Here is a 72089-nt window from a genome sequence, read left to right as displayed (position 1 = left end):
TTACATTCCCAAGAACAGTGCAAGAGGGATCCCGTTTCTCCACACCCTCTCCAGCATTTATTGTTTGTAGATTTTTTGATGATGGCCATTCTGACCAGTGTGAGATGATATCTCATTGTAGTTTTGATTTGCATTTCTCTAATGATTAATGATGTTGAGCATTCTTTCATGTGTCTGTTGGCAATCTGTATATCTTCTTTGGAGAAATGTCTATTTATGTCTTCTGCCCATTTTTGGATTGGGTTGTTTGTTTTTTTAATATTGAGCTGCATGAGCTGCTTGTAAATTTTGGAGATTAATCCTTTGTCAGTTGCTTCATTTGCAAATATTTTCTCCCATTCTGATGGTTGTCTTTTCGTCTTGTTTATGGTTTCCTTTGCTGTGCAAAAGCTTTTAAGTTTCATTAGGTCCCATTTGTTTATTTTTGTTTTTATTTCCATTTCTCTAGGAGGTGGGTCAAAAGGATCTTGTTGTGATTTATGTCATGGAGTGTTCTGCCTGTGTTTTCCTCTAAGAATTTGATGCTGTCTGGCCTTACATTTAGGTCTTTAATCCATTTCGAGTTTATTTTTGTGTATGGTGTTAGGGAGTGTTCTAATTTCATTCTTTTATATGGAGCTGTCCAGTTTTCCCAGCACCACTTATTGAAGAGGCTGTCTTTTCTGCACTCCATATTCTTGCCTCCTTTATCAAAGATAAGGTAACCATATATGTGTGGGTTTATCTCTGGGCTTTCTATCCTGTTCCATTGATCTATATTTCTGTTTCTGTGCCAGTACCATACTGTCTTGATTACTGTAGCTTTGTAGTATAGTCTGAAGTCCAGGAGCCTGATTCCTCCAGCTCTGTTTTTCTTTCTCAAAATTGCTTTGGCTATTCGGGGTTTTTTGTGTTTCCATGCAAATTGTGAAATTTTTTGTTCTAGTTCTGTGAAAAATGCCAGTGGCAGTTTGATAGGGATTGCATTGAATCAGTAGATTGCTTTCGGTAGTAGAGTCATTTTCACAATGTAGATTCTTCCAGTCCAAGAACATGGTATATCTCTCCATCTATTTGGATCATCTTTAATTTCTTTAATCAGTATCTTATAATTTTATGCATACAGGTCTTTTGTCTCCTTAGGTAGGTTTATTCCTAGATATTTTATTCTTTTCGTTGCAATGGTAAATGGGAGTGTTTTCTTAATTTCACTTTCAGATTTTCCATCATTAGTGTATAGGAATGCAGAAGATTTCTGTGCATTAATTGTGTATCCTGCTACTTTACTAAATTCATTGATTAGCTCTAATAGTTTTCTGGTAGCATCTTTAGGATTCTCTATGTGTAGTATCATGTCATCTGCAAACAGTGACAGCTTTACTTCTTTTCTGATTTGGATTCCTTTTATTTCTTTCTCTTCTCTGATTGCTGTGGCTAAAACTTCCAAAAGTATGTTGAATAATAGTGGTGAGAGTGGGCAACCTTGTCTTGTTCCTGATCTTAGTGGAAATGGTTTCAGTTTTTCACCATTGAGGACAATGTTGGCTGTGGGTTTGTCATATATGACCTGTAATATGTTGAGGAAATTTCCCTCTATGCCTACTTTCTGGAGGATTTTTATCATAAATGGGTGTTGAATTTTGTTGAAAGCTTTCTCTGCATCTATTGAGATGATCATATGGTTTTTCTCCTTAAATTTCTTAATATGGTGTATCATGTTGATTGATTTGTGTATATTGAAGAATCCTTGCAATCCTGGGACAAACCCCACTTGATCATGGTGTATGATCCTTTTAATGTGCTGTTGGATTCTGTATGCTAGTATTTTGTTGAGGATTTTTGCATCTATGTTCATCAGTGATATTGGCCTGTAGTTTTCTTTCTTTGTGACATCTTTGTCTGGTTTTGGTATCAAAGGGATGGTGGCCTCGTACAATGAGTTTGGGAGTGTTCCTCCCTGTGCTATATTTTGGAAGAGTTTGAGAAAGATAGGTGTTAGCTCTTCTCTAAATGTTTGATAGAATTCGCCTGTGAAGCCATCTGGTCCTTGGCTTTTGTTTGTTGGAAGATTTTTAATCACAGTTTCATTTTCAGTGCTTCTGATTGGTCTGTTCATATTTTCTATTTCTTCCTGGTTCAGTCTCAGAAGGTTGTGCCTGTCTAAGAATTTGTCCATTTCTTCCAGGTTGTCCTTTTATTGGCATATAGTTACTTGCAGTAATCTCTCATGATCCTTTGTATTTCTGCACTGTCAGTTGTTACTTCTCCTTTTTCATTTCTAATTCTATTGATTTGAGTCTTCTCCCTTTTTTTCTTGATAAGTCTGGCTAATGGTTTATCAATTTTGTTTATCTTCTCAAAGAACCAGCTTTTAGTTTTATTGATCTTTGCTATCGTTTCCTTCATTTTGTTTTCATTTATTTCTGACCTGATCTTAATGATTTCTTTCCTTCTGCTAACTTTGGGGGGTTTTTGTTCTTCTTTCTCCAGTTGCTTTAGGTGTAAGGTTAGTTGTTTATTTGAGATGTTTCTAGTTTCTTAAGGTAGGATTGTATTGCTATAAATCCTCTGAGAACTGCTTTTGCTGCATCTCATAGGTTTTGGGTCGTTGTGTTTTCATTGTCATTTGTTTCTAGATAGTTTTTGATTTCCTCTTTGATTTCTTCATTGATCTCTTGGTTATTAAGTAGTGTGTTGTTTAGCCTCCACATGTTTGTATTTCTTACAGATTTTTTCCTGTAATTGATATCTAGTCTCGTAGCGTTGTCGTTGGGAAAGATACTTGATACGATTTCAATTTTCTAAAATTTACCAAGGCTTGATTTGTGACCCAAGATATGATCTATCCTGGATAATGTTCCATGAGCACTTGAGAAGAATGCATACTCTGCTATTTTTGGATGGAATATCCTACAAATATCATTTAAGTCTATCTTGTTTAATGTATCATTTAAAGCTTGTGTTTCCCTATTTATTTTCATTTTGGATGATCTGTCCATTGGTGAAAGTGGGGTGTTAAAGTCCCCTACTATGATTGTGTTACTGTCCATTTCCCCTTTTATGGCTGTTAGTATTTGCCTTATGTATTGACGTGCTCCTATGTTGAGTGCATAAACATTTACAATGGTTATATCTTCTTCTTGGATTGATCCCTTGATCATTATGTAGTGTCCTTCTTTGTCTCTTGTACTAGTCTTTGTTTTAAAGTCATTTTGTCTGACATGAGAATTGCTACTCCAGCTTTCTTTTGATTTCCATTTGCATGGAATATCTTTTTCCATCCCCTCACTTTCAGTCTGAATGTGTCCGTAGGTCTGAAATGGGTCTCTTGTAGACAGCATATATACGGGTCTTGTTTTTGTATGCATTCAGGCAGTATATGTCTTTTGGTTGGAGCATTTAATCCATTTACATTTAAGGTAATTATATGTATGTTCCTATTACCATTTTCTTAATTGTTTTGGGTTTATTATTGTAGGTCTTTTCCTTCTCTTGTGTTTCCTGCCTAAATAAGTTCCTTTAGCATTTGCTGTAAAGCTGGTTTGGTGGTGCTGAATTCTCTTAGCTTTTGCTTGTCTGTAAGGTTTTTAATTTCTCCATCAAATCTGAATGAGCTCCTTGCTGGGTAGAGTAATCTTGGTTGTAGGTTTTTCTCCTTCATCACTTTAAGTATGTCCTGCCACTCCCCTTCTGGCTTGCAGAGTTTCTGCTGAAAGATCAGCTGTTAACCTTATGGGGATTCCCTTATGTGTTATTTGTTGTTTTTCTCTTGCTGCTTTTAGTATTTGTTCTTTGTATTTAATTTTTGATAGTTTGATTAATATGTGTCTTGGCGTGTTTCTCCTTGGATTTATCCTATATGGGACTCTCTGTGCTTCCTGGATTTGATTTACTATGTCCTTTCCCATATTAGGGAAGTTTTCAACTAAAATCTCTTCATATATTTTCTCAGTTCCTTTCCTTTTCTCTTCTTCTTCTGGGACCCCTATAATTCAAATATTGGTGCGTTTAATGTTGTCCCAGAGATCTCTGAGACTGTCCTCCATTCTTTTCATTCTTTTTCCTTTATTCTGCTCTGCAGTAGTTATTTCCACTATTTTATCTTCCAGGTCACTTATCCGTTCTTCTGCCTCAGTTATTCTGCTATTGATCCCTTGTAGAGAATTTTTAATTTCATTTATTGTGTTGTTCATCACTGTTTGTTTGCTCTTTAGTTCTTCTAAGTCCTTGTTAAATGTTTCTTGTATTTTTTCCATTCTGTTTCCAGGATTTTGGATCATCTTTACTATCATTATTCTGAATTCTTTTAGAATAGGGAATGCCTATTTCCTCTTCATTTGTTAGGTCTGGTGGGTTTTTGCCGTGCCCCTTCATCTGCTGTGTGTTTCTCTGTCTTCTCATTTTGCTTAACTTATTGTGTTTGTGGTCTCCTTTTCACAGGCTGCAGGTTTGTCGTTCTCGTTGTTTTTGGTGTCTATCCCCAGTGGCTAAGGTTGGTTCAGTAGGTTGTGTAGCCTTCCTGGTGGAGGGGACTAGTGCCTGTGTTCTGGTGGATGAGGCTGGATCTTGTCTTTCTGGTGGGCAGGTCCACGTCTGGTGGTGTGTTTTGGGGTGTCTGTGGCCTTATTATGATTTTAGGCAGCCTCTGTGTTAATGGATGGGGTTGTGTTCCTGTCTTGCTAGTTGTTTGGCATAGGGTGTCCAGCACTGTACCTTGCTGGTTGTTGAGTGGAGCTGGGTCTTGGCGTTGAGATGGAGATCTCTGGGAGATTTTCACCATTTGATATTAGGTGGAGCTGGGAGGTCTCTTGTGGACCAGTGTCCTGAACTTGGCTCTCCCACCTCAGAGGCACAGCTCTGACGCCTGGCTGGAGCACTAAGAGCCTGTCCTCCACACGGCTCAGAATAAAAGGGAGGAAAAAAAGAAAGAAAGAAGAAGATAACATAAAAGAAAATAAAATAAAGTAAAATAAAATAAAAGAAAGTTATTAAAATAAAAAATAATTATTAAGAAAAAATTTTTAAGTAAAAAAAAAAAAAAGGACAGACAGAACCCTAGGACAAATGGTAAAAGCAAAGGTATACAGACAAAATGACACACAGAAGCATACACATAAACCCTCACAAAAAGAGAAAAAGGGAAAAAAATACATATATCATTGCTCCCAAAGTCCACCTCCTCAATTTGGGATGATTCGTTGTCTATTCAGGTATTCCACAGATGCAGGGTACATCAAGTTGATTGTGGAGATTTAATACGCAGCTCCTGAGGCTGCTGGGAGAGATTTCCCTTTATCTTCTTTTTTCGCACAGCTCCCGAGGTTTAGCTTTGGATTTGGACCCTCCTCTGCATGTAGGTCACCTGAGGTCGTCTGTTCTTCACTCAGTCAGGACGGGGTTAAAGGAGCAGCTGCTTCAGGGGCTCTGGCTCACTCAGGCCGTGGGGAGGGAAGGATACGGATGCGGGGCAAGCCTGCGGCGGCAGAGGCCGGCATGATGTTGTACCAGCCTGAGGCGTGCCGTGTGTTCTCCTGGGGAAGTTGTCCCTGGATCACGGGACCCTGGCAGTGGCGGGCTGCACAGGCTTCCGGGAGGGGCAGTGTGGATAGTGACCTGTGCTCGCACACAGGCTTCTTGGTGGCTGCAGCAGCAGCCTTAGCATCTCATGCCCATCTCTGGGGTCCGCACTGATAGCCGCGGCTCGCGCTGTCTCTGGAGCTCATTTAGGTGGTGCTCTGAATCCCCTCTCCTCACGCACCAGGAAACAAAGAGGCAAGAAAAAGTCTCTTGCCTGTTTGGCAGCTCCAGACCTTTTCCCGGACTCCCTCCCAGCTAGCTGTGGCGCACTAGTCCCCTTCAGGCTGTGCTCACGCCGCCAACCCCAGTCCTCTCCCTGCGATCCTACCGAAGCCCGAGCCTCAGCTCCCAGCCCCTGCCTGCCCTGGCGTGTGGGCAGACAAGCCTCTCAGGCTGATGAGTTCAGGTCGGCACCGATCCTCTGTGCGGGAATCTCTCCACTTTGCCCTCCGCACCCCTGTGGCTGCGCCCTCCTCCGTGGCCCTGATACTCCCCCCCTCCACCACCCGCAGTCTCCGCCCGCGAAGGGTCTTCCTAGTGTGTGGAAACCTTTCCTCCTTCACAGCTCCCTCCCACTGGTACAGGTCCCATCCCTGTTCTTTTGTCTCTGTTTTTCCTTTTTTCTTTTGCCCTACCCAGGTCCGTGGGGAGTTTCTTGCCTTTTGGGAGGTCTGAGGTCTTCTGCCAGCGTTCAGTAGGTGTTTTGTAGGAGCTGTTCCACATGTAGATGTATTTCTGATGTATTTGTGGGGAGGAGGGTGATCTCCGCATCTTACTCTTCTGCCATCTTGAAGCTCTCCTCCTACTCTGTTTTCTTTATTTCCTTATTCACTCAGAAATGATTAAGGCCTGTGCTCCCTTAAGAGAAAATTTAAATCTCTCCTAAAGTTTCATAAACTAGTTTTGACTAAATAAAACTTCTGTCATTATAATATATATAATCGTACATACTAGTGTTACATGATTATTTTAAAAGCATCTTTGTTCCAATCAGGGCAACTTTTAGGGACATGTACATACACACGTATTAGGACTTTCAGTTTAACATTATGGCACATGAAGGAGCCACGATGGTAATTCACATTTTTCCTTACTATTTTCTCCCACCTCCTTCATGTTATCATTATGAATAACATGCTTAGACCGGGAAGCAGTGTCCACCAGTGTGCTGCAAAATGAGAAAATGCTGTCTTTTATTCCAAAAGTGCTTCACTTAATTCAAGAGCTGCTGACAAATTTTAAGCAAGGGAATGAGAAAAATCAGAGTTACACTTTAGGGAAAGATTATTTGGCCATGATGTTCAGATTGAATTGCATCAAGGCTGGAGTCTGTTTTACGCCCTCAATCTGGTGTATGTCTTGGTCTGGCCAGTGGCATTTCTCTCCTTGAACACGTCAGAATTGATGAACAATTAGACATTTCCCCAAAGGTCCCACACTCTGCCCTTTTCTGTACCTGGCAGGTTTTTCCACCTGTCACACCTAGGGGGGGCCTTCCCAACTTCCTCAGCCTACACAATGCCCCACTCCTAGCTCTGGTGTCTTCCCAGCATCTGTATCAGAGACAAATCTTGCCCGTCTCCTTGTGGAACTTTAACCCAACTGGTGGCAGGAAACTCATTCATGTGGTAGATCATTCATGTGGCTCAGTGTCCGCTCATAGTAGGTTCCATGGGTGAGGTAGAGAATGAATGAATGGGTGAGAGTAGAGATAAAAAGACTAGATATGTAGCTGGTCTGAATGCTAGATAATCCCAACTTGATTCTGGAAATGATGGGAATGTGTGCATTGGAGGCTATTTGGTATTTCGGAAGTGGCATTATGATAGCAACCCCTGACTGAAAGTCAGGAGCAATGGAGAAAAGAGCGTCACAAATGATAGAATGTTTTGGCCTGCTTCAGAAGACTGCATGTTCCAGGAGTGGAAATATGGGGGGCTGGGGGGGGGGAATAATTTTAGGGTAAAAACCAGTGGTTTTATAGAAGTTGCATTTAATAAAGTACATAGCACTGTAATATTAAGATAGGTTTGAAGTTTTTCTGTTTGAAGTTTTCTTTCTTCTGTTGAACCTAAAATTTCAATATGTAATTTAAACCCAGTTTGATACAAAATTTTCTTTCTCTCTTAGTTTAGACTCCTGAATGAGTGTGTTTCCTTTAAAGGGAGAAATAAATATTTGAGGAAAGTAAACAGTTGAACAATTAAAATATGAATAATTTACATGCTGTCAGTTATTTTGTTGATTGCTAAATTATGTGTTCATTGAATGGTGACTATGTTTAAATATCTCTTTCAGTGTTGCTAAGGGAAACATTCTTACCTGACTTTTGTGTGTAGACTTTTTGTTTATATTGTTCCCAGTTTATTTTTTAGTTTTTGAAAGAATAATAACTATTTTTCATAGACATATATGTTCATTTTTAAATAAAAATGCAGTAAAATGGGGCATGCTAAGAAGAACAGATTACCTAAAACCCCACTACCCAGAAACTACTGTTTTTAATATTTGGTAAACTCAATTTCAGATATCCTTTTATTAAAATACATATAGATAGAAGGTTAGATAGATAAGAGAGACAGAGAACAAAGATTGGGTTCATAAAGCACATGCTATTTTTTCTGAAAGTATTAAACATAATCCTTCTTTAATTTGCAGAGATAAATTGACAGTGAAATTAAAGGAACCAGTGATCTCATAATTCTCACAGTTGCCTAGATTAAGTTTTATATTTAAATGAATTTAATACTAACTACCAGTCCTTGTTTTATGGTTTCTCCTTTTCTATTATGCATATTTTGATAGATTTCCTTGCTAGCATAATCTCATCCTCTAGTAGTTTTCATTAGAAAGGCCCACAAGTGCTTGATTTTCTAAGTTATTGCCTACTCGAGAATGTCTGTTTGTTGCTTCTATACTTTCTGTTTGAAGGAATACTTGTGGAGTACTTTTCCCTCAGAACATTTGAACTATTTGTCTACTGTTTTCGGGCTTTGATAGTACTACTTTGTATAAATCTGAGTTCAACGTTTTTTTTCTACTGGGTTGCTGGTTTGATATTTACTTTTTAGCCATTGTGTTTTGAACTGCAACTCACAAATAGAGAAATCCACAACACACAGGACAAGTACTTATGTATCCCTCACCCAGGTCAAGAAATAGAACATTGCCGGACTCTCCATTACCTTCTCAGAATTTGCAAAATCCTCACAACCCAAGTGGTTTCTCATGGAGGGCTTACCTCCTTGTATCTTTGACTTTTCCCAGATCTTGTGACAGGAATTCCTTTTCTACCTTATTCGCTTTTCATTGCCTCCCAGCATACTTTTTTTTTTTAATTTAACATCTTTATTGGAGTATAATTGCTTTACAATGTTGTATTAGTTTCTGCTGTATAACAAAGTGAATCAGCTATGTGTATACATATATCCCCATATCTCCTCCCTCTTGCGTCTCCCTCCCACCCTCCCTATCCCACCTCTCTAGGTGGTCACAAAGCACCAAGCTGATCTCCCTGTGTATCACCTCACACCAGTCAGAATGGCCATCATCAAAAAATCTACAAACAATAAATGCTGGAGAGAGTGTGGAGAAAAGGGAACCCTGTTGCACTGTTGGTGGGAATGTAAATTGATACAGCCACTATGGAGAACAGTATGGAGGTTCCTTAAAAAACTAAAAATAGAACTACCATATGACCCAGCAATCCCACTACTGGGCATATACCCTGAGGAAACCATAATTCAAAAAGAGACATGTACTACAGTGTTCACTGCAGCACTATTTACAATAGCCAGGACATGGAAGCAATCCCAGCATACTTTTAAAAAGTATTTTGCCCAGCTTTTCCATTAGTTGTCATCAGTGGAATGGTTGTTCTGAATTACATGCTCCACCACTACCAGAAGCTGAATTCCCCCATGTGACTCTTTAACCTTGAATTTCAATGATTTTGGTAGGATTTGATCATGGTGTTCATTGTTATCTATTTCTTTATTTATTTGAGGGGAGGGATGGTCACTGCCCTTTTCATCAGCAAATTCAATTCTTTATGTCTGGAAATTTTTCTTTTCAATTATTGAATTCTTGTTGTCCATCTGTATCTTCTGTATCTATCACTATCTCTACAACCTATTTTTAATATCAACATCTTCTTGAAGTGTTACATATATACAGAAAAGTTTTCAGATTTTAGGTGTATTGCTTGGTGAATTTGCACAAACTGAGCACACCCATGTAATAAATACTCAGTTGAAGAAATTCAATCTCTCCAAAATCCTCTCTTGTGATTCTTTGTCCACTCTCCCCCCTCTCCAAAACTGTCCCCTGTTTAACTTCTAACACCATAGATTAGTTATATCTGATTGTGAACTTTCTATAAATGGAATTACACTGTGTATAATCTTTTATTTCAAACTTCTTTTACTCAGCAATACATAAGCGAATTTCATCCATGTTGCTGTGTGTAGTTGTTTATTTATTATTACTGCATAGTATTGCATTGTGTAACTATATTACAATTTATTAAACTCTGTTTAATAGACTTCAGAGTGTTTCCAGTTTTGGGCTCTTCAGTGAAAGATGTTGTTGTGAACATTATAGTACATGTCTTTTAGTGAACATGTTTATACATTTCTTTTGCATACTTTCCTAAGAGTGGAATTGCTGGGTCATAGAATCGGCAGGTGTACAGCTTTTGTAGATATCATGAAAAAGTTTTCCAAAGTGTTTGCACCAATTTACACTCCCACCAGCACCGTATGCTATGAGAGTTCCAGTTTTTCTGCGTTGTTACCCTCACTTGGTAATGGTTCTGTTTTTCATTTTAGCCATGCTGGTGAAGGAGTGTTTAATCAGCTTTATTTATTTATTTCTGGTTTGTGTTCTGGATTTCCAAGGGCTTAATTCTGTATGCCTCACTATAAGACCTCTCTTTTCTGGGTCTCAGTTCTTTCATCTATAAATTAAATATACTATCCTGAATGTTGAGACAGTGACAAACAGGTTTCTAAACTTCATATTTCTTCTTTTCACATTTAAAATTCTCTTTATGGATTTCTCAAATAGTTGGGGGGTTTGTGTGTGTGTGTGTGATTAAATATCTTGATGCAAATTTCCTTCCAAGTAAACTCAACCTACATTTTCTGACTTCTTTCTTGAGACAACCTGGGGGAGATGAGAGGTAACACTGTAGCTTGACAGAGTGCTGGCATTTTGTTGGATCATTCTGGAAACACAGATCACCCAGTATTATTAAATGAACTTTTAAGTGCACCACTTCCTTTGATTCAAATCTGACCTGAAAAAATGGCTGGTAAGAGCGGAGTGTCAGTGTTGGAGTTTGAATCCAGTCTGTTGTGAATACCTCTTCATTTTCTTTCTGTGCCTCTTATAACATTCAGCTCTTTGGTTTCCTGAATACTGAGGTGCATAGGGCTGTGCACAGTGTCATTTTATACCTTCTTGTTAACCTTCACTGAGAAGCTGTGTAAATAAAACACAGCTAAGCTATATAAAGAGATCCTGTTTGAAGCTCCAAAAGGCTATGTGATGATTATCCTACAGCTCTTTCTCAAACAGGAAGAATGCCTCTCAAAGGCAAGCAATCAATCTGCTCCTTGGCACATCCTGGAGCCCTGGGGTTGCACCAATGTCGAGAGATCGCTGCCCATTTCTACTGTCCTGCATTCATGTTTCTTTCAGAACTCACTCATTACTGATACTGCTGTCGATCATAGTAACAACAAAGAAGAATCTACCAAGTTTTTGAAGTAGCAGAATATATATAGTGATCTCATTCATGCCTGAAACAAGGAATATTAGTGACTGTAGTGACACAGGACTTCATTCACAGGGCTTTCATTTTAGAAATTACTCAGGTAATTCTGAGTGATGGGCTTTAAGGATGGAGAGCGTTCAGAATCCTCACTATCTTGCTCTCTGCATGAAAAACTGTCTCACCGTCCAAGACCAGGGAGAAGGTAAAACTTTCCATTAACCATTCTAGTTACTTGAATTCTATACCCTTTAACTTGACCTACCTATGTTTGCCCTATCTTGTCCACTTAGCCAAGATGGAGAAATGGGCTCTGTGAAGGGATTGATGGGTTTATTATGGACGTCTACATCAGTAGCATCTCTGTTGGAGGAACATGGAGGATGAAATATTCGAGTCCTCTATCTGGTATGGAAGCTTTCGTCCCAAAGCATTTGTGCTAAATACCCATGTGAGAATTTCTCACAAACCTTCGAGACTTGAACCAGTAGTCTGTCTTGAAATCCTTCAGAGGTGGGAATATGGGAGCCCTGGGCCTCATTAGCCTGCCACTCTAACCAGCCTCAGCTGGCAGAATGGTTGGGAGAAACAGCCCTGCACATCTCACGTGCAGGCCCAACTTTACTGTGCAATGTCTGTGCATCATGGGAAGATCTTGGAAACTGATCCTGGTGTTTCAAAGCTGGGATAAAGCGAATATCAGGAGTGTCCAGGAGCTGAGGTTCAGGGAAGCAAGGAGGGCTTTGTCTAGCTCTGAATGGGCTGTGTGTGAATTCAGAAGAGGGATGAGAACAAAAACACAGGGAGCAAATCAGGCTTTGTGTGAAACATTTGGCAGTGTCACCGTCCGTGCTTTTGATGTGTGGGCATGCTGCTCCTGACCTCATCAGGGAAAGTATAAAAGAGAGTGTCTCTCTGGCCGCTTCCTTGGAAGAACACAGTCCCCCTTTCCTGTTCACCAGGCAGCATTAGGGAACACACATCTGACTTCTCAATTCTTCCTACTTTGTGAATGTGGGTGTAGGGGGGCCATCAAAACCTGCTGAAGGAGAAAGTAATGCATCTAAACTCTTTAATAGGTGGGTTTTATTGTGCTTTGATGAGACCTGCATGGAACACCTGTGCCTCATTCAGTCTTTATGATACTTCTTGGTTTTCATATTGACTACACTGAATATGCCATAAAACAATTAAGAAAGAGAGACTGGTGTGTAAAGCAGTTCTTGATAGAGTACTTAGGGGCTTTTGGAACCGGGCCATAGCAGGATGATAACACCCTATGGCTGCCAATAGTGTGATGCAGGTGAGATGGACCAGTGCCAATGTGGGTGCTCTTCTGGATTGTCAGGCTACCTGCCAACAAGGTCACAGTAGATTACCTGGGCAGCTGCCCTTCAGAGGCCACAGGTGTGTGAGGATGGCTCTTTACTCATGATGTTCCCTCCCAAGATGCCCACTGACATCCGAAATGTATTTAAGCACTGTTTTCCTGTTACCTATGACTAGAGGCTGATTGATCAGGTGAGTGCAACTTTCAGACCATAAAAAGTGGAAGAGAGGATGCCTAAGAAATGTAAATGCTTCCTAAAGAGGGCAGTGGATTAAACTCACTTTCAAAAATCTTGTGTGAATATCCCAGGGCTGTCTTAAAATATTTCTTCCTTTAAAAGAGATATATTTCTATTCCTTGCTGGAGAAAAAAAAAATCATATAGTTCTTTTGGATCTATTTTTGAGTAAATGAGGGGGGAGCAGGTGTGTTCTGGCTCCTAGTCTGTCTACTCTCATGGATAACTGGTCTTCCTCTGCAGGAAGGAGAGAGAATTCCTCCATGGAATAGTGAATTCCAGAACAGCCTGTTTCCATAGCATGCTTCAGAAAGCCCAGATTTCACCTCTTCTCTTTGGCAGGACCTGATCCTTGCCACTCTTTCTAAAATCAGATCCAGCCCAGTCACTAGGATCTGACAGTTGGCCAGGACCTTCTGTTGAGGGGGGGCCCTGTTGGGTCCCCATCTCTGATGAATGAGGTAGCTCAGCTGGAGCAGCTGAGGGCAGTACTTGGAGGGGAGGCTTAGGTGGGGTTCAGGCAGTCAAGAGAGGTAGCCAGCATGAACCTCTAAATGTGACGAAATTACTCTGGGATCCTGAAAGGAGTTGATAGAAAAAATCACAATACTATTACAAATTGGATTATTCAAAGACTCAGGCAAGCCACAATTGTTTACTCATGTATTACCACTAGAGACCTATAGGTACGAGGATGTAAAGCAAAATTCTGCTGTTTCTAGAAGTGTCAACCTGTCATTAAGTCTCAAGTTCATCCTTGTATTTAAATTAGCTTTCACCTGTCTTTCTGAATCTCTTGAGCTTGTCTCCCTGTGCTGCACATATGCTGCTGCACATATGCCTCTGCCTTCAGAGGAAATATGATAGCTCACCATATTTTATGGCTTTTGACCATAGCTGCTATGCCGGACTGCAACTCTTTGTAGAATTTGGAAGCTAATGAACATGCCTCAGGAGATAAAGTTTTTTTTTTTTCCTGGTCTTTGTTGGTTTCTTGTTGTCACTTTTTAGCCTCTTTGGCTTTAGACTGCACACATGCCACACGCATACACACACGTACACACGTGTGCACAGATGCACAACTGTATATATACATACATGCATATTTGTATACAAAAGCTTGAATGTGCACTCCCACTCTGATTTTAATTGGCATTTCTCACATTTTAAAACTGTCTTGTAGGATACTAGAAGAGAAAGATATTTAGGAGCATTAAACCTATGTGTCAAACGTGAATGTGAAAAACTAGAATAACTTGAAATTAACTATATGAATTTACTAGTAGACACTCCTAAACAAATTAAAGAATAAAGCTTAAAAAATGAGGAGATGGATATATACTTACATGCAATTTTAAACAAAAGGAAACAGGGTTGATATCAGAAGTAAAATTATATGAAAAGATTAAATGTGCAAAAGGGAACAGTCTAAATTGCTAATGATATAAATCCAAATGAAAATAATAATCCCAAACTTTAGGTAATGAATCACACATAGCTGAACAAAATAAAAAAGGGAGAAAATTGAAAACTCAAGGAAATAGTAGGAGGCAATTTTTAAAATACTAAGTAGGTAACCGAATAAAGAGAAATCAATAATGGGATTGACGGGCTTTTTTTAATGGTTGTATTTTTTTTTTAACATCTTTATTGGAGTATAATTGCTTTACAATGGTGTGTTAGTTTCTGCTGTATAACAAAGTGAATCAGCTATACATATACATATATCCCCATATCCCCTCCCTCTTGCGTCTCCCTCCCACCCTCCCTATCCCACCCCTCTAGGTGGTCACAAAGCACCGAGCTGATCTCCCTGTGCCATGCAGCTGCTTCCCACTAGCTATTTTACATTTGGTAGTGTATATATGTCCATGCCACTCTCTCACTTCATCCCAGCTTACCCTTCCCCCTCCCTCTGTCCTCAGGTGATAGTTGTATTTTGAATTGTGTCCTATCCAAGGAAGAAGAGAATGAAAATACGAGTAGAAATTAATATGTATGAAAGTAATAAAAATGACAGCTAAATAAATTAGCACTAGACTTTTTGTTGTTTTCACTTCTCGTCTTACTTTCTTTTTCTTTAAAGAATCAAGACCAGTAAAGCAGAGAAGACTCTCATAAAGGTGATCAGGGAAATAAAAAAGAAGTAGCCATGTACTTCATTAGGAATAGTCAAGGAGATGGAGTTAAATAGCTATTTGTATATTTTTATATACACATAGAAGAAAAAGTAGAATTCTATGTCAGTACATACCAATACAGATAAATATATAGATAAAAGAATAATCTTAGAGGACACTATAAAAAACAACTGATTATAGAACAAATAGGAAAAAGCTAAATAGAACCTGAATTAAATTATGAAAAATGCCTAAAAGTAACCCCATATCAAGTTAGGAATGAGTTCTTGCAAACAATTTTAGAACATAGAATTCTTATGCCGCTCGAAATATTTGAGCATAAAAAGACAAGTTTCTCCTTTTTTTCTTATAACTATAGAGAACCACAGACCAGTCTCTCTTAGAAATGGAAACACAAAATCCTAAACACATGATGGCTGTGTGAAATCAAGTATATTAAAGAAATTATGTGCTATGAATAAGTAGGCTTTATTCAAGGAATTTAATGATGGCTCAGTGATAAAAAGATATGATAATCATTGTAAGTAAGGGAAATATGTATGACTATTCTTGATTTAAGGTAAATTATAGAGAAATAGGATGAGAAGAATAAAATATAATAAAAATATCTCTGACCAAAACGTGCACATCATAATTAAAATGCAAACACTAGAGCCATCCTCCTTACAAGGCAAGATTGTTTGCCTCTCTGTTATACCACAATTGACACAATGTATAGAGAAAGCACTTCAATAGGATAGAACATAGATATTTGTTAATATTTTCAGGAAAACTACTTGTGGAAAATAAAAACACTCAAGGAAACAAACTTAAGGAGGCTCCAAAGCCTTTCATAAGCACATCTCTTAAGTGGACAAATGGTATGAAGGTGAAAAAATTAAGCTATTAGCATTCATGGAAAATATAAGCACATATTTATGTTAGTTTGGAGTAACCAAGAACTTTACACCCATGAGAGAAATTATAAAAGAAAATTTGAAAGGAAATTAGATAAAGCAATTTAAATTAAGAGAAAACTGGGTAAGTAGTTTTGAACGAATATGACAAGTAGAAGGTTAATATCTTTAATATGTAAAAAGCTCTTAACACAGACTCACAGACATAGAGAACAAACCAGTTGTTACCAGTCGGGGATGGGGTTTCCAAACTATTGGATGTAAGATAAGCTCAGGGATGTATTGTACAGCATGGGGAATAGAGCCAATATTTTGTCATAACTATAAATGGTAAGTAACCTTTAAAAATTGTATTAAAAAATTTAAAAAGCTCTTGCAAAACAAAAAATAGATAAATATCCTTAAAGAAAACAGACAGTCTATAGAAAAGGAAACACAAGTTGTCTGGAAACAGATAAGAAACAACAATGACTTATCACTAATCTTATTAGTTAAGCAACAATTGGTTTTTGGAAAAGTTGACTGAGTAAATGAAAGATAATTAACTCAAGGCAATAGAGAGACTGGCAATTCGGATGTAGGCTGTGGAATAGAATGATTTCATTTAAAACACTTTCCTACCGCTTTCTAACTGCTAATCTCAGTCTACTTCTCAATCCTCAATGCCAACATTTATAAGTAATGGGGGTGGCCTTTACAGGATCACTGGTCGAAGTAAATGATAAAACCATGTCCATCCGAAACTTATGGAAGCATATCTAAGCATTGTATCTGTCTGTCCCTCTATCCCTTTATGTTTGGCATCCACCATTTATCTCTTTCTTTCTAATTACATTTTTTTAACATCTTTATTAGAGTATAATTGCTCTACAATTGTGTGTTAGTTTCTGCTTTATAACAAAGTGAATCAGCTATATGCATACATATATCCCCATATGCCCTCCCTCTTGTGTCTCCCTCCCACCCTCCCTATCCCACCCCTCTAGGTAGTCACAAAGCACCGAGCTGATCTCCCTGTGCTATGCGGCTGCTTCCCACTAGCTATCTATTTTACATTTGGTAGTGTATATATGTCCATGCCACTCTCTCACTTCGTCCCAGCTTACCCTTCCCCCTGCCCATGTCCTCAAGTCCAGAACCATTTTTTTTTAGATTCCATATATATGTGTTAGCATACGGTATTTGTTTTTCTCTTTCTGACTTACTTCACTCTGTATGACAGACTCTAGGTCCATCCACCTCACTACAAATAACTCAATTTCAGTTCATTTTATGGCTAATATTCCATTGTATATATGTGCCACATCTTCTTTATCCATTCATCTGTCGATGGACACTTAGGTTGCTTCCATGTCCTGACTATTGTAAATAGTGCTGCAGTGAACATTGTGGTACATGACTTTTTGAATTATGGTTTTCTCAGGGTATATGCCCAGTAGTGGGATTGCTCGGTCATATGATAGTTCTATTTTTAGTTTTTTAAGGAACCTCCATACTGTTCTCCATAGTGGCTGTATCAATTTACATTCCCACCAACAGTGCAAGAGGGTTCCCTTTTCTCCACACCCTCTCCAGCATTTATTGTTTGTAGATTTTTTGATGATGGCCATTCTGACCGGTGTGAGGTGATACCTCATTGTAGTTTTGATTTGCATTTCTCTAATGATTAGTGATGTTGAGCATCTTTTCATGTGTTTGTTGTCAATCTGTATATCTTCTTTGGAGGAATGTCTATTTAGGTGTTCTGCCCATTTTTGGATTGGGTTGTTTGTTTTTTTGACATTGAGCTGCATGAACTGCTTGTATATTTTGGAGATTAATCCTTTGTCAGTTGCTTCATTTGCAAATATTTTCTCCCATTCTGATGGTTGTCTTTTCATCTTGTTTATGGTTTCCTTTGCTGTGCAAAAGCTTTTAAGTTCCATTAGGTCCCATTTGTTTATTGTTGTTTTTATTTCCATTTCTCTAGGAGGTGGGTCAAAAAGGATCTTGCTGTGATTTATGACATAGAGTGTTCTGCCTATGTTTTTCTCTAAGAGTTTTATAGTGTCTGGCCTTACATTTAGGTCTTTAATCCATTTTGAGTTTATTTTTGTGTATGGTGTTAGGGAGTGTTCTAATTTCATTCTTTTATATGGAGCTGTCCAGTTTTCCCAGCACCACTTATTGAAGAGGCTGTCTTTTCTCCATCGTATATTCTTGCCTCCTTTGTCAAAGATAAGGTGACCATATGTGTGTGGGTTTATCTCTGGGCTTTCTATCCTGTTCCATTGATCTATATTTCTGTTTTTGTGTCAGTACCATACAGTCTTGATTACTGTAGCTTTGTAGTATAGTCTGAAGTCAGGGAGCCTGATTCCTCCAGCTCCGTTTTTCTTTTGCAAGATTGCTTTGGCTATTCGGGGTCTTTTGTGTTTCCATACAAATTGTGAAATTTTTTGTTCTAGTTCTGTGAAAAATGCCATTTGTAGTTTGATAGGTATTACATTTTTATCTATTTTAAGAAGGCATGGGTTGGAGGAGTGAGAGAGAGATGGAGAATTATGTCCAAAGATAGTGCAGTCATTAAAACTTGTCAAGTTTTAAGTCTATATTTTTATAAAGAATATTTAAACATATATATATATATATAACATCCATAATAAAATTAATAAAACTTGACTTAAAAGTGACATAGTGCAGTGAAGGAAGTTTGTTGGCCAGTCATCCAGGTAATTGATGCTACTCTCACACTAGGTAGACCCTGAAACCTTGGTGGCTTAGCAAGGTAAAGTCTATTTTTCACTCATGTCACAGCTAGGTGTAGCCATGCCATCTGGAACATATGGCCTCCAAGGTTGCCATGGCAAAGGAAGAAAGCAAGTTGGAGGATTTGGACTTACGTCATTTTTTCCCCACGTTCCATCGGATAGAACTTAGTCATATAGCCCTGGCTTACCTGCAAAGGAGACCAGGAAATGTAGAGAAGTCCATGAAGATCAGATGAGCATTATTGGTCTCTGCCTTTGATAGAGTATAATTAGGTCTAAGCTCTCCAGGATGACGCAGTTGCACTGTGAAATTTCTAGAACCATCTTCAGAGTTTGTTCCATTGTAATAATCCCTTTGCAATAACACCATCATCTGGGAGGTTGTTCAGAGTGTTTATCTCACTCCTCCATTTTCATAAAAGATTGTCAGTCAGTAAAAATAACAACAACAACAACAGTAATAATAGCAGATCTGCATTCAGATTAGAGTATTTTTAAAAAATGTCTGCTTTTCAATTCTTACTTAAAGGTTAGTTGAAATAAGGAATATTTGGAAGTGAGTGTGTGGGAGTTCTCCTTAAAAATATTTTAATTCTTGGATCAAGCAGAACAAATCTACACGCCCTGTAGACCCTCTATATTATTCCCTCCCTTTTCCCTTCCCCTTGCCTCTCTCTCCCTACCCTTCCAGACTGCTTTCAGAGGCTTGCACTTTGCTTCATGCTTGAAGATCCTAATGAAACACATCAGCGTGTTTGCAATTTGGTTTCTATGCACAGTATCTCTCAGTGGTCCATATGTGAACCTCCAAGTGAGAAATTTCTTTCAATACTGAGTTTTAAGAAAAGTTTGGCTTATTTTGAAGGATACTGTATTTTATTCATTTTTCTTCATGCTTTCTCTTTTGCTTTGGCCACCAGGAAGCTCCATCAAATTGTTGGATCAACTAACACAACTAGGACATGAAGGGCCACAAATATGTATTGTACCATCCCCCTCTTTTCCATGTTGATCTTTCATTTAGATTTATATTCTTGTTTCTATTTGAGTATTGTAATATATGTTTTAAAGTGACCTTAAATCCCATGTCCTAGATTCACCCTGGGGAGTCAGTCAGCTCAGAAAATTCCAGAGATGATTATTGGAAGGACTCTTTTGATATAGAAAGTTGGGACACTTTTGGTTATAAGGCCAAACTTTACAGAAAAGTATCAATTTCTTAGGTGTTCTTGTGTGTATATTTTATTAAAGAGCAAGGCTTGGAAGAGAGGATGTTTATGGGAAGTGAAGAGATATGTGACAGCCAATTTAATAAGGAACAGAAATAAATTATAGAGAGTCCTTTTAGGACTCACAAAGGGTTTCTGCATTCTTCTATGTTAAAGGGAATATTTTCTCTCTATTTATGAATTGCTTCACTAATGGGTGGGGAAATGAAGTACCTTGACTAGACTGTTGATAACTCTATAAAGATCATATTCATGGGTGAAAAACATAGGATTTGCCCATTTCTCAGAATATAGAGTGTTATAAATAGAGCAGTAGTAGATTATAGATGATGACCTAGTTTCCATGGCAACAACATTCATTATCTTATCTCATTCTCTCCTAACTTACCCAATTTAACTGCCCTATCCCTTTCATCACACCTCCCCCTCATTAAACACTTACCAGATCCTTTTCTGTTGCTATGTAGGCAGTATAATAGCTTTCTCAGCTGCTTGCTGAATGAATTGGGAAACACACACACACACTTTGAGAGTGTAAGGAGAAGAATTTCAGCAGTATTTCAGGATCAAGGGATGCAAGTGGCAGGTACGTGTTCTATATATATACACATACAGTGCATCCCCCTGGCACATTTTGCACAGAAATGTGCCCTGTTTTTGGTGCACAGAGCTGCCATGTGTGTCGATTTGATGGAGTCTGGGTTCTCCTGACAGTGTGACAGGGTATTAATCACATGTGACCAAAATAGCACACAAAGGAGGGCACTCCTGTTTGTTTTTATTTTTTTCCTTCCCTGGGTGGGAATGGGTGATTTGCTGAAATTCCTTGTCTTTGCATCCTTTCTGGTTTCTTTTTTTAGTCTTTGTCTTTGTGTCATCCTTCATCCTTACTGGAGGACTTCTCATTTAGAACTGCAAGGTAGGTGTGTTGTCTTGGGCACGTGAGGTCATGGGGACCAAGTCAGTGGAGTAAGGATAACATAAAAAAATAGATGCTTGTTTCACATTGACTTGTTTCCTCCTAAGACCCATTGTGAGAATCATATAGCTTCATAATTATTATCTTAATGGCTTTGTCTTACTTAGGAGGATAAAGTAGGTAATAGTTAAGATTTAAAACATTTTTAATGGCCAAGTCATGCCGATAGTTAATACTTATCTTTGTATGATTTACAAATATAGAATACTGGAGTATTATGTTTTTATATGTGCTATTTCAAAGTGAAGTAATCACATGCTATTCTATTGGAAATTTCTAATATGAGATAGTGAAACCTTAGGGTCAGAGTCTGTTGTCAAATGCCTTGCCTTGATCAGGAATGGCTTGGGTACTTGATATGTCCTGTCCTCTGCCCGTGATAGGAGATGGCCAACAGAGGGTGGACTTGACTTTGTGGTCCCAAGGACATAAGATTATGTTGGCTTCACCAGTCACTGTGCCTGAAGTTGGAGTACAGATATCTGGAAATGAGTCTGTGGTCAGGAGGTTATGGGGGGAGGCGGGGCAAGAGCAAAGCCAGGAGAGCAGAGTTCAACCAAGTTCTTAAGCAGTGGTCAGCAAATATTTTCTGTAAAGGGCCAGATAGCCTTTGCAGGTCCTATGGTTTCTGTTGCAACTCTTCAACTCCGCTGTTGTGGCATGAAAGCGGCCATAGATAATATATAAATGAATGGACATGAATGTGTTCCAATAAAATTTTATTTATAAAAATAGGCAGTTGGCTCTATTTGACTCACAGGCCATAGTTTGCTGATGCTTGTTTTTAAAATGATACCAAGTAGATAGTAGTTACTGGGATGTGGGGTCAAATAAGAAGGATGGGTTGATCAACAAATCTAGCAAGAAGAAAAATGAGAAGTAATGGTAAAAATTGACAATTAAGTGGTATTTACTGTATGCTAGTCCCTCTTCTCAGTGTTTTACACTCATTAACTCACTGCATCTTTATAACAACAACACCATGGTATAAGTACTGTCTTATTGGCTGGGAAACATGCAGGTTATATAATGTTCCCAAGATCACATGGATAGTGAGTGGCAGGGCTGGGATTCAATCCCAGGTTCTGAAATTCAAATCAGGTTTCAAAATTCAAATCAAGCTCCAAAATCCAAGCTGTAAGCCACTGTGGTTTATTACCTTGTATAGTGGAGCTGACAAGTGAGAGGTGGTCAGGAGGAATTCTGGAGATGAGATCATATGCATACAGTAAACTTTATATTGTCTCAGAATGTGCATAATGCTGCACTTGAAAGGCCAGAATGGGATAGACAGGCTGTACAGTGGCTACCCCTGATGGGACTTGCAGAAAGGCAGAGACTGACGGAAAGTCTCCACTCTGACATTAACTTTCTTGGTGTGTGAAATATATCATACACATGAAAGAGTGTATATAAAATATAGTATGAATGTCAGGAATAATAATAATAAAACACCCCTGAACCCACTATTTCACTTAGAAAGAGGTCATTATCAGGACCAAAGAAACCTCCCTGAGCCCCCTGGTCCCATTCCATTCTTGTCTCCTTCCAAAATACCCCATTATTCTCCATTTAAATGAATATTTGCCTTGCTTTTCTTTATAATTTATGACATATGTATGTAATCTAAACAGTATGCTATTTAGTTTTGTCTTTCATATGAATGGAATAATACTGCTTTGGTGACTTGATTTTTTCTTTCTGCATCAAATCTTTGAAGTTCGTACACCTTGCTAAATCTAACGGTAATTCATATCCATTGCTGTATAATATTCCATTTGTTTGAATATAATCCAATTTATTTATTCATCCTGTTACTGGGCATTAGGTTTGCTGTAGGTTTTAGTCTGCTGAGGGCGATGCTACTATGAACATTTCTATATGTGTTTCATATTATGGAGCACACATGCAAGAATTTCTTTAGGAAATATTTTTATGAGTGGAATCCTTGCCCATAGATTGTGAACACACTGAATCTTAAGAGGTAATGCCAAAGTACATTTCAAAGTGGTTGTACCAATTTACTTGTTCACCAGCAGTGTCTGAGGGTTGGTAAGGCTCTGTATCCTTGCTAACCCTTGATGTCGCTGGGTGAGTGGATTTGATAGGCTATCTCTTTGTGGTTTTAATTTACATTCCCCTAATAACACTTGAAAGTTTTTTCAGGTTTTAATATTATTGCCTCAGACTCTTCCTAGTTACTATGGGTGAACATCAAATAGACTCTTCCATGGGAAAACCTCACTGTACGTGCCTTATTTATCTCCCTCATACTGGTAGGGTTGGTGGATGAGCAACCCAAACACAGAAATGTCCTCTTGGGATCCAGGTGGACACATTTATGTCTCCACATCAATCAAAATTCCATTCATTCTTCTGGATTTTGGAGGCAGAGGGACTCAGGCTTATTCATACCCCATTCCCACCACAAACCAGCAGAGGGAACTTAGGCAAAGTTATTCCACTTCTTGAAACTCAGTTGCCTAAATAATAAGATGAGCACAATAGCATCTCTCTGTGCTGGATGTTGTCTGTTGATTCTAAGTTCTTCCTTGTTTTGTGGGGGCTGGAAGGCTGAAAACTACATTTTCCAGGCTCCTTTGGTCAATAGGGTTCTGGTTTGGATCCTGCCAAAGCAAGACATCCATGCAGACTTGGAAGGCAGAGAAGAGGAGAGGTATTCATTGCCCTCTGCCTGTTCAAGGTGGCCACATAGATGTACAGTGAGCATGATGTTTGCAGTGACTTGAAGGTGAGCTTCTGGAAACCCCCACTTCATGTGGCACTCAGGTGAGATCATTGGCAGAGGCTTCCTGTGATTCAAGTATTTTCTGATTTCAAAGTCAGCAGTGGTTCTCACTGACCATCAGTCCCCTGCCCTGTATTTAAGAATCTCTGTAATTAATACAAACTCCCTTTCTGCTAAAATACCTAGAGTGGATCTATTCATCTGACTGAACTCTGACTGATACACACTCCCTTATACTACCTAACTACTTCAGGCTGTTGTGAAGATGAAATGGAAAAATTCATGTAGAGCACCTATTATGAGCCTGGCATGTAGTAGGTGCTCTATAAGCATCCATCTTTTTTCAGAAAGAGGATCATCTCCCACTTTGATATACAGAAATGGAAATGAATAGAGAATGGTGAAGGATCTTGCTTCAGACAGTAGATAGGAGACCTTGGGTAAACCTTCATTTAAAACTTTGTTTCCGTGACACCCAGGCCAAGGCTCTAACACAGCTGCTTTAGCACTGCCAAATCTGCGGTGAGACTCCCAAATGTCTGGAAGCCAGCGTTGCGTGCTGCTGGCCAGGTTCCGTCTCCACCAGGTGTGTTGGAATGCCAGCATCCTTCCCTAGCTGTGATGGTGCCTTTCTTTATGATGTTCACTCTGAATCTCATTAAAACATTTCTACCCAGAGTTATCCCTGCATCAAAACCCTGCTAACACTTGCCAGGAAATTTTCTGAACAATTTTTAAGTTGAGTCAAATGAACAGAAACCACCTCCCTCCATACTGTTGAAGCATCACCTGGAAGCAGTTGGTGCAGCTCTGGCTTCTGTTCATTTCTCCACTGGTCTCACGCAGGTTTGAAATAGCACACACTGTGACTGGTTAACAATCAGAAATGCCAACAGGTCTGAACTCACTTCCACAGGCTCCTTTGCTACCGTGTTTTGGCATTTTTAGAGTCCTTCAAGAACCACCGCAGAAAAGCTGGGCTGCAAATCAAATTCTATCTGACTTCAGAGTTCTTACTTTTTTACTGTTGGAAGAAAATGCTCCACTGAGAGAAGATGTCACCCTCTCCCTTTCTCAGCACTAGCCAACTGGATTCTAATCCCCACCCTCTCCAGGCAAAGCCTGCCTTTTTTGTCCGCAAGTGCCTCCTTTCTGAGTCCCTTCTTCTCTGTTAGGAGCCCCCTACACTTCAGAGATTCAGGGTTCTCGAGTGAACTTGTATCACGGTGCCCCCCCCCCCAAGGGACACCTGCATTTTAAGGCCTGTGCCCCCTGCTGTGGAAGCTCTGCTTACACATTCAACAGCCATGTAAGTGCCCTGTGTGTAATGGGCACTGTGATGGGCAGCAGGGACAGGACTGAGCAAGCCTTCCTGCTCTCCAGGAGGTTAGTAGGAAGGACACTGCCGGGCAGTGCCAGCTTGACTGTGAGAGCTCAGGCTTGGGGGGTCACGGCTATCAGGGAATGTGTGGGCTTGAAGGGAGATTTGGGCAAAGCAGGGAGGCAGTCCACACCGAAGGTGAGGAGCCGTGAGTTTTTGCCACACCTTGGCTGCTGAAACACCTCATGAGATAGTCATGTGACCTTTCCAGCTCAGGGGATACGTGGGCAGCAAATGTGGGGTGGCTTTGTCTGACAGTCCAGCGGCGAGACAGCCTCATGCTGAGGGAAGCTGAAGGGTGTGCTCTTTACATGCAGGGAGGGGCACCACTCGGAGAGGGACTCACACAGGGAGGCTATGGGAGGGGGAGCTGGGAAGAGATGGGTGGGGAGTGATATGTGGTCAATCTCTGTTTCCGAACAAGAGGGGCTGCTCATGTCAGCAGAGGGCATCAGTGGCCAGGGGCCTGTCGGTTTGTCCATCTGTGTGTCTGCAGTTATAGGAAACCTTATTCCAGAAATGGAATCCAATCCCGTGCCCAGTTTATTTCAGCTTAATACAACTCAAAAGCAACGATGTCTGCTATATCTTCTGTGTTTTATCACTGAAGTTTGGTATTTATTGCTTAGTGTTTTGAGAATACCTACTTTATGGGGTATTTATGGGGGGAACTAGTTAGACAATTTTTGATTTTAGAGCCATCTCATTTCCTGGCAAAATACTCCATCTTTTCCTACTATCTTTTTTTTTTTAACATCTTTATTGGAGTATAATTGCTTTACAATGGTGTGTTAGTTTATGCTTTATAACAAAGTGAATCAGCTATACATATACATATATCCCCATATCTCCTCCCTCTTGCGCCTCCCTCCCACCCTCCCTATCCCACCCCTCTAGGTGGTCACAAAGCACTGAGCTGATTTCCCTGTGCTATGCGGCTGCTTCCCACTAGCTATCTATTTTACATTTGGTAGTATATATAAGTTCATGCCACTCTCACTTCGTCCCAGCTTCCTCAAGTCCATTCTCTACGTCTGCGTCTTTATTCCTGTCCTGCCCCTAGGTTCTTCAGAACCTTTTTTTTTTTTTTTTAGATTCCATATATATGTGTTAGCATATGGTATTTGATTTTCTCTTTCTGACTTACTTCACTCTGTATGACAGACGATAGGTCCAACCACCTCACTACAAATAACTCAATTTCGTTTCTTTTTATGGCTGAGTAATATTCCATTGTATATATATGTGCCACATCTTCTTTATCCATTCATCTGTCGATGGACACTTAGGTTGCTTCCATGTCGTGGCTATTGTAAGTAGAGCTGCAATGAACATTGTGGTACATGATTCTTTTTGAATTATGGTTTTCTCAGAGTATATGCCCCATAGTGGGATTGCTGGGTCATATGATAGTTCTATTTTTAGTTTTTTAAGGAACCTCCATACTGTTCTCCATAGTGGCTGTATCAATTTACATTCCCACCAACAGTGCAAGAGGGTTCCCTTTTCTCCACACCCTCTCCAGCATTTATTGTTTGTAAATTTTTTGATGATGGCCATTCTGACTGGTGTGAGGTGACACCTCATTGTAATTTTGATTTGAATTTCTCTAATGATTAGTGATGTTGAGCATCCTTTCATGTGTTTGTTGGCAATCTGTATATCTTTTTTGGAGAAATGTCTATTTAGGTCTTCTGCCCATTTTTGGATTGGGTCGTTTGTTGTTTTGACATTGAGCTGCATGAGCTGCTTGTAAATTTTGGAGATTAATCCTTTGTCAGTTGCTTCATTTGCAAATATCTTCTCCTATTCTGATGGTTGTCTTTTCGTCTTGTTTATGCTTTCCTTTGCTGTACAAAAGCTTTTAACTTCCATTAGGTCCCATTTGTTTATTTTTGGTTTTATTTCCACTTCTCTAGGAGGTGGGTCAAAAAGGATCTTGCTGTGATTTATGTCAAAGAGTGTTCTGCCTCTGTTTTCCTCTAAGAGTTTTATAGTGTCTGACCTTACATTTAGTCTTTAATCCATTTTGAGTTTATTTTTGTGTATGGTGATAGGGAGTGTTCTAATTTCATTCTTTTACATGTAGCTGTCCAGTTTTCCCAGTACCACTTATGGAAGAGGCTGTCTTTTCTCCATTGTATATTCTTGCCTTCTTTATCAAAAATAAGGTGATCATATGTGCATGGGTTTATCTCTGGGCTTTCTATCCTGTTCCATTGATCTATATTTCTGTTTTTGTGTCAGTACCATACAGTCTTGATTACTGTAGCTTTGTAGTATAGTCTGAAGTCCTGGAGCCTGATTCCTCCAGCTCTGTTTTTCTTTCTCAGCAGATTGCTTTGGCTATTGGGGTCTTTTGTGTTTCCATACAAATTGTGAAATTTTTTGTTCTAGTTCTGTGAAAAATGCCAGTGGTAGTTTGTTTGGATTGCATTGAATCTGTCGATTGCTTTGGGTAGTTTAGTCATTTTCACAGTGTTGATTCTTCCAATCCAAGAACATGGTATATCTTTCCATCTGTTTGTATCATCTTTAATTTCTTTCATCAGTGTCTTATACTTTTCTGCATACAGGTCTTTTGCCTCCTTAGGTAGGTTTATTCCTAGGTATTTTATTCTTTTTGTTGCAGTGGTGAATGAGAGTGTTTCCTTAATTTCTCTTTCAGATTTTTCATCATTAGTGTATAGGAATGCAAGAGATATCTGTGCATTAATTTTCCTGCTTTTTTACCAAATTCACTGTGTAGCTCTAGTAGTTTTTCTGGTAGCATCTTTAGGATTCTCTATGTACAGTATCATGTCATCTGTAAAGAGTGACAGCTTTACTTCTTCTTTTCTGATTTAGATTCCCTTAATTTCTCTCCTTCTCTGATTGCTGTGGCTAAAGCTTCCAAAACTATGTTGAATAATAGTGGTGAGAGTGGACAACCTTGTCTTGCTCCTGATCTTAGAGGAAATGGTTTCAGTTTTTCACCACTGAGAACAATGTTGGCTATGGGTTTGTCATATATGGCCTTTATTATGTGAGGTAAGTTCCCTCTATGCCTACTTTCTGGAGGGTTTTTATCATAAGTGGGTTTAAATGTTGTTGAAAGCTTTTTCTGCATCTATTTAGATGATCATATGGTTTTTTCCCCTCAATTTGTTAGTGTGGTTTATCACATCGATTGATTTGCATATATTGAAGAATCCTTGCATTCCTGGGATAAACACTACTTCATCATGATGTATGATCCTTTTAATGTGCCGTTGGATTCTTTTCGCTAGGATTTTGTTGAGGATTTTTGCATCTATGTTCATCAGTGATATTGGCCTGTAGTTTTCTTTCTTGTGACATCTTTGTCTGGTTTTGGTATCATGGTGATGGTGGCCTCATAGAATGAGTTTGTGAGTGTTCCTTCCTCTGGTATATTTTGGAAGAGTTTGAGAAGGATAGGTGTTAGCTCTTCTCAAAATGTTTGATAGAATTCGCCTGTGAAGCCATCTGGTCCTGGGCTTTTGTTTGTTGGAAGATTTTTAGTCATAGTTTCAATTTCAGTTCTTGTGATTGGTCTGTTTATATTTTCTGTTTCTTCTTGGTTTAGTCTTGGAAGGTTGTGCTTTTCTAGGAATTTGTCCATTTCTTCCAGGTTGTCCATTTTATTGGCATATAGTTGCTTGTAGTAATCTCTCATGATCCTTTGTATATCTGCAGTGTCAGTTGTTTCTTCTCCTTTTTCATTTCTTATTCTACTGATGTGAGTCTTCTCCCTTTTTTCTTGATGAGTCTGTCTAATGGTTTATCAATTTTGTTTATCTTCTCAAAGAACCATCTTTTGATTTTATTTTCCACCAATGTTAATAAGTGCTATAAAGTATACTTAGGAAAAAAAAAAAACGGGCAGACAGAACCCTAGAACAAATGATAAAAGTGAAGCTATGCAGACAAAATCACACAAAGAAGCATACACATACACACTCACAAAAAGAGAAAATGGAAAAATATATAAATATCATTGCTCCCAAAGTCCACCGCCTCAATTTTGGGATGATTCATTGTTTATTCAGGTATTCCACAGATGCTAGGTACATCAAGGTACATCAACTTGATTGTGGAGATTTAATCTGCTGTTTCCGAGGCTGCTGGGAGAGATTTCCCTTTCTCTTCTTTGTTCCCACAGCTCCTGGGGTTCAGCTTTGGATTTGGCCCCGCCCCTGTGTGTAGGTCGCCTGAGGGCATCTGTTCTTCGCTCAGACAGGACGGGGTTAAAGTAGCAGCTGATTAGGGGGCTCTGGCTCACTCAGGCCACGGGGAGGAAGGGGTATGGAATGTGGGGCGAGCCTGCGGCGGCAGTGGGTGGCATGATGTTGCAACAGCCTGAAGCGCACCGTGTGTTCTCCCTGGGAAGTTGTCCCTGGATCATGGGACCCTGGCAGTGGTGGGCTGCATATGCTCCCGGTAGGGGAAGTGTGGATAGTGACCTGTGCTTGCACACAGGCTTCTTGGTGGCTGCAACAGCAGCCTTAGCGTTTCATGCCTGTCTCTGGTGTCCACGCTGATAGCTGTAGCTCGCGCCCATCTCTGGAGCTCGTTTAGGTGGTGCTTTGAATCCCCTCTCCTTGTGCACCCCAAAACAGTGGTCTCTTGCCTCTTAGGCAGGTCCAGACTTTTTCCTGGACTCCCTCCCAGCTAGTTGCGGCGCACTAGCCCCCTTCAGGCTGTGTTCACGCAGCCAACCCCAGTCTCCTCCCTGGGATCTGACCTCCGAAGCCCGAGCCTCAGCTCCCAGCCCCCACCCACCCCGGTGGGTGAGCAGACAAGCCTCTCAGGCTGGTGAGTGCTGGTCGGCACCGATCCTCTGTGCAGGAATCTCTCCACTTTGCCCTCTGCACCCCTGTTGCTGCGCTCTCCTCCGTGGCTCCGAAGCTTCCCCCCTCCGCCACCGCCCGTCTCCGCCAGTGAAGGGGCTTCCTAGTGTGTTGAAACTTTCCCTCCTTCACAGCTCCCTCCCAGTGGTGCAGGTCCCATCCCTATTCTTTTGTCTGTTTTTTCTTTTTTCTTTTGCCCTACCCAGGTACATGGGGGTGTTTCTTGCTTTTTGGGAAGTCTGAAGTCTTCTGCCAGCATTCAGTAGGTGTTTTGTATGAGTTGTTTCACATGTAGGTGTATTTCTGATGTATTTGTGGCGAGGAAGGTGCTCTCCACGTCTTATTCTTTCGCCATCTTGAAGGTCTTCCTACTATCTTTTAAGGTAAGAATCAAGGGTGGTCATGTTTTGTTTTTTTTTTTATACCAGTGAGAATATAGAATTGTGTTAAGGGAAATGGAATACATTTGGCCTTGCCTTTAAAGTCCCTGTGTGGTTTTCCTCGTTTGTAAAATGGGAATGGTGCCATCTATGTCAGAGGGCGATTTTCCATACATAATGAGATAATGGATCTGAGAAGTCTTCTAGACTCCAGTGTCAGGCTGGCTCCAAGGAGAGGTCCCTTGATTCTAGGGACATGCAAGAGCTTTGTCCAGTGGGTGTGTCAGAGCAGGGGTTAAGGCAATAGACAGCTTTACTCTAACCCACATGGAGCCCAAGGATACTCCTGTGTGAAGAAAGAGCCCTGTGAGCAATCTAAATCCATCCATCATGTGACCAAAAACTTTGTACTGGAAAGAGGGAGAAAGAAGTGGGCCTGGCTGAAGGTGGGAAGTGCTAACAATATGTTTGGTTGGAAGGCCCACTCTGCCAGATGCTGTTCTTGTTAGCTCTGCAAGCTGCACCTCACTTTGTCTGCTATATTTCTGTGGTGGGCATTGCTATTCTCATTCTAGAAAAACGGTGGCTTAGAGAGTAACTTGCCCAGTGGTGGAATACGCATTTGAGGCCAGATAGGTCGGACGCTCAAGCCCACCCTCTTTCTTCTGCTTGGTACTGCATCTGCTGCTGCCCCAGGAGAAAGAAGACTGTATAGCCACTTAAAGGCGCCTACAGTTGTTATTGTTCCCATGCTGCTTTTTTGTCATGGAAGCAGGAAACACAGGAGGCCTTGCTAATGGCTGAGGGTCGCAGGCACTTGACTCACGTGTCTGGCAACATGGTGATGTTGATCATCTTTTCCTGTGTCTGTTGGCCATCTGTATGTCTTCTTTGGAAAAACGTCTATTCAGGTCCTCTGCCCATTTTTTAATCAGGTTGTTTGTTTGGTTTTTTTTGATGTTGAGTTGTATGAGTTCTTTTTATATTTTGGATATTAACCCCTTATTGTATATATCACTTGCAAATATCTTCTCTCATTCAGTGGGCTGCCTTTTTGTTTTGTCAATAGTTTTCTTTGCTGCACAAAAACTTTTTCATCTGACGTAGTCCCTGTTGTTTATTTTTGTTTCCCTTGCCTGAGAAGACATATCCCAAAAAATATTGCTAAGATCAACGTCTTCGAAGAGTTTTATAGTTTCAGGTCTTATGTTTAAATCTTTAATCCATTTTGAGTTTATCTTTGTATATCCTGTGAGAAAGTAGTCCAGTTTGATTATTTTGTATGTAGTTTTACCAGCACCACTTACTGAAGAGGCTGTCTTTCCCCCATTGTATATTCTTAAGTCCTTTGTCATAGACTAATTGACCATATAAGTGTGCATTTATTTCTGGGTCCCCTGTTCTGTTCTATTGATCTAAGTGTCTGTTTTTGTGCCAGTACCATACTGTTTTGATTACTGTAGCTTTGTAGTATAATTTGAAATCAGGGAGTGAAATTCCTCTGGGCTTGTTCTTCTTTCTCAAGATTGTTTTGGCTATTTGGGGTCTTTTGTGTTTCCATACAAATTTTAGAATTATTTATTCTAGTTCTGTGAAGGATGCTATTGGTATTTTGATAGGGATTGCATTGAATCTGCAGATGGCCTTGGGGCAGTATGGTCATTTTAACAGTGTTTATTCTTCCAGTCAAGGAACACAGTATATCTTTCCATCTATTTGTGTCATCTTCGATTTCTTTCACCAGTGTCTTACAGTTTTCTGAGTACAGGTCTTTTGCCTCCTTAGTTAGATTTATTCCTATGTATTTTATTCTTTTGGATGTGATTGTACAGATTAAATTAAAGAGGATTCTAATCATGCAAACAGAGTAAACAATAACAAAATGGCAAGATGATACTCCTACTTTTTCACCAATATTATGATATAAAAAATCTATTCATATTCTAAAACTGTTCTAAAATAATTGGAACTTCATATATTGGGTGTGGAGATTAATTATTATAGGGGCTTTTGACCTTAAACAAATAGACTGCCAGTTTTTCACAAATTCCCTGCAAAAATGAAGAAGGGAGCTCTTTTATAGAGGGAAAAGGAAGTTGGAAGGGAAGTTGAGAGCCTGTGCTGGCTTTTTTATGCATGCCACCCACCTCAGGCCCATGGAAAACACAAACACAACCTTTGTGCTGATAAAATCTGGGAATACACACCTATACCAATGCATTCAACTTTAAAAGCCACTATATCAATTTGCATATCATGCTTCCTGCCCTGTCCTTGGGGACAAGGGTCATATTTCTGTCCACTGAGTTTTACAAACTCCAAGAGACACATATTAGACCGAGTGGTCCAGGCCCCTCAACTTGAGTCTGCACACTTGAGTGAATGAGGGAAACCACCCCATCAGTCTATTTCCTCTGGTCCCCTCAGGGACTTCCTCAGCAGGTCTCTGGCTCATCTCAGGCTCAGGCATTAAAAAGAGTCTGTATGGCAGGCTCCATCAGGGTATAGACATGAGGGGAGGATGGTTAGCATCTTAACTTTTCCTCAGCCTAAGTGTCTTTAGAAAATTCAGAAGTCCTTTAGAAAACAAACTTATAGCTGCCAAAGGGAAAGGTGAGGGTGGGAGGAGGCATAAATTAAGAGGTTTAAATTAGCATATGTACATTTATGTAGAGAAAAGGCATAATCAATAAGGACCTACTGTGTAGTACAGGGAACTTGACATAACATACTGTAATAACCTCAAAGGAAATAGAATCCGAAAAAGAATATATAGACGTCTCTGTATAAGTGATTCAAGTTGCTGTGCACCAAAAAGAAACACAATATTGTAAATCAACTATACTCCACTATACAATTAATATTAAATTACAAAAAAACAAATGTAAACAGAACAAAACAAAAACAAATATTCAGTAAGTCTCTCAATAAAAGAATATTTTGCCAAAAAAAAAAAAAAAAAAAAAGAAGTCTTGCCATAGACAACCTGGTCTTATTTCTGTCTTCTCTATACTTCCTTCCTGGGATCAACAGCCCCCAAATGACCCGGGTGAACCAGGCTTGGAAGTTGGCTGGCAGTGAGGGAAGACTTTGGTTAAATTGACACTGATTCCCTGGCTGGTCCCTGATTAACTACTGTTCAGGGATATTGTCTTCATTAAATAAGTTTCTGTATGCAGAATAGAGAAAAAAATGCATGTTGTTGTTCTCCTCTGTGCTCCCCAGCCCCACTGCTCGCTACAGATATTTTGGGTAGGATTTGAGAATTTAAAAACCACTTGAAACACTAATAAGAATAATTTTTGAAAGAATTAATCCTGGGGAAGTTAGACAGGTGATCGCCCCTTTTGAGAGGGCATTAAAAGGACACAAGAAGAAGCTACTTCACTGAGGTCTCAATGGCACTTAGCCTATGAAATAACGAACCAGATTCTGAGAAATGTGTGCAAAGTTCTAAAAGTTCTTTTGGAACTTAGTTAACATGTGTCATTGACTCCAAAAAGAATGCCCAAGAGATACTCTCAAAGGGCCCTACTTAATTCTTGCACTGTCCTCCTCTGAGCTCATAGCCTTTTTACGTAGCAGATGCAAATCAAGCATTTAGCTGATGCTCCAGCAGCATGACGTGGCTTCAAGGCAGCTAGCCATCTGCAAAATGTCTAGAAAAGCAAGTGTGTACCATCTCCTTTCTTTCTGGCCTCTAATTTATTGGCAGAGAAATGTTAAGTGGATTTTTTAAAGAGTCACCATATTGTAGAAACAGATTGAAGGAAGATGGATTTGGGAGAGTAAAGTTTTCAGGAGGGAATCCAGGTCCCAAAAGGGAAGGCATGTGGCTGATGTCACAGCCCTTACAGCCTCCCTCAGTAGAGTGAAAGCTTCCTAACTGTAAAGAGCCACAGCACTGGCAGTATTTATTGAGCAACTACTTTGTACTTGCTTTTTAATGAATTGTTTCACTCAATTTTTAACAAACATATGAGTTGATTACTAAAATTATTCCACTTTTCTAAGTGAGAAAATATAGGTAATCTTCCTAAGGTTACACAGCTGTTAAGTGGTATAGAGTCAGAGTTTGAAACTGTGGTCAGTCAGACTCCAAGTTATGGAAAAACTTAAAATGAAAACAAACATTGTTCAAAAAATTCACTAACCCTATGTTATGGATTTAATTGTGTCCCCCCACCCCAAATTCATATTTGGAAGCCCTAACTCCCAGTGTGATGTATTTGTAAATGGCCTTTAAAGAGGATAATTAATGTCAAATGAGGTCATAAGGGTGGGGTCTGAATTCAACAGGACTGATATCCTTGTAAGAAGAGGAAGAGGCACCAGTAGCATGCACATACAGAGGAATGGCAGGGTAAGGACACAGTGGGAAGGTGGACATCTGTAAGCCAAGGAGAGAAGCCTCAGGAGACACTGAACCAGCCAACACCTGGATGTTAGACTTTCAGCCTCCAGAACTGTGAGGAAATAAATTTATGTTATTTAAACCACCCAGTCTGTGATATTTTGTTATGGCAGCCCTTAGCAAACCAATACACCCCACCATCTTTAATGGGTGGAGCATACTTTGCCATTCCTTGACTTGGAATTTAGTCATATGATTTACTTTGGTCAATGGAATGCTAGCTGACCTGATGTGAATAGAGGCTTAAAAAACATCTGGGTGGTTTGATGTTTGCTCTCTTGTGCCTGTGCTAGTGCCATGAGAAGGACATGTTCCTTTCAGCTGGTCCAAGGAGAATGAGTCACACATGGAGTAGGGCCTTGCAGCTTGAAGTAGAACCACCTGGCTGAACCTGGTCTAAGTCAGGCAATGCCAAGATGCTGTACTTTGAAGCCAGGTCACCCCAACTGAGCCCTATATCCATGACAGTAGATGCTCATCGTCTTAAGCTCCTGAGTTTTGTTAGGCAGCATTATTGTAGCAATAGCTAACTGATACAGTCGTCAAAGATCAGAATAAAGAACTTTACATAATTTCTGCACAATAATTTCTCAGCCATTCATTAGGGGTTGGGATGGAAGGATATTTGGAGAGAAGGTAGACAAATGGCAGCTCTAATAATTCAACTGTCAAATTAGGAGAAGCTATATTTCTCTAAAAATATGTGTAAGGTGGAATAGAACCATTATTTTCCCCTTCTTCCAGGACGATATTTAAATGGAGAAAAACACACCCACACACTCACACAGATAAACAGAGAGAGAATGGGCTTGGGCTTGTTGCACTTAGTTATACTGAGTTTAGTGTCTTGAGTTTGTGACTTACTAGCTATGGGTGACCTGGCACGAGTTACATAACCTCACTGAGTTCAGTTTTTCTGTCTATAAAATGGGAATGCCAATGATATCCTTCACACCCATATACAATTTTGTCTCCCACACATTTGTTCTTCCCCTTCAGTTGTAAAATTCTGACTCAGAGCAGTACTCTTTATATTGCCTCATTATAATCCAGAAATCTTGAAGGGCTGGGGTAGGGTAGAGAAGATTTGAGAAACACAAACCTTTGGGGAGGTTTTTTGCTATCTCAGTGTTTGGAGATATTTAGCCCAGAGAGGCCAGCAGGACAGGTTGGGTTGCCTTCCTCACTGCCTTGGGTTGATTATGAAGTCTTGAATCCGAAGTATGTGGCCTAATGAGGGAAGGTGTGGAGTCCCAGACCATCAGAGCTGAAAGAGCCCACAGAGGTGATGAGTAATAGATAAATTCTAGTTTGACAAGTTGGAGGCCTGATTAATAGTTCAGATTCCAAGTTCCAGAATTTCCTTGTTCTGTGCCCTGGGACAAGTTACTTAGCCTTTTTGAGTCTTTGTTTCTTTATCTGTAAAAATAGAGTAATAGTAGTGTGTATCTTTTAGAGTAAAGCTCTCCATTATTATGAAAATCACATTAAACCAAGATTATCTAAAGCCCTTGGTACAACATCAAGCTGCAGATAAGCACTCACAAATACAATCTTGGGATATTTAATTTATCCACTCCAATCCCCTCCTTTTGCTAATAAGTAAACTGAGGCTCCCTGAGGTGAGCTGCCCTCCAAGTCACAGGCCTGTGAAGTGACAAAGCAGGACTAGACAGGAGAACATTTTTCCAAGTGACATATACCTAAAGAAGAGGCATCCTAACCTTTTCAGAACTTAAGATGAATTATGAAGACTGAAGGCCCAGGAGAGAGGGTTAGAGCTATAAATTCTCAGTATTGAAAATGATCCAGCATCTAGCTTGTCATTGTTGCAAGAATACTCTCTAGTTTCTACTGGTAGCTTGGCTTCTTCACCTGTTATACCACCAGTGACAGGAAGCTCGTCACCTACTGTGACCATGCATCCCATCTGGAAGAACTTATTACCAAGCTTTTCCTTATATTGAGCCTTAATATAACATTTACTTCTGGAACCACATTAGAATGAATCTAACGCTTTTTCCATAGCCTAGTCTTTGACTATTTGAAGACAGCTCTGTGTCTCGTGCTCTCACTGACTCTGCCATCCACACATTCATTCAACTAGTGTGTATTGAACGGCATATCAGGATTCTTTTAGTGGTAATAAACAGGAAACTCAACTTAGACTTAACATTTCATTCATTCATTCATTCATCTTTTTGACAGATTTTTATTGGATACATTTTATGTTCCAGGCACAGTTCTAGATGCTGAGGATAGAGCAGTGAATATAGCAGTCTCAACCTGTATGGAGCTTGCATTCCAGTGTGAGAAGATAGACAATGAACAAATAAATATATTCATCTCAATGAATAAACATATAATAATTCAAGTGAAAAGTGCTTTGGAAAAAGAAACAAAAAGAAGTAGAAGTAGAATGAAGGGTACAGAGAATCCCAAGGGGTGGGGGTATGGGAATATGGTACCATTTAGCTGAAAACTTCAGAGGTAGGGCACAACTCAGCTCTCCATCTTTTATCTGTTTTCCTCTCAGATCTGCTTTGTGCTAGACTAGCTCCCCTCATGTTAGCAATATGGCTCCTGGTGGACCAGGGCTATGTAGTTTCTCATTTACATTCAGGAGGAGATGGGCATTAGTTTCTACAGCAAGGCAACAGAATTTCTAAGCTTCACTCTGACAGAATCACCCCTGAACCCTGTGTCCAGAGGGAATATCATACACTGATTAGCTTTGGCCTTAGTATATTCCCATGTGAACTTTTAGAGGGACATGCCCACTTCTAAAGTTAGAAGTATGCTCATTATCACCCAAAGCATATGACTGCCATGAAACAGGAGAGAAGGAACCCTATGATAGGGAGGCTACTATAGCATCCACTGCAAATACTATATGCAGGCACTTCGGGCTTATGGAGATAAATAGAACGTAACCCCTCATCTTGCAGAGGTCACAGCTTAATGGATGGATATGAATGAATAGATAATTCTGTAACAGGGATTACCATTCAGGCTGGTCCAAGACAGTTGTGAACCTTAGGGCAGGGGTATGAAAATAAGGGTCCTACAAGGGTCATTCTAAAATAGTCAATATTATTCAGGACTTCTGTGTTCCCAGCTCTTCACTCCCCTGTCATTAACAACCCTACCCATGAAAATTTGCAGAGCTCTCATTTAAGGGGAGTATACTTCTCTGCCCTACATGATTTGCTTTGGCCAATGGGATATTAGCAGACCTGTAGCCAGTATAGGCATTAAACATGCTTGAACATTTGGACTTCCTTCCTGCACTCTGCCTCACTTTGAGAATCATGTACCTGGGTTAGCCTGCTTGTTTCAGGAGAGAGAAGGAAACAAGTGAGGAAGAGTCACCCCAGCTGAGCCATCTCAGTGGAACCCAGATTCAGTCAGCTAACACCACTCAACCTTCACACCCACGAGCTAAATAAATGCTTATTGAGGGTACCGCTGAGGTTTTGTGGTTGTTTGTTATGCAACATTATTTTGGCTGACAGATACAGGCTGTAAGAACATCTTTGTAGAATTTGAAAACATTCTAAATTATTCTAGTTCCTATTTGATATAACGAGGTAGGTATGGTCATCAAATTTTGTGTACTGGAAGTCTTTGCAAATGAAGAAGAGACAGGGAGAATAGCCCACTCTTTCTAGTCCTGGCAGATGTGGGAAGAAGACAGGAAATGGAGATGTGGTCAGAAGAGGCAAATGGCTGGAGGAGTGAATGGACTGGAGTTGGCATCCCTGCACTTTGGCTCCCCAGGGGCATGGATGGGATGCAGGGATGGAGGGTGGATGTGCTGGGAGAAAGGGTTCTACCATAGGGTGGTCCTGTGGAAGGAGGCAAGGAGACCCTATAGCAGGGATGGATCCAGACATGTCAGACTCTGAAGGGTCTGTGAGAGGAGTCAGTGAGAGGAAGGGCCAGTCAGCCGGAGATCACCAGCAGGTCTTGAAGAAGCTGAGAGAGGCCAGTTGACAGGTCACAGCAGCCAGAGGTGTCCCAGCAGGTGTTGGCGGGCTGCCTGGGGTGGGACTGGCCTCACCTTGGGGGACATCATTCAGGAGGCAGCCCAGCCCTGCCCCTCTGTAGCCTAAACCACGGAGGATTCAGAGGGTACCAGGTCCGTTCAAGGACACTCCACTCGCCCCATCCACTGGCCCAAGAATACGCCAGGAGGAGACGGGATGGAGCCTGGGAGAGGGGCTTCAGTAATCTGAGATTCTGAGCATTTTCACCTCAAGAGACAAAACATTTAATTCAACAGATTCTTCAAATTTAGGATCAGACCCAAGAGCAACAGCTTAAACTAAATTTAGTTTTCTTTTCCTGCTTACCAATTGGGAGGGGGGCTTGTGAGGAAGAACAAGGCAGTTATTGACCGAATGAAGAAACCACATTTTCTTTGTACACAGAAGAGTAATGGGGATGGATTTTCAATCCTGCCGCAATTACGATCCAGGGTGGTGAGGTCTGAAGTGGTGGAGAGCTCTGGGGTGCTGCGGGAGCTGCAGGGACCATCTCTGACTCAGAATGAAGAGGGGCAGGGCCGGGGGCTCCTGAGAATTAAGCACTCCTAACAAGCTGAATCTTACAGGATCCATAGCAGGTGCCCAGATGAAGAACCAAGGCAAAGGAGGAACTGAGGTGGGGAGCGGCCCATGCAAAGGCCTGGGTAGGGGGAGGACACCTATAATTTCTCTAGCTGACTTGCATGGGATGACTTTTGAGTGTCCTTGTCGCCAGGGCACTGCAGGGATCTGAGAGCAGGGAAGGTAGGTGAACACATGCTGCCTGAGGCAGGGACTGCCTTTGCCTTCTCTTTCCTCCTCTCAGCCAGCTTGTATAAATTTCCGAGGGATTTCACTTTACTTGTAGGAAACGGTAGGAGTGTGGGGCAGAGGTGGGCTGAGACTAGGGCAGTAGGTGAGGCAATGCGCACACATATCTCATTTTATCCCCACAGCAGCTTTCTCATGCTGGTGTTAGTCTCTAATCCATCAGCATATTCTCTCGACTCTTATTTATATTCAGAATACAACCAGAATCAAACCACTTCTTATAGCTCCATCACTTCCCGACTTGCCCGTTGGCCCAAGCCACAGCTATCTCTAACTTGGACTATTTTAATAGTCTCCTAACTGGCTTCCCTGCTTCCACCCTGCCTCCCCATCCTCCACACACTGTCAGGGAGATCCATAAAACACACTGAAGTCTGGTTATGTCATTCCTCTGCACAAAGCCATCCAAAGGCTCCCCGCATGACTCACAATAAACCCAAAGTCCTCGTGGAGGTCTGCAAGGCCCTCCATTATCTGGCCACCCTCCTGCTTCCCAGTCTCATCCCCTTCTTCCCCCTGTTCTATTGACCCCAGTTACTCTGACTTCCTTGGGGTTCCTCTCACTGTTCTTAAACATGACAGATACACTGGAGTCTCAGGTCTTCTGCACTCTTTTCCTCTTCATGGAATGCTTTTTCTTTAGACATCCTAAGAATGTCTTTACCCTCTGCCATCACCCTGCTGTGCTGCTCTCATGCCCTTGTAACTACTTCCTGCCAATGGGGAGGTAAGGTCTCCAATCAGGAGTCTGAGCAGCAGGGGGCTGAGCTGGTTGGGACTCCTGGTCAACCCTTCATTTGAGCACTTGATCATTATGCACTTGGATGCAGGCCAGTGCAGCAGCCCGGTGAGGAGCAGGGGCAGAGCCAGGCCCTGCTCCCCTTGTCCCCTCCCCATCCTCATCCTCATCCTCTTGGGCTCACCACTGTCAAGGAAAACTCTAGTGGGCAGGAACTGTCAGTGCCTTCCTTATGCCCATGGGATCTGGCCATTTGGCAGGCACTGGAGATAAACAAAACCATTGATGACTTCAGAGATCCTTGAGCAAGAAAAAAAATGCTAGCATAGTGTGTTTATGCAGTAGTAGATGCCTGTATTAGTTGCAGCAATATCAGGAAAGAGAAAGTGATGCTCTCTTAGGAAGAATCACAGAGAACATGTTGTCTGAGCAAAGTCTGCAAACGGAACGGCTTGTGAAGTGAACCAGTTGGGACCAGAGTGGGGATGAAGGAAAGAAAGCCAGTACTAAACTTCATGTGCAAAAGCTACAGAAGGATACAAACATTTGGTGATTGACTTGAGTTAGAGGCACCTGTGAGAGCCCTGGGTCTTACCGACAACTAGACACCCAGAGCCAGATCAGTGGGGACCCAATGATCAAGGCTGGAGGCCATATATAGGGACCGTTGGCAAATGCACAGCAGGGGACTTGATGGGAGGATTCGGAGATCTCACAGCAAAGAGCGCTGGAACAGAACCCTGGGGAACCCCAAACTTTGAGTATATTCAGACAGAGACATCTACCAACAAGGCCCAGCAAGGAGACTGATGGGGAGAAACTGGATAGAATCACATTGCTAAAGACACAACTGAAAATGTCAGGGAGGAGTGGCCAAGAGCTCAAAATCCTGCAGGGAGGCCATGGTCAGACTGTGCATAGAATTTAGCGATTAGGAGGTCAGTGGTGACAGAGGGAACCACGTGGCAGTCAATTAAGTCATGTGAAACGGCTTTGAAAATCGTGGAGAGCCACCGGAAAGCAATGTCAATACCTGATGAAGACAGGCATCAACCACCTTAGGCTGATCAATTCAGACTGTGCAGTGAGATTGACGTCAAATTCGTCACTCCAGATTTACAGCTTCTCAGTTGCATCCTGTGCATCAGTATTTTAAATAGACACCCCTGTTCTCATAATGAATGCTTTTTAACACTTTTACATCCTTATCTAAAAAATTAGCTTCTTGTTGGCTCCAGAAAATTGCCTGGAATTTGTCGCCTAGGAGCAAAAATAAAATAGGGGGCATAAGAAAGAATGAGAGAGAGAAACTGCAAGTTATGGGGTCGTTGCTATGCAGGAATAAATAATCCTGGCGACTGGGTAGCAGTGCCGAGTTGTAGAATGTAGCCTCTGAAGAAACAAGCTTCAATCTTAGTCTGTTTTGGATAATGCCAATAGGGAAAGGGCTTCCAGCAGGACAAAATAGATTTTCTAACTAATACTTTTATCCTGTAAAAAATAAAAGGAAACTAATAAAATATCTTAAGAAGTAATGGCTGTTGAGAGAACCATATCTAGAGGCTATGTGAATGATTTCAGTGAAGCAGTGCAGACGTCCTTGTGGGCTGCAGATGACCGTGGCTGAGTGCAGCAAGGGGATGGCTTGGGAGAGGGTCATGGGACCCTGAGTCTGTTTGATTTGTAATATCTTCTTATGATTGTAACTGAGCTCCATGCAGATATCTAGAGGGAAGTCATATGCGGATGTACATTGCAGCCATGACAAGTGTTATTCCTGACTCAGGGCTGGGACATACCGAGCACATTCCTGCCTTGACACTGACTCTTCTCCTGCTTGGTTTGCTCATCCCCAAATATCCACATGGCTGTTGCCCTCACCATTCTTAGGCCTGTGCCTTAAGCACTGCCTTCTCTGTGAAACCCTCTCTGACAACCGTATTTAAAATAACACCTGCATCCATCCACCTGCTCGCCTTCTCCTCTTCCCTGCTTTATTTTTCTTTATAGCACTTATTACCTTATGATATATATTTTACCAGAGTGTTAGCTGCTCAAAGCAATGGTTTCTGCCTGTTTTGATCACTGCTATATCCCCAATGTCTAGTAGAGTGCGTGGCACCTAATAGGCACTCAGAAATATTTTTGGAATGAATGAAGGAATGGACTTTGGCAGCCTGCCACGTGTTCAGTTCCAGATTGGAACTGTCAAGCTTCTAGAAAAGTGCTTCCCTCAGAAAGGTCACCATCAAGTCACCACTCAGCCTCCTTTCTCCACCAGCTCTGTGATTCCTTCCTCTTCCTTCAAAGCATGAGCAGCATGGCTCAGGTTTGCCAGGAGCTTCCAGGATGTTCCTTCTGGGGCTTCTCTCTACCATCATATAAACCTGTCCTCCTTTCAGAGGCCTGGCATTTCCCAGGCTGGAGCCATTCCAGAGACCTATGGGTATTTAGAACTTCAGAGCCTGAAGGAGCCTGGAAAGCCCATCTGTCCAATCTGCAGTTCTCTAGATGAAGAAACTAGAACTCAGAAAACTGTCCTAATATCCCTCATGCCACCCAATTCATTGGGCGAATGGGGATTGCCAAGGAGAGGAGAGGACGTCACATGTGTTATCACGTGTGAGCCTTGCAAATGGTGTGGGTCTGGTATCACAAGTTCCATGGACGGGTTGGAAAATAGAGGATCTAAAATGTTAAGTTACTTTCCCAAGGCTGCTCAGTTGCTGAGTGTTAAAGTGGGAATTGGGACCCAGGTTTCCTTTGATTCTAAACTCATGCTCCATGGACGACTAGATTCTGCGTGTATTGGAATGTGGGGGGAAAGTCACATCCTGGGCCGCTGCACTTGACAGTGGGTCAGTGAGTATGCAGCCATGTCCTTCTCTGCTGTCAGTCCCGTTTGTATTTCTGAAAGAGGGTTTTCACCTTTCTTCTTGTTCTACCAGAAGAGGTGTTCCTCTTTTCTGTCTAGTGGTCAGTCCTCTGCTGAGTCATTTTTCTTTCTCTCTTTCCTCAATCTGCATCTGCTCTTCCTCTCCCTGGCCTCTCCTACCAGCTCTTAAACATGCTTGGTTTTATGTATGTCTCACAATACAAAGGAACACAGCTGCCCGGTTATCCTACAGTCTCCTGTGGTGACAGTCTTTGTTCCTCCTTCTTTAATTCCAGGATTCCTGGATGCATCGTCTGCATTTCCCATTCCCTTTTCAACCCTCTGCAGCTCTGTCCTTATGAGTTTCAAAGCTGTTCTGGCTCCCTCTGTCCTTCTCCCCCATCCCCTGGTGGCCACCATTCTATCCTCTACTTCTAAACCTTAAAACTTTAGATGCCTCATATGAGAGGAATCATGCAGTGCTTGCCTTCCTGTGACTGACTTATTTCACCGAGTATAATGCCTTCCAGGCCCATCCATGCTGTCACAAATGGTAGGGTTTCCTCCTTTTTTAAGGCTGAATTATATTCCACTGTATGGTCTCTTACTAAGTGTTCTGACTATAGCAGAAAGAAAGGAAGAAAAAGAAAGGCAGGGAGTCAGGGAGAAAGAGAGAGAGAAATAAAGAAGGAAGGAGAGGGGAGGGAGGGAATGAAGGAAGGGGCGAAAAAAGGACAAGGAAACTTTGGTGATGATGGCTATATTTATTACAGGAATTGTGGTGATGGCAACATAAGTGTGTACGCATGTCCAAACTTACCAAATTGTGCACATCAATTATGTGCAGTTTTTTTGTATACCAATTATACCTCAATAAAGCTGGGGAAAAAATAAGATACCTATCACGAGACACATTACCTATTTAAATAAAAGTTAGTTGCACACATGGAAAGAAGAGCCTTTCCTGCTAAGAACACTAGCAACCTTTGTTGGTAAGTCCTGTGACCTCTCTTGAGACTTATCTTACTTGATCCTCCTATAGCATTTGACATGGGATACTATTCCATTGTTCTCCAAACTCAGTTCCCTTGGGTTATATATCACCATACTCTCAGGCTTTCTGCATACACCTCTCCAGCATAGCTGTTGTTTGCTGGATCTCTGGTAGATTGCAAAGATGGCTTCAATCATCTCTTCCATTCCAGGGTGTGTGCCCCTGTGCATTGCGACTTTGCTGATCCTAGGTCAAGACATTGAGTTTATTTCTGTATCCATTGAATCTGGGCATGGTCACATGAGTTGCTTTAAGGAAATTAGCAAATAGGATGTAGAGAAATTAGCAAGCAGGGTCTTAAAATTGCTTGCACATTGGTGCTTGTCCTTTTCTGACTCTGACTGGAACTCTGAGCCCACAGTGTGAAGGAACTGCAGCTAGCCTGCTGGAGAGATCATATAAAAGGGAACCAAGACACCTTGGTCTGCCAATTTCCAGGCAAGCGAGAATGTTTTAGATCAATGAGTTCATTTGAATCATCAATTCACTGTAGCCATATGACCACAGGTAAAACCAGCACAGGAGAAAACAAAACAAAACACCCGAACGAACCAGACCGAATTGGCAAACAGCAAACTATGCAAATAAAAGCCACTAAGTAGTGGAGTATTTGTTATGTAGCAATTGATAACTGATATAACCTTCTATTCCATCTATTCCTTCCATTTCTGTGGTTTTTAAAAAATCTACAAATGTCACATCCTCTTCTCCAGATATTTCCATTAATATCCACATTCTAACAATTCCTGAAACAGTATAGCCAAACCAGATATTCTTCTGATTCCGTGATTGTAAAACCAACTGCCTGCTGAAACTTGGCTGTACCTCATGGAGCTCAAAATTATCACATCCTATGTGAAATTCACCCCTGCCACCCCTAATCTGCTTCTCCTACTATCCCTAACTCAGAGAATAGAACAAAAATCTGCACATTTTTCAATCTGTAGAGTCGGTCTCTTCCTTGCCTGCTTCCAACTGTCACACTCAATGTTTAATCAATTACCAAGTTCTATGAATATTCTTCCTTGATCTTTCTTAAAATAATTCACCTCTCCCTGTCCCCATTTTCACTGCCTTAATTCTGGCCACCATAATTGTCTGCCAGAATTACTTTCAGCATCTTCTTAAGTAGACTTACTCTTACCATATGATTGTCAAACAAGTAAGACTTACTCCGAATATCCAGCTGCCAACCAAGCCATTCTTGAAAACAATGTATATTCTTCAATTTTTGGCTATAACATTTCACCTAAGTCCATTAGATCTCCTGTATCTAACTGCCTTTCCCCTTCTACTTATCAGTTATGGGGATAAATGTGTTAAAATCTCATGTTATGGAATTGTCTAATTCTTTGGGTAGTTCTGTCAGCTTTTGAGTTTTATATTCTGAGCCTATGTTTTTTTAGGTGTGTAAAGTTTCAAGTTGTTATATATGAATTGTCTTTTATTATTATGAAGTAATCTCCTTTATTGCTAATAATACTTCCTACTTTAAATTTTATTTTGTGTAATACATTTTATGTGCTGGTATTTGCTCCATTTATTGTTTTTATAAATTTATCTTACAATTTTTCTTTGCCTTCACATTTTAGATATATTTTTATCCAGTCTGACCATCTTTATCTTTAAACTGGTGGGGTTTGTACCTTTCCATTCATAGTGATTACTGGTATATTTTGATTTATTCCCATTCTTTTATTTTACACTTCTCATTTGTTTAGGTTAGAATTTATTTTTCTTTTGGATTGAGTGAGGCTCCCTCTGTACTCCATTATTTCATTAGTTTTCTGCAATTATTTTGGGAGTTTTTTCATTCTATTTATATTATTTAATTGGTTGCTCTAGAAATTTTTACTCCATATTTAATTTTTAAAAGTCTAAAATCAATAAGTTGGCTTTCTTCCCCCAAAATGTAAGAGATTTAAAATACTTTATTCCCAAATATTCTCCCAGAATGTATATAATATTGTTACTTAACAACTTTTTGTACCTTGTTTATATTTTATCATACAAATGGGGCATTGTTTTATAAGTTAAATATTCTTGGTTTACCCAGATGTTTACCATTTTCTCTGCTCACTGTGTTTTATTAAATCTTCAATCTTCTGTTTGAAATCATTTTCCTTCTTTCTAAAGTATATACTTTAGAAGTTTCTTTAGTAAAGATATGTTGGAAATTAACCCAGTTTTCTCTTTTCTGTAACTGCCTTTATCTTGCCTGCATTCTTTAAACATTGCCTTAATTGTTATAAAATTCCTGGTTGACAGCTATTTTACTTCAGCAATTTAAGTGGTTTCCATTGTTACTGCTGGGAGTCATCCATCAGTCTAAGTGCCATGACACTGGTGGTAAGCTGTTTTTCTCTGGGTACCTTTAAAGGCTTTCTCTGTTACTTGGTGTTTGGCAGATTCATTACACTGTATCTCAGTCTGGGCTTCTTTTTAATTATCCTGTTCAGACTAGGGATGAGAGAACTCGTGCCTTTCATCAGTTCTGGAAAATTTGAGCCATTGTCTCTTCAAATATTATCTATCTACCAGTCCATTATTTCCTTTTAAAATCCCTATTATGTGTATCTTAGATCTCATTACTTTATTTTCCATGTCTCTTAACCCCTAATTTATACTTTTTGTTTTTGTACAGTATTTTAAATTATTATTATTATTAATTTATTTTTTGCATCTGTCTTCCTGTTGAGTAATTCTCTTAATTCTGGACTACTTCCAGTTCAATAATTCTTGCTTCAACTGTGTCTAATCTGTAATTTAGCCTACACTTTGAATTTTTATTTTCATTTACTATATTTTCCATTTCTATAAATTCTCTGGGAATCTTTATTTCAAATATACCTGGTCATTTTCGAGACAATCTCAATCACTTATTTCTCTAAATGTATTACCTATATATTTTTTAGATTCTAATTCTAACCATTCTAAAATCTGAAGACATTGTGCCTTACTTTCCTCATCTGGAAAATGGGAGTAAAAGTAATTGCCATTCAATGGACTGTTTTGAGGATTGAAATGATTAAGTATATGTAAAGTTCTTAGAGGAGTTCCTAGCACAGAGTAACCTATACAAGTGTTAGCTATTGTTGCTATTACTGTTGTTGCTGTTATTTGTAGAACTGATTTTGTTCTTTGCTGACTCCCTCCAAATGGCTTGTTTTTCTCATGTGCTGAGTAATTTTTGATTGTGAGCTCATGTTCCTCAGAACATTATCAGGGGAAATTTCTTAAGGCTTGTATATATGTAAGGTGCATTTCTCCAGGGAGGATGGCTTTTTCCAAGCCATGGGGATACTACCAATTCCAACTAGTTTAAATTAAATTCTTGCCTTGGGTGTTTTCGTGCTACGTGGACAGTGTGAATTACAGCCCTAAATTTGCCTGAGGGTTCGATTGTGGTTATGAATTCTCAGGGAAGACTTGTTTCCCCTTGACCCAGAGATGGACTAAGATAGGCAAACTTCCTTAATGCCATTCTTTGTGAGGTAGGTTCTTTGCTGGTTTGCCTGGTGAGATTTTCACTCATTATGGTCCCAGCATTGGTATGAGTATCAATGATTGTGAGTCCCACTGTGTGATGATCCAGTATCTTCAGGGAGAAGAGAAATGGCCCTGGATCATACACTAGCTTAAGTATTTACTTATTTTTGAGAGTTCATTCTTCCCGGTCATTTCTGACTACTTTTCTTGCTGTCTCAGCCTTCCTTTAGAAATGTATTTTGAACGTTCTATCCAATATTGTTGACGTTTTGAACTTGGAGATTTTCTTCTATAAAGGGTTAGATAGTCAATATTTTAGGCTTTGTGGGTCATGTGGTCTCCATCATTACTAGCTGTGCTGTTGTAGCATAAAAGCAACCATAGACAATTCATAACAAGTGGGGATGATGGGTTTCCATTAAACTTTATTTTCAAAAGTAGGTGACAGACGGGTTTGACCCATGGACCTTAGTTTTTCAACCCTCGTTCTAGAGCATAGCTGGTAATAGAAGACAACAGAATAATGTTGCCTCCAAGACTCCTGGCAGCCACAGCCAAAGGGGAACCAGTGTTGCTGCCTGATTGAAACTTTCCTTTTTATTTGGAGCTTAAAGTCTTAGAGGAGAAAAACCTATAGTGGCTTCAAAGGAGACAACGCATGGGACGGGAGTTTGGGCAGAAGCTAGAGGTAGGATGTGGGGGAAACTTGAAGTGTTTGTTTGCCATCCAGGTTCTTTCTGATACAGTCTCCTGCCTGATGCCTGTAGTGAATCTTGCTGGATCACAGATACTTAATTTCCAAGTTTCTTCCATCCTTCCCATAGTTCATTAATGTCTGTACAATCTCCAAACGTGCATGTCCCTCCTCTGCTGACAGAGTATCTTGCATGTCTGCAGTGATGGTTCAGGCCAGCATAAGTGCTTTTTCTTTTTTCATAAGCCAACTTATGTCCTCATCATGAATTAATGCTATACTTTTGACTGACTCCTTGGGGCTAAACAATAATGTTATTTGTCATGTGAACTTAAAAGGGGGTAGAAGTGGGAGGTGACTGTATTTTATAATTTCCTGAAATCTGACTACAGAAACGTCACTTCTACAACAAAGGCAGCTTTGGTATACTTTTTGGAAACATAAAGGTTTTGTCGAGCTGGTTGTGAAGTCTTATTAGCTGGAGAGAATTCAAGCCTATTTTTGTGGTACAGGTGCTGATCTTGTAGGTAGGAAGGTGGAATAGAACCTGAGGCTACAGGGGCAAAGAAAGATATTTATTGAGACCCCAGCTCTAAATGTAGTTGCTCTTTTGCAATACCTGGAGGAGGTATCACAAAAACACTCTATGACAAAGGCTGTTCTAAAGAAATCCCAATGGTGATTCTGCTGAAATTCGTTTCAGAAGGAGACAATATCCCAGATGCGTTAGGTCTTGTTGAATATCTTAATGAATGGCTTCAGATAATCAAACCATGTTGTGATGACCCCTCAGCATCTGCCTTGCCATGGATAATGCCAAGTTCCTGGAGGTTACTCTTTGGCAGTGGTCTTCCCCCTGCACTTTTCTGATCCGTTTTCAGTTTTATACCTTATGTCCCAAGACACTTACTACCAACACAACTGTTAAACAACTATATAAAAAGAATGTATTAGGAAATCTTTACTTTTCACAGAAAAATCTCAAAGAAAAATGGATTAACAAAAGGTTGTTTTTGCCATGCTTTTTCATCATATACAACAAATGTAAATTTTGTGCAATAAAGTGTTTCCTAAGTAATTTAAAAAAAAAAATGTAGAAGCTGGGCTTTCCCGTTCCCTTATTTGAAGCACTCTGAAGAGCTGGTATTTCCACAGGCATCTTTGTTAGTGGTGAGCTAGGAGGGCCTGTCAGCCGAGAGGTTAATCTTACTAATTAACAGAAAGTACACATGCCTCAGAAAGCACCTCAGCAAGCTGGCAGAGTTTCCCTCTATTTCATCAGGGTGACTCTGAAAAGGTTGCAGGCAAATGGCACCTTTCACTTTAAAAACCTAAACCATGGCTTTGTAACCATTTTTAAAATTGGAGTTTGAGAAGCCCATGGTGGTGAAGGTATGGACAATTGTGGCATTTTTTCAGAAACTTGTCCAGTGGAAAGGCTGCATTTGTAAGTGCATCATTCTTGTTCTCCAGTCCCCCTTGCCTAGCTTTTTTCCTTCTTTACACTTATTTTAAAAGGCCTTCTCCCTCCTCCTTCCAGTGAAAACCCACGTCTTATCCCTGAGTCTGTTGTGGAAGAACAGACTGGAAGACATCTGCCTCTTGCCTTATTTTTTTAAATTCCTCTAAACGATAGCGCCAAGTCTCCACCACAGAGCTCCGGCTCCCTGAACAAACCAAATGGCGGCTGTTGGCATCGTAGTGACAGCTTGTTAATGGAGGAATCCTTGACAGTGTGACAACCTGTGTGGGCTGCCTCGGGAAGCCAAATCCGCCCCCATACAAACCCCAGTCATTAACAGGTGGGGAGGAATAGCAATGAACTGCTGCTGAGGAGGGAAAAATACTCCACCAAATGCATTATGTATATTAAAAAGTAACTCCAATTTGGTAATCTCTTTCCTAGTTCTTGTTAGCATGCTCTATTGGAAACTGCTTTGCTTTTGGGGTCAGAGGAGCCTGGATTTGAATCTGAGTTTGGCCACCTCCCAGCTGTGTGACTTTCTGAAAATTCCCTCACTGAATCTCAATTTGTGAATAGGAGTACGGTCAGAGACTATTTGAAAAAGCACAGTCGTGGATGTCACCTATCTGTGTTCAACGGTTAAAATCTCTTTTTAGGATGATTGATTGGCCTAACTGTTCTTGTAGTTCTGTCAAAGTTTGATTTTTAGATTTTGAGGCAACGTTGTTTCAGTGCATTGAGTTTGAAATAGCTTTGTCTTCTTGGTGAATTGGGCCTTTCATCATTAGAAAGTGACCTCCTTTATCTCTAGTCTTTTTGTCTTAAAATTATTTTGTGGATGTTATTTGATATGCTGGTAGCTCAGTATATATATATATATATATATATATATACATACATATATATATATATATATACACACACATATATATACAAATATATATGTGTGTGTGTGTATATATATACACACACACACACACGGCTAATTCCATTTATTTTACAATATTTCTGTGCTGTCCTGATGCAGCTGTAGAGAAAGGGCAGGCTCGGGTTGGCTGTTTCTTGGTCAAGGCAGTCACACTGGTTGGACTGACTCCCTTGCTATCCAGCTTCTTGAAGCCCCAAGTATATATTTTTATATACACACACATTCTCTGAAAGAAAGCCTCTTGGAGCCTGCATGTGGTGGTACCACTCATGCCAGTCTCCAAGCACTTCCCTCCCTGCTCTGACCTATACTAGAAAGGATGTAGAATGAATTTATTAAAACTTATATCTGTAGCTCTTGGTACATGTCTAAGGGCTAAACTTAATTTAGGAGACATTCAACACTGTTTAAAAGAATGGTTTCTAAGCTTCCTTAGGTCTCAGGTCCCTTTGTGAATGTGATAAAAGCTATAGAGTCTCTCCTCAGAAAAAAATGCACAAATACAAAATTTTCAAACAATTTCAGCCTATCTACCTCCTAATGTTCCAGAAGCTCCAGGTAAAGGAACTTTTCTTTAAATACTCATGTTATAAAAATAAAGGGATAAAAGACAGGATAAAACATTTTAAAAAATGAAAACTTCTATGTCAGAATGGCAACCTGTGTAGCCCTGGCAGAAATTCATTGCCTCCTGTGGTCTAAGGTGGATCAGACTTTGCAGGAAGATCATGCCCTGGGCTAGCTCTGCATGTGTGCACTGGAGACCTGAGCTGAGAATTAATCAAAGGGTCTAGAACAGGTGAACCCTATGACCCCCGCTGAGGCTCCCAGGAAACATCCTATGAGGAAGGCCTTCATCAACCAGGGCATGCCCCAAGCTCCCCCTGAAGAAAATCCCAGTTGAAGCTGAGCTGAGGAGAAAATGTAAAACACTGAAGAAACACCACCATGAGAGATGGTCAGCAGGTGCAACAAATGGAAGCATTGATTCCTGAGAAAGCAGAAGTAATAAAGTCAGCCGAAAAAGTACGTGCACACCTCGTTTTATTGTGCTTCGAGGATATTGCAGTTTTTACAGGTTTGTGACAACCCTGTGTGGAGCAAGCCTATCGACACCATTTATGGCATTTGCTCATTTTGTGTCTCTGTGTCATGTTTTAGTGATTCTAACAATATTTGGAACTTGTTCATTATGATTATGTTTGTTATGGTGATCTGCGATCAGTAATCTTTGATGTTACTGTTGCAAAAAAGATTAGGCTTGCTGAAGGCTCAGATGATAGTAACATTTTTAGCAGTAAAGTATTTTAACATCTTTATTGGAGTATAATTGCTTTACAATGGTATGTTAGTTTCTGCTTGATAACAAAGTGAATCAGCTATACATATACATATATCCCCATATCTCCTCCCTCTTGCGTCTCCCTCCTACCCTCCCTATCCCACCCCTCTAGGTGGTCACAGAGCACGGAGCTGATCTCCCCGTGCTATGTGGCTGCTTCCCACTAGCTAGCTATTTTACATTTGGTAGTATATATAAGTCCATGCCACTCTCTCACTTCAACCCAGCTTACCCTTCCCCCCTCCCTGTGTCCTCAGGTTCATTCTCTACATCTGCGTCTTTATTCCTGGCCACCCCTAGGTTCTTCAGAACCTTTTTTTTTTTTTTTTTTTAAGATTCCATATATATGTGTTAGCATACGGTATTCGTTTTTCTCTTTCTGACTTACTTCACTCTGTATGACAGACTCTAGGTCCATCCACCTCACTACAAATAACTCAATTTCATTCCTTTTTATGGCAGAGTAATATTGCATTGTATATATGCGCCACATCTTCTTTATCCATTGATCTGTCGATGGACACATAGGTTGCTTCCATGTCCTGGCTATTGTAAACAGAGCTGCAATGAACATTGTGGTACATGACTCTTTTTGAATTATGGTTTTCTCAGGGAGCAATAAAGTATTTTTAATTGAGGTATGTACATTGTTTTTTAAGGCATAATGCTATTGCACACTTAATAGACTACAGTATAGTGTAAAGATAACTTATATATGCACTGGGAAACCAAAAAATTCATGTAACTCACTTTTTTTGCAATATTCACTGTATTGTGGTGTCTGGATCCAAACTTGCTATATCTCTGAAGTGCGTTTCACTTTCATTATAAGTGCATTTAAAATATTCAAAGTTAAGAAGAGAAACCATAAAAATGGAGGTAATGGAAGAGGACAGATTAATTTGAAAAAGTAGCTATTTTTAGAAATGAAAAATACTGCCTTGGGTGAGAGGGAACCTTAAAGGTTAAAGGACAGTTTAAAGAATAGACTAGACATCACTAAAGAGTGAATAAATAAATTGGAAGAATTGCCAGAGGAAATAACCCAGAATGCAGAAGAGAGGACTAAAGAGTTGGGAATTATGAAAGAGAAGGTGGAGAAAGGAGTAGACAGTGTGAAACTTTACCCTAGATGCACGGTGATGAAACGACAATAGTCATGCATAAGGAGAAAGTTCTGAAAGTTACTAGGCAGAAAAGACAAATTACTTAAAGAAGTCAATGTCAGACAAAAGGCAGACTGTCATCCTCAGTAACACATGCCAGGAAATAAAAAAGAAAGAAAGATAAATATCTCCAAGGCACTGAGGCAAAATTGTGTGCATACATATGTTACTAATGTAAATGATGCAACCCCCCCCCAGCCGCCCCCCCCCGCCTGCCACAAACCACAAAGTACAGTCTCTTCAATAAATGGTATTGGGAAAACTGGACAGCCACATGCAAAAGAATGAAACTAGGCCACTGTCCTACATCATGTGCAAAAATTAACTCAAATTGGATTAAAGGCTTAAATGTAAGACCTGAAACCATAAAACTCCTAGAAGGAAATAGAAAGGAGTGGTAAGCTCCTTGATGTCAATCCTGACATTGAATTTTTGTATCTGACTTCAAAAGCAAGGGGAACAAAAGCAAACGTAAGCAAATGGGACTACATCAAACTAAAAAGTGTCTGCACAGCATAGGAAAACATCAACAAAATGAAAAGACAGCCTAGTAAATGGGAGAAAATATTTGCAAATCATGTCCAAAAAGGAGTTAATATCCAAAATATGTAAAGAACTCAAACAATTCAATAGCAAAAAAACCCCAAACAATCTGATTAAAAAATGGGCAGAGGATCTAAATAGACTTTTTTTTCAGAGAAGACATAGAGATGGCCAACAGACACAGGGAAAGATGCTCAGCATCACTGATTATCAGGGAAATGCAAATCAAACCACAATGAGCTACCACCTCACACCTCTTAGAATGGGTATAATAAAAAAGACAAGAAATAACAAGTGTTGGCAAGGATGTGGAGAAAAGGGAACCCTAATACACTGTTAGTGGGAATGTATATAAATTGATGCAGCCACTGTGGAAAACAGTATGGAGTTTCCTCAAAAAATTAAAAATAGAACTACAGTTTGATCCATCAATTCCACTTCTGGGTGTTTTTCCAAAGAAAACAAAACCACTAATTTGAAAGATATATGCACCTGATGTTCATTGCAGCTTTGTTTCAATAGCCAAGGTATGGAAGCAACCTAAGTGTCTATTGATGGATAAATGGATAAAGAAGATGTGGTATATATCTACAGTGGAATACTGCTTAGCTATAAAAAAGAACAACATCTTGCCATTTGTGACAACATGGATGGACCTTGAAGGCGTTATGCTAAGTGAAATAAGTCAGACAGAGAAAGATAAATACTGTATGATATCACTTATATGTGGACTCCATTGATAAAAAGTAAAACACATGAACAAACAAAACAAAATGAAACTCACTGATACAGAGAGCAGATTGGTGGTTACCAGAGGGGAAGGGGGTTGGGAGTAGGTGAAATGGGTGAAGGGAGTCAGTTGTACTGTGACAGATGAGAACTGGACTTTTTATAGTGATCACTTTGTAGTGTATACAAATATGGACTTATTAGGTTGTAAACCTGAAACTAAGGAAATGTTATATACCGGTTTTACACCCCCCAAATAAAAAACTCAAACCACAAAACCAACATCCACAGGATATCCACACTCCATACTCAATATCCACACTCCATACTCGTGTTGAATTTCTTCTTGTTGGTAAATTAAAAGTGTTAGTTTTATCTTAATACTTTGGCATTATTCACATTTCCTACAATAAGCATGATTAACTTATATAATACAAATAAATAGTAAAATATAATAATCTGTGTTGAAAGGATAAGAAACTTCTGTCTGTGTCTGTTCAAATTAAGCCCATTCTTTAGGGATTAGCTCCAATGACACTTTATCCACAAGGCCTTCCTGCTGTTCCTTCACCTCTGCAGGACGGATTCATCCAGTAGGCAAAGGGAGCACAGTGCCCAGGGCCCCTGATAATATTTTAATTTTAATGTTTTTACAATAAGAAGGAAAAGCTGAATATAATAATAGCATATGATAAGGAATACAGCCTGGATTGTATTTTATTTTCATTTTTATACCAATGCAGTGGTAAAATGTAATTTAAAATATATGTTATATATTAAATATATGTATTAATTATCATATTTTTAATGCAGAAGGAACCCATGAAGGCAAAAGTGCCCAGAGCCCATGGAAGTCATAAAGCAGCCCTGTACCTCTGACTTCCTGTCTTAATTTTGGTTTCCCCAGAGGCAGAGTCTGAGAAAAGCCTCTACAGGCAGATTATTTGGAAAATGACCTTAGCAAGCAGACGTGAGGGAGCGGACAGAGAGAGAGAAAGACAGGGAGGGAGGAAAAGCCCATAAAAGCTTGTGTTCTTAAGGTCACAGTTGTGGGCAACAGGGTTTAGTTTCTCCAGGATCTCCACTCCTAAAGGTGTACAGAGTGCTTCCCAGTATTTCCCACCTGAAGGATAGGCTGCCAGGCTATTTATCCACTGACTGCTGTCCTCCATTTTTTGAGCAATGGCCCCAAAGTCTGTTAACTCCCTTCCATGGGGCTTGTATAAGCTGATTGGCTTCTGGCACTGGGGCAGAAAACCAAGTGTTAGCTCAAGGTGAGATGCTATGAGCATGAGAGCAAGATTGCATGGCTAAACACAGCTGAATCTAAATCCAGAGCAGGGCCAAGGTGAAGTGACTCAAATGACCAAAAGTGTCTGCTGCTGTTCCCCTGGAATCAATCTCACATAATCCCCACGCTCCCAAATGGTTTTATTCATACGTCTGTAAGAGCTCATTTTACATTCAGCCATGTTTCATGCATCCCGTAGTTCCTTTTGTCCTTGAAGTATAAATTCCTTGAGGTCACAAGCCATGGTCATGGCATAGAACCTTGCACATAGCAGGTACTCAATACATATTGTTGATTCCATTTAACTTAGGAGGGTCCTGGACTAGGATTTAAGAGAACTGAATTCCAGTCCCCACTCTGCAACTAACACACTGCGTGATTTTGGGCAACCCCCTCAATCTCCTTGGATCTCATAACTATATCTATAAAATGAAGGGCATGTACAAGATCTTCTCCAAGGTGCCCTCTGGATCTGTTGTATTATTCCCATCCATGCAATTCCGTTCAGCATTAAGAAAGCTCCAACTGCATTCTAGGTCCAGTGTTAGTTGCTGGGATTATAGATGTAAATGCAGCACAATCTCACTGTGTGGAAATGAAGTGTTTCTTTGAGGAGAGAGACAAATGAAGAATTATAGCACGATGTGGCAGAAGTAAGCCAGAGAGCTGAGGGCACACAGTGGGATTTATAAACAGATCTGGGATGTGTCAGGAGGAATTCTTGCAGAGATGACAGCTGAGATGATTCTTAAAGAATGGGTCATAAGTGATGGGGAGAATATGGGGAGAACAGGGGAGGACATGCCAAACAGAGCTGGTCCAGGGAAGGGAGACAGGGAAGGGAGACATCTTCCTCAAGGCTGAGGACAGCTTGCCTAGGGCAAAAAAGGGATGCTCCTAGGGCTGTCTGACTTTTGGACCCACGCTATTCCCGTGTCTCATTTTGCCTTTCTGAGGGTAATTGTTTGATACTGTCACATACAACTTTTAATGTGTCTGTTGGCTCCAAGATTGGGAGAGGAGAACTAGTTATATGGACAAACTACAGCATCCATGGTGGGAGACAAGACATATTTTTCTATGTTTGCTAGGAAAGGAGAATCACCTTCACTTTATTTCATATTTATTATTAAGCAGCACTGTGGAAATGGATTTTTTTTTACAGTGCAGCCATAGACTAATGGAGAGAAGAGGATATATTAGCCACTAGATGGGTCTTCATTCAATTTATGTATGTTCAATCAGTCTAGTGTTCCTCTCTTTGATAGTAATGAGTACATTTCTTTCCAGAAGTCAAAGTCCCTGTTATTTTCTCCCTATTTATGATGATCGGGTATTTGTGTTACTCCAGGTAAAATACACTGGAGGTGGCTATTAGAAGCAGCTCTTCATGCTAAGTTCACCATGGGAAGCACACACTACAGAGACCCCAATCCTCTGGATGTAGCTGCTGACATTTCCCCTTCCTGTTCTGCCTGAGTATGAGATCACCCCATAATTTTACCTCCTGGAATCATTTGCTGCTTTGGGAAGAAATGCTCTTTGCTGATAAACATCCCACTACACGTAAATGTCATGCTAAAAAGGTTTCTCTTTTTGGAGAAATGGCCCCAATTTCAACAACATGCTTCATTACAGAAGAGAAACAAATGACAAAACTTGCCAGAGTAGTGGCTGGAACACAGTCTTCCCAACATTTCCCTGAATGAGGAAGCAGGAGAATGCTGGAGAGAGACTTTATTTTTGTAGAGAAACTCATTTTTTAGAAAAGTTTGGTTCAGCATATGAAATTTGATGTTGAGTACAGGTATGAACACTGATTCACTGGTGCTAATGCCAGTCCTGGACATACAGTCACTACTCAAAACTAAATCTGGCTGTCACCATTTTTCAACCGTACCATGGATATTTAGTCTTAGTACAAGCCATCTGTGATCTTACAACGGAGGGGAACAGCATGAAAAGAATGTATTTGTTGAGACTCTACGAAGTGCCCTGGTGATTTCATCTTTTCTTTTACTAGTGACTGGACGAAGCATTTTACTTATGCTATCAATTCAGTCAACACACATTAATGAAACATGGAGTGAGTCATTTACTGTGAGGGTTAAAATATCATCTCATTCAATCTTCACCTCAATATCAAGAAGTTAGGCATTTTATTATCCAAAGTTTGGAAATCCATTTCCACAGTGTTGCTTAATAATAAATGTAAAATATCCAAAGTTTGTAGATGAACAAATGAGGCTCACAGAGTTTAAATCGATTGCCTAAGGTGACAAAACTTGTAAATGACAAAGCTGGGATCTAAACCCAGGTTTGTCTGACTCCAAAGCTCATACTTAGGACCTCACAGATCACACTGTATTCACCCAGTAAGTGCTTGTAAAACTGGACTTTTTTTTTTGTCTTGTTGGGTCTTCGTTTCTGTGCGAGGGCTTTCTCCAGTTGCGGCGAGCAGGGTGCGTGGGCCTCTCACTGTCGCGGCCTCTCTTGTTGCGGAGCACAAGCTCCAGATGCGCAGGCTCAGTAGTTGTGGCTCATGGGCCTAGTTGCTCCGTGGCATGTGGGATCTTCCCAGACCAGGGCTCGAACCCGTGTCCCCTGCATTGGCAGGCAGATTCTCAACCACTGCGCCACCAGGGAAGCCCCCAAAACTGGACTTTTATAGAAGCAATTATGGTGACCCCATTGAGGATGGGCACAGGGCATGAGGGAGTAATAATCCTCAGAATCCCCATTCTTTCTTCATTCCTTGATGCATTTATCAAATACTTCTTGAGTCGATATGCCTGTCAGTACACTACATTATGAGATTCAGAGATGAACAACGTGTGCTTCTTATCCTGGACTGCCTAGTCAGGAAAGCAAAGAGAACCACTCCAAGTACAGTAGCCTATATACCAATTCAGGCACGTTCTACGGATCAGTGGCTGAGTAATAATCAGTCCAAAACTTAGTGTCTTAAAACAATAGTTGTATTATTATCTCTCATGGTTCTATGGCTGTTGGACCCCTCTTGGCACCCCTCATGGTTCTGCCCACCGATGGTGGTTGAGACTGTGGTCATCTGGTCATCTGAAGGCTCTTTTATTCCCAAGTCTGGTTCCTGTGATGGCTGGATTAGCTGGGGGCTGTTCTCACAAATACCACATGGGTTCTCCACATGGCTAGCTTTTGGGATTCCTCACAGCATAAAATCCACAACAGATGGATTTCTTCCTGGTGACTGGCTTCCCTTGGAGCAAACCTCCCAAGAGCAAAAGTTGGAAGCTATGAAGCTTTTTCTGACTAAGCCTCAGAAATCAAACAGTGTCACTTCTACTGCATTTTGTTGGTTATAAGCAAGTCTTCAGTTCAGCTCAGATTCAAGAGGTAGTGCTATACAGGAGCATGAATACTGAGAAGCATAATTCACTGGGGGGCAAATTTGGAGACTAGATACCACATACTAGGTAGCTATCAAGTTTGAGAGCCTTACTGAAGGACAGACCAAATTTACTCTTGGGCAGAGGAAGCTCAGCCTGACTCTTGACAAAAGTAGAACAGTTCTTGTAAGCCAAGAGGTGGGAGTCTGGGGAAGCCCAAGCAGTTGGGTTGAACAACAGTGTGTGTGTGTGTGGGGGGGGGGGATGAGGTGTATGGCGAGTGGCACAGAGAGTCCACAGATTAACAATGGCCAATTGCCTCGTGGCCATGCAGGAAACGTAGGCTTTAACAAATAGGAGAAGAGGAATCACTGAAGGTCTAAAACACCAAGGAGTATCAAGATGAGATTTGTACATTAGAAGATCCCTCAGGTTGCCGTGGGGAAGGTAGATCTGAGAAGGCAATGGTGGAGTCGGGGAAACTGTGGAGTTGGGAAGAGGAGAACTCTCTGGTTGCCAGAAGCCACCCTCCTTAGAAGAAAGTAACGTATTGTGAGTTAGAAGCTATGAACCAGTTAGCTGAAGAGGATGAGTTGGGGAAAGGACCCGGGGGCTTCTGCACTGGGCAACTCTGTGGGAGGTGGTGCTATTCAATGTGGTGGAGGATACAGAAGGAGGAAGTGCTGGTGCATCCAGTCTTGAACTCGTTGATGCGGAAGTACCTGTGGGAGAATCAGATGGAGATGCTCTCTATGCGTTGTGGTGCACACCATTGGTGCCCCGCCCAGATTCCCTTTATGGGGCCAGTCCACACCCCCCGCAACTGCGGTGGTGGCTGGCTGTTCGCACCTGCATCCTTATTCTGGACATTCTCCTTAACCAGAATAGCCTGGGGGGTTGTGGTCCGCTCTGGAGGCAGCCCACAGCCAACAACTGACTGCTAATGGGGCTGTAAATTGTCATCCCCTCGCCACCAGGTGGGACAACTCTGTGATTCCACTTATACCCCGAGCTCCCCAGGGGCTCAGCGGAGGCTAGAGTTCAACTGAGTTCCCTTCTTTGTGCAGCCTCTTCCCCTGCCCTAACTTGCTGCCCTCACACCTCCTCCCCTCTCAGTAAATCCAATGCATAAGAGCCTCAGACTCAGGGCTACTTCGAGGAAAACTGACCTGAGACAGGCCTTTAGAAGGTGTACCCATGGATAGGCTGTTTGGAGGCACAATGGGCTCTTTGCAGTGAAATCTGGTCTAAAAAACAGTAGGGCTTCATGTAAAGTTGAGTTGGATTGTGACGTGGGGCACATTTAAGAGGTGTTCTGAAAGTGTAGCTGTACCAAGGTGCATGAATTCTGGAATAAGACTACCTGGTTTTAATCCCAAATCCACTGCTTACTAACTGTAGCATCTTGGGCAAGTTTTCCCATCTATAAAATGGGAGAATAACAGCTCTCTACAAAAGAGCTATTGTAAAGAGTAAATTATTTAGTGAATTATTATCACCAAAATGTAAAAACACCATAAGAATAATTTTATCTACTATGTTCAATGCTGTATTCTCAGCACCTAGGATAAGGCCTCTCACATACTAGATTCACAATAAATACATGTAAAGCAATTAGAAGAACACTGGGCACAATTTCACTCCTGGGAGTTTATCCAAAAAAATATTGGGTTGGCCAAAACTTTCACTTGGGTTTTCCCATAAAATGTTATGGAAAAACCCGAACAAATTTTTTGGCCAACTCAATATATTCACAATAATATAAACCAACAGAAAGATGATTAATTACAGAAATAACAATAGCTTGTTGAAAGCAATAGCTTGTTTGAAATAGCAAAAGATTGGGAAAATAAATAATTTACTATATAAATAATGTTTCCTTCATTCAGTGGAATACTATGCAGTCACTAAAAAAATGAGGCAATGAAATGTACAGATATGGAATAATCACCAACACGTATTGTGAAAAAGTAATGTGTAGAAATAAGTAAGGTGCTGTGTGTATAGCATATCATCATTCGTGGAAGAATATAAGTACGTATTTGTAAATATGTATGTATATGTGCATATACATGCAATATGTGCACACGTGCACACACACACACACACACACACAATCTCTGGTAGGACTCCCAGGAATTTGGCAGCAGTCTTTTACTCCGGAGGGGGAAGGAAACTTAAGGTAAATCCTTTTTATTTTTGTTCCACGGGCAAGGCAAGTCCATCCTATTTGGAAACTAATCAAACAATTCACAATCTTTAAAAGAAAGAATTGATATTAACAAAGAGTTGGCTGCCTAGGGGCGGATGAGAGAGTGGGTCTATTTTCAATCATCTAACAGAGCCGCAGGCATCTTGCTGAAAGTACGGGTGTGGCCATAGGGCTGGTAAAAGTGTGGAGTTTTTCTGCACAAGGGGGCGCCAACTCCTTTACTTGGTAAATCCCCTGTGAATTGACCTCTAAAGATAGATTACAGCTCAGCCTTCCACTCCTCTGGCCTGGAAAATTAGATTGAATACCATTATTAATTTTGATTATCAGACCTGAATTCTCCGTAAGCTCACTTAGCAGGCAGACAGCCTTTAGTCTTTTATAAATAATGCCCTCGAGATCTGCCTTCTTAAGGGGATGGAAGGCGCCGAGGGTAGGACAGAAGTGCCCACTACGTGTTAGGACCCCTGCTGGGTAGCTGACTTGTGCATCAAGTCAGTTAATCCTCTCACCACGTCTCTGAGTTGGCATCGTTATATATGTCCATTTAAATAGGAAGCAGGCTTTGGTGGTTAAATGACTGACTTGCTTATGGACATAGAAAAGTAAAGAGAGAGGAGGCACATAACTACACCTGGGCTCGTGAATAATCACTATTTTGTTTGAAGGGGAAATGCACGAGAGACCTATAAAAAACACCAAGAAGAGGCAGACATTGGTCTGCCAAAAATGTTCCTGACGACCAGGAAAAAGGTGCTTTCCTTGGGTACAACACCTTCCCTTGATTCCTCGCATGCTAGAGGGACCACGATGTCTGTCTGAGAAGTAAGATCTGTCACCTGAGTGAATCCAAATGGTGCTGAAGGGCTGCACCTTCCATGCTGACTGAGAAATCATGGCACTTTTCTGAGAAGGAGCAACCTTGGACATCCTCTCAACTTGGGCAGGTCACACTTATTTAGAGGTGGGGGCTGTGACCCATGGAGGGGAAAAGAGAAAGTCAGGTCACACAGGCTATGTTGTAAGTTAGGGCCGCATGCTAGGTCTTTGGATTTTGTTTTTCCAGTTCTTCCTAAAGCTGCATCTTACCAAAACTTTACAAAGATCACATTACGCTTAGATCTAATCTTGCAGACCCTGGAACTCAACCCCCTTATTTATTCTGAGTTCCCTTCCTTTTGAGTCACCGTGTTCTTCATTGGTGACTCGGCCTATGAGTATGGAAGTGACCTATCAATTTTTTTTTTTAAATTTTATTTATTTATTTATGGTTGTGTTGTTTCTTCGTTTCTGTGTGAGGGCTTTCTCTAGTTGCAGCAAGTGGGGGCCACTCTTCATCGCGGTGCGCGGGCCTCTCACCATCGCGGCCTCTCTCGTTGCGGAGCACAGGCTCCAGACGCGCAGGCTCAGAAATTGTGGCTCACGGGCCCAGTCGCTCCGCGGCATGCGAGATCTTCCCGGACCAGGGCTCAAACCCGTGTTCCCTGCATCGGCAGGCAGATTCTCAACCACTGCGCCACCAGGGAAGCCCTGACCTATCAATTTTGAAAAAAATTTTTAACTACTAATTTTTATAAGTAGTAATTTACAGCTTTCTCCAAAGTACATTGGAAGTGTCTGCTGACAAAGGACTGTCTTTTATTTGCTTTGGCCTTTCTAGACTTCTGTTATTTGCCAGACATGACAGTAGGTACTTATTCTGTTATCTAATTGAGTAGTGATCTGGCCTCCATTTAAAAGACCTGCACAGTGACTTCCCTGGTGGTCCAGTGGTTAAGACTCTGAGCTCCCAATGCAGGGGACACAGGTTCGATCCCTGGTCAGGGAACTAAGATCCCCCATGCCGCGGCATGGCCAAATTAAAAAAAAAAAAAAAAAAAAAAAAGACCTGCACAGAATCCAGGGATGCTGTCACATTGCTGTATGGATTAGCAGTAGAATATCAAACATGAAACTGAGAAATACAAGTTGGAAAGTGGTATTGCTTCTGTGGTTGGCAGAGTTCTCAGATGATCCCCAAGATTCCACCTGTTTGTGTATGTTCTGTGTAGAATCCCTTCCCATTCACTGTGGGAAGGACCTGTGAATATTATGGATGCCACTCCCATGGTTACATTTTACAGCAAAGGTGAAGGGATTTTACAGATATAAATCAGGTCCCTAATTAGGTTGACTTTGAATTTATCAAAGAGAGATTACCTGGGTAGACCTGACCTAATTGGGTGAGCCCTTTTAAAGATGGCTTAGACCTTCCCTGATGTTAGAGAGATTCCCCTGTTGGCCTGGAGTTGTTCAGCCTCAAGGAAATAAATTCTGCCAACAACCATGTGAGTTTGGAAGAAGATCCTGAGCTTCAAACGAGACCCCAGACTGGCCAGTACCTTGATTACAGCCCTGTGAGAGCCTGGGCAGAGGACTCAGCTGAGCTGAGCCCAGACATCTGCCCTGTAGAAACCGTGTGATAATCAATGGGTTCTAAGCTGCTAGGTTTCTGATTTGTTACACAGCCTAGAAAACTAATAAGGCGCCTGTGTTTGTAGAAGGAATTTAGGACCTACATTGTGTGGCTGACAAATTGTCCCACACATAATTTCTTTCATTTTTTGTTTCTCTTCTTAAATTTGAATATATATATATTTTTTCATGTGACAATATTAGAGAACAAGAACCTTTACGACTTCAGGTGCCTTTGTATGATATTTTTCAAATTACTTAATTTCCTCATGGCTCCCTTTGCTCACCTGTGAAACAAGAGTGGCTCTGTGGCTGGCATGTCAGCAGGCCTCCTAGGCAGCACTCGCTAGGAAGTAGGGGCAGTGAGGGGCTTCTACAAACAAAACAGTAATCTAGGGGGCTTATCAGATGGATAAGAAGCTATGGTGAATTGGAAGAACTGGATTTGCCGTCCAGAGAGCAACATTTACATTCTTATTCTATTTAAAAGCCACGTGACTTTAGGCAAACCATTTAATTTTTCTGATCCCTGGCTTTTTCATCCCTAGAGTAATGGATCGTAACAAGCTGGTGGTGAGGACTAAATGAGCTACTGTGTGTGATTCATTTTGTCACCCCCAGGTTGATTTAATCTTGTCCTGGTCAGTTCCTCCCTTACAGACTTCGGAGTGTTCTCACCTTCCTGATCTCTTGGATTCTTCTAGTAACACTGGGAAGAAGCTTTGCAAATGGGATTTTATTGGGAATGGGAAATTAGGTGACAAAGACAAGGAAAATTTTCCATTTCCTTTCAGAGCAAAATGTCACCCTATTCTGTTTCAGTGAAGAATAAAGGAATTTGAATAAAATGTCAGTTTCTTTCTGAACTAATTTGGGAATTATAATGACATGCACAGTCTCCATTGAGCACATGAATATTCATAATTAAAAATGAAATTGTCCTTTTTTTCAGATTGTAAAAGTGAACAGAACTCCCCAGGGGTGCCCAGGGCCAGAAGAGCTGTTCATTTTAAGAAAAATTCTAAAGAAATGCTATGATACCAAAGCAATATATTCAAAACTGCAACAGATGCCAGGCGAGGGTTGGTGAAACACTGTTAGACTGTTGATGTCCCTTCCATCCTCTCTCCGTGGCTCAGAGGACACAGGAGTTGTTCCCCTGGGGAGGGAAGGAGCTTTGAAGATATGTCCTGGCTGCTTGCTCCCCCATCCCACTCCACCACCCTGCCTCTAGCCAATGCCTCGGCTCACACACACACGTCTGGTTTTCCAGACATACTGAAGCTCTACCTCTTCAAAGTTCAGCATAGTGGGACAGGCATACATTAAATAAGTAAAATCTAGAGGAAGGGTAGGATGCTCTCGGGCATTCAGCCTTCAGTTAGTAGTTACTATGTCCATGTTATAGAGAGACTAAGACTGAGATTGTAGTGCGTGCTGTTCTTGGTGACATATTAGAAGATTTATTCTCCTAATTTTAAGTTTATTTTTTTAATGAAAGGGTCTTTTCAGGATATTTCCCTATAGTTAGCACTAATAGAGACCCACGTTATTGTGGGGGAAGAAATGGACAGGCAGTAGGTCTGAGGTCTAGACTATGTGGCCTTGGGTGAGCTTCCAGTTTCTGGATCCTCATTCTTGCTTGGACAATTTTGTAGTTGAATTAGATGACCATTACAGAGATTCTTCTAGCTCTGCATTCTGTGCCTATGATTCCTCTCCCCTTCATGGTCTAGTTTTCCAAACATTATAAAGATGTTCATTTCTCTGGGCCCAAGAGAGGGAATCATTTTGGGGAGAAAAGCCAAGGCTTGTGTCAATTAGAACCTTTCACCCTAAATAATCTGCTTTGCTTTCTGCTCAAATCCAGGGAAGTGATTGCCTCTGCTTTGCCTTAGTAAAATGGGGGGAACTGTTAAGGTGACTTGTTCTAGGTTACTGAGCTTAATTGAGATACATCTTCCTTGATTGAAAAGGTACGGAGGTTTAATTAGCCTAGCAACTCTGCAATATCTTCCAGAAGCCTTGGGAGCATGGGTTTCTTTTCTTTCTTTTTCATCCACTTGCTTCTTCGGAGTTAATGGTTTCTTCCTGTAACTGTGCCATGATCGACTTTCCTGGACACCACCCGCATCCATTATCCCAGTGACAGTGCCTTAATTGAAATGACATCTTAGAATTATTTCTTTAAAATTCATTGTTTAATTCAGTAAATTTAGTATTAATTAACGCCAACTGCCCGGGTGTTTTGGTCCCCCATTTGTCACTCTCTCAGCTAAGTACTGGAAATAATAGGTCTATTTCATTTTAGAGGACTTATTTCACTTTATAGTTCAGATTTGCTAGTGTAACAGGAATGGAAATTCAAAATGGCTTGGTATTTTGTAATGATCATGCACTTGGAAAAGAGAAAGAGGAGGAAGAGAGGAGGAAGAGGATGGGCAGAGGAGGAAGAGAAGGAGAAAGGTTGGTTGCCAGATGCCACTCATCCGTGGAGGAGCCTTGAGTCAAGACTTGAGTACACGATTGTCAATCAGGGGCTCAGGATAAGCTAAGAGAGCCATACACTTCAAAAGACTTCTTCTATCCATAGAACATTCAAAATGAGATTGTGTGTGTGCATGTGTGTATATATGCAAATACAGTTAACTCTATTTTCCAGCCCTGTGGGAAAATGATATGTGTAGTTAATCAAATAATGTTGTAACAAAGAATTGTCATGCATCCTGTTAATACAGTCACATTTTGTAACAATTAGGCTATGCTGGGAATACAGATATTGAGTCCTAGTGGTTAAATACGGTCTTGGGTTGCGTTTCCCCAGAAGACATTGGGTTCAGGATTTAAGAGCAAGTAGCTTATCTGAGAGGTGATCAAAAGAAGCACCCAAAGGGGAGGCATGAAAGGGAAGATAGCCAAAAATGGTACATTTTTTGACAGTTACCTCATGGGCACCTGAGCTCAGCCCTACTGGGGAACTCTGGGAGATGGGACAGAACACATCCTGAGTTATGTCTCCCAAGGGGCGAGGAAACTGGTATTTATCTTCCAGATCCCATCTGTTATCACAGAGCACTAACCCCCTGGCCCTCCTAGCTTGCCCAGTGTACGTGGGCTGGGAGAAAGCTCCTGGGGACAGAGGGGCAGGTGCTTGCTTTAGGTTAACAGGTATGAAATGGAAAGGTGAGTACCAAAGGGACATAGGGGGAGCATCAACAGTGTCTGTCATGTTTAATATTTCATGTGTTGACAGGCTCAAGTATCATCTAAGGTTGGAATTGGAGGCTTTCAGATCCTAGGGCAGGTGGCTTTGGGGTCATGGTTACCACGAGGGGTACAAGTACTCGTCATACTTTAATACTTCTCAGCCAGGTACAATTTATCTGGGTGGTCAATATTCTGCCCAGGTCCCCACTACACCCATCCCTGGCTTCCATGAGTGTCGGCTGCTCAAGGCTTACAGTTGCCCCTTTGTCTAGATGATGGCCCTTGGCTGACAGAGCCACCTGACCAAGGAGTTTACAGCTCTGAGGGCACAGCCCACAACCAGTAACTCAGAGCCCTGACTTAGCATCATATATCATCTGAGAGGATTGCCGTTCTATCTATAACAGCAATCACCTATTTATACCCCAAGTGGTGTTGATGCCCTGCCTGTGCATTTTGGCCTCACTTTTTGCCACCCGTGAAAATGTCTCTTTGCTATGTTGTAATAATTTCATAGTACTTAAGAAGACCACCAGATACCAGCAGAGCAGTGGGTGGATGGAATTCATGTGTCTGTATTTGGGCCCAGAGTGTGTACTATTAATGCATCCTAAGCCAGGGACAGAAGGTGGTGCCCATATTTTTACATGAGAAAGATCTATTATCCCCATTTTAGAGGTAAGGGTACTGAAGGCCAGTTATTTTATTAACTTGCAAAAGCTCATACCACTTGTCAGTTGGTAGATTTGGGATTTGAAGCAGGTCTTTCTAGACACAAGGCCCATGTCTTCTCTACCATACCACAGTGTTGCTCAAAGATAGCTTCGTGTTTGACTGGAAACTTGAAACAAGGAGACTTGGTAATGCTCTCTGGCTGGCTGACCTGACTGACATACACCAATGGAGGGTCCCTGGGACTCCTCGCTCACAGAGACTGATCACCTTGATTCTCATTTTTGAGTTCAATCCAATCTCTTATTTATAACTTAGAAAGGCCTCCTAGTGTCTTGGGGCCAGTGTAACGTGTGCCCTTAATTAACAGTGTAATATGGAGAAAGATTCCTTTACCAGAAGGCCTGTTGAGCTCACACTGTCAGACGAGAAACAGGGTCTCCACGTGAGGCTTCCATGTTTCGGAACCAGGAGGGCTCAAACAACATGGGGTCTACAGATGGTTTCGGGAAGTGATTGTGTCTGCTCTAGGCTTTTTTACCCGACTTTCATTTAAATCCTACAAACATTTGCTGAACACCTACCAAGTGCCAGACACCACTCTAGGCCCTGGGGGGACTACAAATATAAAGAAGATGTCTTGCTTTCATTCTTGTAGAGAAGCTTAGCAAATAAACAAACAAGTATTACACATGGCAGAAAGAATCAAGGGCTAATTAGTCATTTCTGCACCCAGCTGTGGGAGCCCAGAAGGACAAGTGGTTAATTCTGACTGCAGGGGGTTTGGAAGTGACATTGAAGGATGAACACAGTGTTGATAGACAAGGAAAGGGGCTAGATCTATTTACCAACTCAGCAACAACAGAAAAGAGGAAGCAGCCATTCTTAAACAGTTTTCCTACAGGAGAACTACATATGTAAGTTAGCGTGCGAAGATCTTTTTTTGTGGAGGAGAGATTCACTGAGATGCAAGGGAAAGAAATACCTCACGGCTGGCAGAACTCCAGCCACAGAGGAATTATTATGTTTATCACCAGTTTCCCCATGACTTAGTCTTAAAGGGCCAGCCTCCCACCTGCACAGCACAGACAAAGCCCTGACAGAATGATTTTACTAATATTTCTGATCATCTGCATAAACTTATTATGTGGCAATTATCTGGACCGAGTATGTCCCGATGCAATTTGGTTGTTAGGCAGCTGACTTAGACTGCTGGCATTTGACTGTTTTAGTTTAACAGACCCAGGCTGTGTTTGTGTTGAGCAGAGAAATAATAAATGATTTACAAAACTGTCACTCTGCACTTCTGCAGATTCATTTGAAAGAGATTTGGTAGGATTCTGTTTGTTAGCAGGAAAGGAAGAGAACAATATTGCCCCAGTTTTCACCACAGAGAATAATGGGAAATGACAGCCTAGAGGCAGGCTGGAAAGGTGACAGCAGAGATAGTTCCCTGGTAAATGAGAAGGAGAATGATATTTATTGAACACCTGCTATGTTCCAGGCACCATTCTAAGCATGTTTTATGTATTGTTTCATTAATTCTGGAAAGGTAAAATGGAATTATACATGTGAAAGTGCTTTATAACATGCTCTACAAATGTTAGACATAATTAATATTTTCCTTTATTGTAAAGCCTCCTAAGATTCATTTGAGACCATTCCCTGCTTTCTGTTATCAGATGTTAATTTATGTTGAAGCAACAGCAGGTCAGCTTTCTCTTACTCAGAACATTTAAGTAGGAAAAGGTGATGGGAGAAGCAGGTGGATTGGCTCATGAGACCGTGGGAATGTGTTCTGGAAGGGGTCTTTGTTAGATTCTTGTTTTCAATTCCTCCATTGACTTTGACCTTATGTGCTGCTGGTACACCACCAACCATGCTCTCAGAGGTGAGCAGCCCTTTTCCTCTGCCATGTAGTCTCATCCAGGGCTGGAGAGGGAGTAGTGGTGGGGATTAGTCTGGTCCCTCTAGTGTAGGTAAATGACCTCCTGGTTCCCTGTTCACCTGATTTCACCCTGCTCCAGATTCTTTTTGGTGAGTTCGAAGACTACATCCTCTTAATTTTGGAGAAGTTGTACTCAAACGTCGTTTCTAATTTCATTCCACATGCCAGCCCTATTGGACCTCAGCAGCATCTAGATAGGAAAGGTCTGCCGATTGAGAGATGGCCAATGGAAATGGACCGCCCATTCCACAGCTTAAAGGGGCTGATATTCAGCTTTCTGCCCTGCAACCAGAAACAATCAAATTACTTTCCTACTAGGGAGCAAATGGCTGATATTGTACTATTTTAAACTCCTAGGAGTGGAAGTTACCTCAGAGCCAATCTTTCTCTTACCAAGTTCTTCCCCAAAATAAAAGTGAAAGAAGGCTTGATTAGGATTGTACTTTTATAATAAAGACACAAACAGAGAAGCTGGAAGAACAAGAGGCACATCTCACTTTCCTTGACTTCCATTTTGCATCAGCGTCTCTCACTATGTATCTTAAAAAGTCTTCAGTGGTTTTCACCCTTTAGAGTCAAGTCTAAATTCCTAAGTACAGTATAGCCTTAAGATGCTTCATCAGATGCCCCAACTGAGACCTCAGCCTATCTCTCTCTCAGTAATCCCATTGGGGTACTCTTCATTATAACCAAATTGTATTTATGTCTCTTCTCTTCCACATTTTTGTCTTAACATTCTCAGTCCCTATGATACCTTCTCCTTCTTCTTGGTACATTCAAGTCCTATTCCTCTTTTTAATTCCCTCTCAACTGCGACCCTCCCATGAAGTCTTTTCAGCTCCCTAGTCTCTTTTCCCCAGGTGTCCCCTTCCTTTCTGAAATACATCAGCCTCAGAGGACTTCACCCAAAGCACTTCACCTTCATTATGGCAGACTTTACACTGTGTAATATTTGATTCTTATTTGTATATGTATCATCATCTTTTATAGATAACATTTTTACTACTCACTCATCTTTCAAGACCAGTCTTAGCAAGGCTCTTTGCAATCTTGCCTTTCTTGATCTGAGTTAGATCTCAGGATCGTTCAGGACCCTGTGTGATAATGCATTGTAATCTCATGGCTGAGTCATAGTGCAGAAGAGACAAGGTGCTTTGAGTCAGACCTGGGTATAAGTCCCATTTCTGCTATTTTCCATTTCAGTGACGGTGGACCAGTTATCTAAACTTTTGGAAACTCAGTTTCTGCTCTTCACATGAGACAATCACACTTAGCATGGTTGGTTATTGCAGTGGCTTGAATTGTGGCCCCGCAAAAAAATGTATCCACATCCTAAGCCTGGAAACCTGTGAATGTTGCCTTATTTGGAAACAGGGTTTTGCAGATGTGATTGAGTTAAGGATCCTGAAGTAAGGAGATCATCCTGGATGTTTTGGGTATGCCCTAAATCCAATGACAAGTATTCTTATAAGAAACACGCAGAAGAGTATCAGATACAGAGGAGAAGGTAATGTGAAGATGGAGGCAGAGATTGGAGTGATGTAGGTACAAGCGCAGGAAGCCAGCAATCATTAGAAGCTAGAATAAGCCTGGAACAGATTCTCCCCTAGGGCCTCTGTAGGGACTGTGGCCCTGGTGACATCTTGATTTTTAGACTTCTGGCCTCCAGAACTGTGAGAGATTAATTTCTGTTGTTTAAACCACCTACTTCTTGGTAATTTGTTATGGCAGCCTTAGAAAATGAGTACAGTTTTTATTATGCTATGTTGCTATCTGTCCCATGAAACTGTGAGCTCTTCAAGGGCAGGGACTGTTCCTCGTCCCTCCCCAGACCACCTACCCCTGGGGCTAGCTCAGTGTTTGCAGCAATAACACATGGTTGACAAGTTATATGGACCATATTTTATGACTAGCCCTCCAACAGACCCTGTGGAATTAAGATTGTCACTAAAACAGAAGAAAACCCTTAAAAAACAAAAAGAAAGAGTTAGAGAAAGATTTAGAGGAAGAAAATCCCTGCACTTTAAGAATTTATGCTCCAAAGTGTTTTTCTTTTATCCATTTATTACCAGTCTCAAAGAGCCGGCAGTCTTAATGTATAATTTAGATCAGAGGCAATGGGATTTCTCTCATTTTCCTTCAGTCATCAATTAGCATTTATCAGGTGCCTACTCTATGCAGGGGCTTGTGCAGCATTAGGCACTCTTAGTATCCACTTTTCAGTTTCTTCACTGACTATCAACCTCTAAACTCCTATGACTCACACAGATAATGTCCACCCTGTTCTGGGGAGACCGCATCCCTCCTCTATTGGAATAGGGCTTTGTCCATGGTGCTGAACAACCGTGCATATTAGAACTATCACAACCACCGTAGTAACTCTATA

This window comes from Balaenoptera borealis, assembly GCF_965194805.1.
Source record: "Balaenoptera borealis genome assembly, chromosome: 12".
NCBI classification, from domain to species: domain Eukaryota; kingdom Metazoa; phylum Chordata; class Mammalia; order Artiodactyla; family Balaenopteridae; genus Balaenoptera; species Balaenoptera borealis.
The sequence above is the reverse complement of the archived record's forward strand: the minus strand, read 5'-3'. Positions refer to the sequence as shown.